Source organism: Hyperoodon ampullatus (genome assembly GCF_949752795.1).
Source record: "Hyperoodon ampullatus genome assembly, chromosome: X".
Classification (NCBI taxonomy): Eukaryota; Metazoa; Chordata; class Mammalia; order Artiodactyla; family Ziphiidae; genus Hyperoodon; species Hyperoodon ampullatus.
This window is the reverse complement of record NC_136913.1, coordinates 86,959,008-87,019,955: the sequence shown is the minus strand read 5'-3', so window position 1 is coordinate 87,019,955 and position 60,948 is coordinate 86,959,008. Positions and strand designations below refer to the sequence as shown.

Here is a 60,948-nt window from a genome sequence, read left to right as displayed (position 1 = left end):
ATCTTGAAGACTTTGGAGAGCTGGGCAGAAGCCCAGGTTAGGAAAGCAAGACCTTCTGTCCACAACCTGCTGCCCAGGGCCTGTCCTCAGTCCCTCCCTAGCTTCTTATGCTCCTCCAGTGCTACCTAAAGCAGAGACTTGCTTAAGGAAACTATTCCACAGCCCTAAAAAGGGGCCTGGAAATGTCCCAGGATCAGGGAACCTCGCCCACCTCAGAGTCCTGTCCCTAGAGCTGTGGAAAAGCATTTTCTCCTTTTATTAGGCCCCAGTTTCGGCTGACTACGGGACCTTTCCCCTTGACCTCAACCATACCCTGGCTCAAGTTCACTCGCATATGTCCCTTTGCATCCTGCGCTGGGTCAGCTCCTGGTTGCTCAGTAGATAGTCATCAATGAAAGTGAAGATTTCCTCGGGAGTGACAGGTTCCATGTAGCGTTCCCGGTCAATTCCCTGCTTGTCAATCAACACCATGTTGAAGTAGGAGCGAGTGAGGCGCTGAAATTGCCTAGAGAGAAGAGCCCAGGGAGGTCTGAGACCTTGTCTTGACGTCATCCCACCAGGCTCTACTACCCTCTGACCTTTCACAGCTCCACTGATGGACTAATTTTTTCCCCACCCAATCCCTTGGCCCCATCCCCTCCACTACCTGTCTCAAGTCTCTTTGTTTCTCTCTGCCCAGACCCGAGTCTTGCTGCCCCTACGTGTCTCGCTCTCTTAGGCTGTCCCTTCCTCACCCCAGATGGAACAGCTTTGTTATTACCAAGCTGTGTTTGCCTCACAGGCCCCCTTAAGCAGGGCTATCACATACAGCAATGCGGGCTCCATGGAATAACTCCAGGGAGCACCAGTCACATGCACTATGCTTCAACTAGTGTTTCCTAGAGTTGGGCTGGGCACAGCCTGCCCAACAAAACATGGCAGCCCTGAGGTTGATGAATGTCACCTGGTCAACCTTGAAGTTGAGCAACATCACCAAGTCTGCAGTCTCCTTCCTCAGTGTTTCCCAGTCTCTCTTCTATCTGGGACTGAATCTTTCTGTCCCTACTGAGACTGAGCCCTAGGGGCAGGTATTGTTTATAGAACAGAGATCAGTGATGGCTTTATTGGCTCTGAGTATATGTGGAGGCACTGGAAGGGTGATAATAGATAGATAATGAGAAAAGTCAACTTCTACCACCTGTTGCCTATGGTCTTCTCTCCCCCCAGGGGCAGATGGGTATGATTCAGATTTCAGTGCCTAAAATGTGTTTTGCTCCTTTGGAGACTGAGGGCAAAGGGATAAGGCCATAAGGCAACAGGATCAGAGGCTTATCTGAGTCATGTCTGGGTCTGGGTCTCAGCCCTGGCTGTGCTTCAGTCACCTGAGGTGCCTCCTAAAAGCACAGTCCTGAGGTGGTTTGGGGTGGTCATCTGTATTTTAAGCACCGCCCAACCCCCAATTTAATTCTGACACCCTGCCACTCTCTGACCTTACCTAATACATCCAAAGAGCTCAAACACAAGGAATTCCCCAAGAGAGTAGTGTCTGCTGATTGTCCCACAACCCTCCTGTGACCAATGTCCTGCCTAGAGTTTCTGCCCAGCCCTTCCCTGTGGCCTCCCAGCCTGGACCTGAGCTCCTCGATGATGCTGGCTGACAGCTGTTGCTCCCGGATGCGCCCCACTTCCTGAGGTGGCTGCCCCACCAGCTCAATGATTGTCACGTGCCGCAGGTCCAGGCCGCAGATGGATTGCTGGGAGGGGAGAGAAGAAGGTTTTCTGGAATAGGCTGCCAGACTCAAACCTAAGGCTACTTAGCTGATTCCTCCTGGGACCACGTGGAGGCAGTGTGGGAAAGGAGGGACTTCTTCCCCAACCATCACACCAGGGGGTCTACGACCTCTTCCCTCTGTCATTCCTGAAGCACTTGCCCTAACAGTGTTTCCTTTATTCTAATGAAGCGTGGGACACTGGTTACACCATGTGGGGTAGAAATGTAATTGATAAATTGCAGGAACATCATCTCTCCTTGCTTAGTTTTGCATAGGTTTTTAAATACATAGGTTCTTTTTAAAATTGAGATATTATTATTATTATTATTTTTTTGCAGTACGCGGGCCTCTCACTGCTGTGGCCTCTCCCGTTGCAGAGCACAGGCTCTGGACACTCAGGCTCAGCAGCCATGGCTCACGGGCCCAGCCACTCTGCGGCATGTGGGATCCTCCCGGACCGGGGCATGAACCCGTGTCCCCTGCATCGGCAGGCGGACTCTCAACCACTGTGCCACCAAGGAAGCCCGAGATATTATTTGACATATAACATTATATTAGTTTCAAGTGTACAATATAATGATTTGATATTTGTCTATATTGCAAAATGATCACCACAATAAGTCCAGTTAACATTCATCACCACACATAGTCCCAGTTCTTTTTTCTTGCAATGAGAACTGTTAAGATCTACTTTCTTAGCAATTTTCAAACATACGATATAACTATAGTCACCGTGCTGTACATCACATCCCCAGGACTTATTTATTTTATAACTGGAAGCTACATAGGTTCTTAATGGATAGCTATTGTGATAGGATAACAATGACTATTGTTCATCAAACACACATACCTAATGCTTCGCGGGAATAACTGAATTTAATCCTCACAACACCCCTAACAGGGTAGGTGGTATCATTCTTATTCTATAGAGGAGAAAGTAACTTGCCCACATTTGCATGACAATAAGATGCTGAGCCAAAATTCAAAATGAGGGCCAAGGCTGCCTTCCCCAAGTGTGTGCTCCTTACCACTAAGCTACATGGCCATGGCCTTCTCTCAGTCTCCAGAATTTCTCCAAAATGGCACCAGTGCCCTTTCCATTACCCTTTCTCGCGTTCCTCTGCACTGGGCAGGACACCCTGTAACCCTACCCCGGCTCTTTGTCCTGCCTCATCCAGCAGGGGCGCCTCTTAGCCAGTTACCTGGGGGGAGGTTTAAAGCAGCAGTGAGCACTGCCTGGTGCCCACCCCTTGTTTAATCTTTGGGCTACTCCTCTAGACCTGGCCCTCAAAGTCACAGTCCTCCCTGGCTGGTTTCTGTTCTTCTTGCTTTCTGCTCAAGCTGAGGTATTGCCTTTGTCTGCCTTTTTGGGATCCCTGGAGGAACTAGATCCTTTTTGGTCTAGATACCCAGGGTCATTCTCTTGATACAGCTGCTTTCATCCTGGGCCTCTGAATATTGACTCGGCAACTTGTGAGATTCAATTTTAGAAACTCCCTAAATAACTTCTTCTTTTACCTGGGTATCCAGCCCCTTTCAGCTTATCAGAGCTGGTTCTCCAAGCCTTGTCAACATAACTTGAATTCTCTTCAAAAGCCTAGTCTATTCTTCATTTTTATCATTATATTATTTTTCTCCTTTTTACTGAGGTATAGTTGATTTACAATATTATATAAGTTTCAGGTGTACAACATAGTGATAGAATCTGGTCTATTCCTTTCACAAGTCCCAATGGTCAGATCTATTCTGTCCTTTCCACTTCTCCTTCCCCCACAAGTGGCTTTAACTAGATATCTGGTAGAATGTTAAAAATCCTCACGCAATTCCCTCATATTACTTTGCAAAATCACAACACTTTTCCTTCTCGTCTGCTATTAGTCGTGGTTAAGAGCACAGATCCTGGAATCAGACTGCCAGGGTTCGGTCCCGGCTCGGCCACTTACTAGCTAGCGATTTTGGGCAAATTGTTAACCACTCTATGCCTCAGTTTCCTTACCTAAAAAATGGGGATAGTAATGGTACCTATTTCATAAGGGTTGCTGTGAGAATTAAGTGACTGTGTAAAGCACATACTTGTATACCTGGTCCTTATATAGCACTTACTGTCTGTCTGTTAGTGCTATTATTCCTTGAAAACATAAACATAATTAATTCCCCACATTTACATTTGATCATCCATCTTACAAGTCTCTCCAGAGTGTTTTGCCACACAGCCTTCTCATGCTTCACCAAGCCTCCTGTAACCCACCATTGCAGTGACCTCACTGTCTTTTCAGTAAAAGCAGCAGTTTTTAAAATGTGCTAAATTTTTCTACAGTAAAACTGACCAAATGTTGTCCACAGAGTCTGAGGAAGTAGCATTTGTGCTGCAGAAAGAGCAAGTCTTTGAGAAGAGGTAGGAGAGTAACGGAGTGGGGTAGGGAGAATGCAAAGAAGCTAAGCCCTGATTAGAGGAGTGGCTCTCACCTGTAGCATAGAGATCTGCATTTTATAATATCGGTTGGAGGGATCAGGAGCCGAGATGATGAGGAGTCGCCGTTTCTCATAGAACTGATCCAGAAGGCCAGCAGCCGAGTTGACATTGACATTAATCTTCATAGCTAGGGCAGAAGCACATGGCCAGTCAGAGTATGGACTGCTCCTTCATCCCAGCATGGATAACAACATCCTGGGGTGTTCCAGCCTTTCAGGTTAACGTTTTTTGGTTGTTTCTCCCTTTCTTTTTTTTTTTTTTTAACATCTTTATTGGAGTGTAATTGCTTTACAATGGTGTGTTAGTTTCTGCTTTATAACAAAGTGAGTCAGTTATACATATACATATGTTCCCATGTCTCCTCCCTCTTGCGTCTCCCTCCCTCCCACCCTCCCTATCCCACCCCTCTAGGTGGTCACAAAGCACCGAGCTGTCCTCCCTGTGCTATGGGGCTGCTTCCCACTAGCTATCTATTTTATGTTTGGTAGTGTATATATGTCCATGCCACTCTCTCACTTCATCCCAGCTTACCCTTCCCCCTCCCTGTGTCCTCAAGTCCATTCTCTACTTTCCTTGGGGGAAATCCCGAAAGAACACTTGGAGATTTTAAACCCTTTTTCTTGGAGGTGGAGTATGCTAAGGGGGAACACTGGCCCTGAAACATCTCAGAATCCCCCATTCCCACATCAGACACATTGCTCTTGGCCCCTAAGTCATAGACATTGGGAGATCCCCCAAAGTAGCCCTGATCAATATGTCCACTCTCCCCATTTCCTAGTTTCACTCACGAGCACAGATAGGTGGTGATCCTGACCACTGGCGGCTGGACTGGCACACCCGAGAGGGGGTCCCTTGGCGCTCATACCCTCCATCACAGTGGTATTCACAGGTGGCACCATAGTTGTCCCCCGCTGAGGTGCAGGTGAGGTAGCCATGCTGTGGTGGTTTCAGAGTTGGGCAGCGTCTCACTGTCAGGGAGGAGTTCAAGTTAGGGGCTATGTTATCTCTTTTAGAAAAAAAAAAGGCTAAGAGGATGCCTATCCTGGATTGCCTAGATCAGCAGACCCAGAATGATCAGAATGAATGACTTGTCTGTGTTTCCAATGGCCAGAGCTAGAGCCAGAATTTTCCTTCCTTACGGAATTAAATCTGAATGTAGACAAAAGTGTTCATAAAATGTGGAAGCACAGGTGAGTATACATATTGTCATCAAAAGACTATCAATCTGTAAGAAGAAATTGCCATTTTTGTTTTCAGACTTTGGGGACACCCCACATAAAGATGACTACCTTACAAATTACTTTTAATATCAAAAAGAAATTGGAGGAGACTTAAATATCCATCAGTGGGAGAAGTGTTAAGCAAAGTATGATATATTCTTAGAAGCAGATTATTATACTGTCATTAAAATACTTCTGAAGAAACTTTAAAGAACACGAGAAAATTACTTGTGTTATAATGAAAAGTAAAAAAGGGTGACATAAGATTGGATATGCAATATGATCTCAATTATATATTTTTTAAAGTATGTGTGAATAAAAGACTGGAAGGAAAATACCAAAAGATTAACAACAATTGCCTCTGGATGATAGAGTAATAGTTTTTTTTCCCTTTATATGTGTCTTTATTTCCCATATGTTCAACAGTGAGCATGAATTAATTTTATGATGAAAACAAAAGAAAACAAAAAGCAAGAATCGGGCAGCCAACACCACCAATTTCAGCAGAGGAGGAAGATGGAGAATGAAGGCTGATTAGCTTTAATCATTAATTTGAAGGCCAAGAAAAGAAATGGATAAGAGTACCTTTGTGGATTTTATGTAGATTTAGGAGAGTGAGAAAGTCTTGTTGGGAAACAGAGTTTCTGAAACATGTGTATGCACATGTCATGCAGGTTTCCTGAATGACCTGTTTAGTGAACTTATTTTTCCCATCTCCCAATATATATGCATTGTCTGTTTCAGGCATAGAGAGGAGAGGGTTGTGATGGGCATCTGGAGGGTAAGGGAAGAGCAGGAATAATAAGCAATGCAGAAATGGAAGACTTCTTTCTAACCTTGTACTTTTACAATGAACTTGCAGCTGGCCCGGTTGTAGGCTTGGTCATAGGCAGTATAACGAATCACGTGCTCTCCTTCGGGAAAGTGAGAGCCAGGCTCAGGGCCCCGAAGTGTCACCCTGCATGGGACAAAGTGAGAGAGCCACTGAGGAAAGTGACTCTTAGAACTGGGGTCTGGGGCATATTATCACTGTACCCTCAGTCTGTGCGGTTCAGTGTGGGCAGCCTGAGTGCCTGGGAGAAGCTGGTGGGAAGCATAGGAGGCATCCATTACTCACCTGGTGATGGTGCCATCAGCCGAATCTTTCACCAGGGGTGGGTCCCAGTATACTCGAGCAGTCAGTTTCTCTGGCTCTGCCATCTTCTCACGGGAGTGGGGACAACGGATCTTGGGGGGATCTATGTCTGCCAAGGTCAGAAATCAAGTGCTGACTCGTGGGTCCCCTGCCTTCCTTGGAGGGAACCCATAGAAACAATGCCACACCACTGGGTAGGTAAAAGATGCACTCTCAGTTCAAGATGCTCAACAAAACTGGGGAGGCCCAGCTCCACGGGAAGTGATCACTTTGTTAAGCCCATGCCCAGGGTACCACCCTTGAAGTGAGCAGGAATGCCTTCTGTGGTGGACATAATGCCAGGCTGGCTCTTTGCAGCAGGACAGCTGGGAGCAACCAGCATTTACCTACACATACAGGCTCGCCTCCACTCCATCGCCCATCTTCCATGCAGATTCGGCTGCGGTCACCTTCTAGGTGGTAGCCACTGGAACAGCTGTAGTCACAGCGAGAGTCAAGAAGCACCCCATTTGTGCATGTGTAGGTGCCACTCATGATGAGTGGCAATGCGTGGCATCTCATCTCTAAGAGAGAATGAAGTGGCAAGTTCAGTGGCCTGTGGGGTTATGTGGAGGTGATGCCTGGGCATCTAGCACAGGGAGGACCGTATTGGAAATAGCAGAAAATCCAGAAAACCCTACACCAAACTGCCCTGACATTTTTGTGCCTGATTGCCTCTTTTTCCTAATTGCCTTCTTATTTTGATATTATGAAGTATGGTACTGCTCTTGGTGGCTGGGGCTGGGGTGGTGGTCTCAAAGAAGTAAATTACTCATCAAAGTGCATGGATTTGAGAAACGCACCTGAGTTTGGATCCCAGCTCCACCACTTACTAGCTCTGTGACCTGAGCAAGTTACCTCATCTCTCCAAGCCTCAGTGTTTTCGTCACTAAAATGTGTATACCATGAAGTAGGATTGTTGTGCCGACTAAAGAGAAAATGCATATTAACCTCTGGGCTTATTCAGAGCCTCAGCAGCTGATAGTTTTCCTCTCTTGTTCCTCAAATGCTAGACGCCCTTGAACAAATTTAAGGCTCCTTTTTTGAGTATAATGTTGGTACTACCACAAGCACTCCTCAGCTGAGGCTCACTTACAGGCAGGCTAGTCCTCTGTGCCAGTGAGAATACAAGTCAGGCCAGTGCCTGGAGGGCCAGCTTTGGTGGCATTTGCTTAAAGATGAGTCCATGTGCTTTAGACATCACGTGTGCCAGAAGCGGAGACAGCTTCCATGAATTGATTGTGAGCCTGTGCTTGCCAAAGTCTAGTTTGAAATACCTGATACCTGAAAGAAGTAGGCCAGCCATATCTTCCTTTAGGTTGTCTAAGTTCTAACCCTCCTTAACTTCAATTATTGGAGCTTTGAATAAAGATTCTATGAGCTATGTTTGTTTTGCTTCTTGGTCAAACCAGACTTGAGGATGATTGCCTTTTATTTTTTCCAGTCTCCTTTATATAAAGACCTAGGCAAAAATGACCTCCTTGAAATCAGGTCCAAAAAAAAACGTTTGTCTTTTCAGCTGAATTTGTTTTCTTAGTATTATATGACAGTGAAAATGATAGATCCAAGGTGTTTGCCCTTGTGTCTCTTATGAGGAAGGACACAGCCAGATTCAGTGTTTAAATATAGTAATTAACTCATTCTAGGCACCTGGAAATATGTACATCTCCATTTTTTAACTGGTTTTATGTTCATTTGTAGACTTATTTTAAGTTTTATGTTCATTGTAGACATTTGTAAGGCCAATTCAAATTCATTTTGGAAATGATGGTGTCTAAGTCCTAAAACAAATGCATTATGGTCACCTAGAGGGGCGTGGTAGCTTCCCTCTTTCTGGCTATCAAGCTTCTCCTGTCCTCCACAGCATCTTCTCTGACCAACCCCATTTCTCTCTGAATGCTCAGCATTCTGCATCCCCTTACACTCCATTCACATGCACACATTTGTGTTTCCATCCCATTAGTCTATAAGCAGCCTGGTAACTGGGGAACTGGCTCCTGAAGTGACCAATACAGGGCCCTGCACACATGGGTGTTCTACAAATGGCATTCAGTGATAGACATAGGGACAGACAAAGCTCAGCTGCCAAAATGAGGTAGGCTGTAGGGCTTGAATAAGAGGTAGGGATTTGGGAGCTAAGGGGGACATGATGTGAAACGTGCGTATTAGCATGCCCACATTCCAGCCTTAGGGATTCTTCTTGACTTTCAGAAGAAAATGAAGACTAGTGGATGTCTTATAGTTTCACTGCCAAGGCCTTCTAAGGCCTTAGGTCAGGAAGTACAGCAGTTTGCCACAAGTGGGAATGAGTCTGAGACCACATATGCTCAGAGCTCCAGAGGAAGGCCCAAGTCTACATCAGGCCCCAGGCGTAAGCCTTCCATGCACTCCTCAACCTCCTGAGCCAGAAGGGCTGGTTGCTACTTAATGCCCCTATTGCTTGACCAATAACCACAGGGAGAGAAAATGAGCTAGAATGTTAGGATGGGGAAAGACCCTGTTGGGAGCCTGTGGAAGATTCTCAAGTTGCACTTGACAGAGGTCAGAGTAACACCTCCAGGCATATATCCTGGGTGGCTGGCCAGCCAGCCTCTCTCACACACTCATGTCAACATATGCATGCACAGACACCACTTACGCCTGCAGTAGGCAGTTCCAGACCAACGGCGGTTTGGCAGGCATTGCACCGACCTCCTTCCAATCAGTCGAAAGCCCCGGTCACAGGAGAGCTCACAGCGAGTGCCCAGGCTGCTGTGATAATTTCCTCCTCTCGGTGAGTAGCATGTGGCTTCTCCATCCTGGATATTTAATGTATAACACCATCGGGGGACTGTAGCAATAGAAGAAAAGTAAGCTAGAAGTACAGTAATCAAGACAGCGTGGTATTGGTGAAAGGACAGACACATAGATCAATGGAACAGAACAGAGAGCCCAGAAACAGACTCACACAAATATACTGAAATGATTTTTGACAAAGGTACAAAAGCAACTTAATAGAGGAAATATAACCTTTTGAACAAATGATGCTGGAGCAATTGAACTTCCATAGGCCAAAAAAAAAAAAAAAAAGGAAAAGCAAAGCAAAGAACCTCGACCTAAGTGTCTCATACCTTAAACAAAAATTAACTCAAAATGGCTCATGGACTTCAGAGAAAAAAGTAAAATTATAGAACTTTTAGAAAAAAAATAGGAGAAAAATCTTTAGGATTTAGGGCTAGGCAAAGAGATCTTAGACATGATGCCAAAAGCACAATTCATAGAAGAAAAAAAAATCAAGAAACTGAACCTTGTCAAAGTTAAAAACTTTTGTTCTGTGGAAAGCACTGTTGATAGATGAAAGACAAACCACAAACTGGGGGAAAATATTTGCAAACCATATATTGGACAAATGACTAGTATCTAGACTATATAAAGAACTTGGAAAACTCAACAGTAAAAAAAGCAAACAATCCAGTTAGAATATGAGCTTTAGATATGAACAGATATGCCACTGAAGAGGATATAGTGATGGCAAATAAGCACATGAAAAGATATTCAGCATCATTAGTCATTAGAGAAATGCTAAATCAAAACTACAAAAAGATACCCTTGTACACCCATTGGGATGACTAAACTTAAAAAAAAGGCAATTCTAAGTGTTGGTGAAGATGGAGAGAAACTAGAACTCTCATACATCGCTGGGGGAAATACAAAATGATGCAGCTACTTTGGGAAATTATTTGGTAGTTTCTTAGAAAGGTAAATGTACACTTGCCAGGTGACTCCACAGTCCCACTTTAGGTATTTACCCAAGTGAAATAAAAACCCATGTTCATACAAAATACTGTACACAAATGTTTAAAGTATTCTATTCATAATTGTCAAGCACTGGAAACAGCTCAAATGTCCTTCTCAGGGTGAATGTTTAAACTAACTGTGGTTTATCCATACAAAAGAAGGCAGTGCTGATACATGCAACAACTTGGAGGAATCTCTAATACAGTTTGTGAAATGAAAGAAGCCAGAAGCAAAAGGCTGAAGGCTGTAGGATTCCAGGTATGTGACATTCTGGATAAGGCAGAAATATTGGGATAGATCAGTGATTGCCAGAGATCAAGGGTAGAGGGGTGGATAACTTCAAAGGGACAGTCCTGGGCAAATTTTTGGTACTGTGGTACTGGTGACCTGACTCTTTGCATTGTCAAAACACCAAAAAGAGTGAATTTTTACAGTGTGTACATTTACAATAACTGTTAAAAATAACACAAAGATGTAAGCTAGAGAGAGGAAGGGAATGCCATGTCAAAGTAGGCTGCTTAGGAATGAAAGTCCAATCCCAGTTCAATACTGAGCACAAAAGGTAATAGGGCTGTTAAATCATAAAGCTATCATAAAGATGCCTCATCTGCTACACAAAATAAATGACTCTTCAGTGGGTTCAGATTTTAAAGGGGAACATATAAACAAGCAGAGGGCCACCTGCCCAAGGATGCATACATAGGCTGACACAAGTTTCTTAGCCTGGGGCTGGGAAGGCTAAAGCCCAGTATGAGCTAATTTGGTTCCCAAATCCTAAGAGACAAATAAAGGGGGGCTTTGATAAAAAGCTCAACAGGAGCTAAAGGAACAAAGAAAGGCTAGAGCCTCTGTTTGAGGGCAGCTGGAGAATGAAGACAGATGACAGTAAGAAAAGTAGCCTTTAAGCCACAACAGCCTTGTGGCTTCTAGCGTTAGCTTTGAGCCTGTGGCTGTGACACACAGCTGCCATCTGGAGACACCATCTCCAAATGACAGAAAGTCTCTTAAGCACTACAGTTGCAGAGCTGTTGATTATATGGTCACAACACATATCATCAAGACTTTACATTTGAGGCCGGGACCTCAACAATCACTCTCATCCTATTTTTCACCCATATTCTGTCAAGGAAAATACACATAAAATTGGAATGGATAGAACAAGCAAGCAATAATAAAGGGAAATATATACCTCAGGATAAATGCTGAGACAGTAATAGAGGGTCTAGCTATTGTAAGTAAGTCCAGATTTGCTGGCCTCGAGGAATACTGGCATAAAGAGAACATGTCAGATTTGTGATTAGCAGAGGCAGGGGGTGGGGGGAGGGGGAATGGGATGAAGGTGGTCAAAAGGTACAAACTTCCGGTTGTTAGATAAAGAAGTGCTAAGGATGTAATGTACAACATGATAAATACAATGAACAGTGCTGTGTGTTATATGTGAAAGTTGTTAAGAGAGTAAATCCTGAGTTCTCATCACAAGGAAAAATATTTTTTTCTATTTCCTTAATGCTGTATCTATATGAGATGATGGATGTTCACTAAACTTATTGTGATAATCATTTCATGATGTATGTAAGTCAAATCATTATGCTGTACACCTTAAACTTATACAGTGCTGTATGTCAGTTACATCTCAATAAAACTGGAAGAAAAGAAAATAAATACTTGAACCATGAGGCACAGCAGTTTACCAAAAGAAAAAAAAAGAACATGTTGGAAGGCTGGAAAGAGCAAAAACACTATCCCAATTTTCTTTTTTTCCAGATTTGTTGAGGTATAATCAACACATAAAATCGTATGTATTGAAGGTGAACAATGTGATGTTTTAATATATGTATACATTGTGAAATGATTACTGCAATCAAGTTCATTAACACATCTATCACCTCACATAGTTACCATTTTTTTTGTAGTGAGAACACTTAAGATGTACTCTCAGTAAATTTCAGCTATGAAACATAGAATTATTAACCATAGTCACCATGCTGTACATTAGAGCCCCAGAAGGAAGAAGAAGGCAGCCTCTGGGAACTATAGTCTGGTGAGACTGACAGCACTGATAGCAAAGTGTTCTAGAATATTTAAACATAGGCTTATGAGCAGTTAGGAGAAGAAGTGGTGATCTCCAAGTGACCCCAAAAACAAGTAATTGAAGACTGACCTTGTTTCCTTTTTGGGTATGGTCACCAGTCTAGTAGAGCAGGGGAAATGGTAGGTGCATTATGTGGAAGTCAGTGAGGCATGTGACAATGCCTTTCATGCCATTGATGTGGATGAGATGAAGAAATACATCCACATGGGAGAGGTGACAGTACAGTTATGGAGATTCATAACTGGCTGAACAAAAGAGTACTGATGGGAAATTGAAACTAAGAACATGGTAGGAAAATTGTTAGTCATTATGGAGTAGCTACGGTGTGCTAGTCACCATGCTTTATATTTTCATTTTCCCATCATCTCATATAGTTCTCCCAATAGCTCTGTAAGGTACAATATGTAGGTATTTATCCTTATTTTGCAGATGAGGAAGTAACTTGCCCAGGATCCCTCAGCAAGTAAGGGACAGAGCTGGAATTTGAACCCCAGGTTTGTCTGGCTCTAAAAGCCATTTTTTTTCTAACTATAATATCTGTCATTGCAGCATGTTAGGCTGCTGTTTTGAAGTATACATTTACATTTTTGATTAGGTACTATAGCCATATGTTTCAAAACCCCAAAAGTATAAAAAGTTATGCAGTAAAATTCTCCCTCCCACCCCTGCTCCCACACTTACCCCCACTAAGTCCCCCCATCAGGAAACACTGTTAATAGTTTCTTTACACATATACAGCGAATCTTATTTTCCCCTCCACTTTATCACATAGAGTAGCATATTATGTCCACTGTTCCCACCAATGCTTTTTAAAATAAACTTAACAATGTGTTTTAGAGGTCTTCCCCTATCACTCCAGAGCAAGCATGAAATGTAAACGAAATAACATTTATAAAATACATAGCACAGTGACTGGCACATAATACGTGTTTGTCTAGGGTCAAAACTGCTGGAAGGTGGAGGAGCTGGTATTTGAATTCAGGCCTGTGGCCTCTGCGATCCACATTATCTCTTTCTAGAGATTATAAAGAAAACAATGTGCTGACAACAGGATTGAAAGTGCCTTCTTCGTGATTACCTTCAGATAACTCAGGCAGAGTTATCAGCTTGCCCAGAGCTGCAGAAATCTGGGAGCAAGTGGTGGCCCAGAGGATTGGGACGTACCTCAGAGAACGGTTTCTGACTCCAAGCTAGGAGTCAGTTTAAGAGAATGAAAGAAAGTTCAAGATTAGTGAAAATGGTACCAAAGTACATGCACACTTTGCTCTAAAATATTGATCTGCTTTTTATTGGTTAACTCTTGTTTTTGTTTTTTTTAAACCTTCTTTGAAAAAAAAAATGGGTTACCTTTTTTATGAAAGAGAGAGAATAAGCATGGCCTTGAAGTCAGACAGACCTGGGCTTAAATTCCTGCTCTGCCACCCCTGAGCTCTATGATTCTCTAAACTGAACTTCCCTGAGCTTAGTTTCCTGATCTGTAAAGTGGGGGTAATAAACCAGTTTCATAGGACTGTTTTGAGAATCAAACGAAAATGTGTGTGTGAAATATATCTAGTCCTGGGAATGGGAATGATATTCCCTGAATCAGTGTCTGGGTTTGAGCCACTGGCTCATCCCGTCTCAAGCAACAAAATGCTGCTGCCATCTGGAGATGCCATCCCCAAATTACAGAAAGTCTCTTAAACACTACAGTTGTAGAGCTGTGGATTATGAGGTCACAAGACCTTACAAGGAATGCTGGAACCTCAGATTGTACTTTCCTGGCCACCCCTCCCCCCTCAACATAGATAACCATACTGAGTTAGTTTTATGCCCTGAGACTAAGTCCCAGAGATAGCCATGAGACACTTGACCCCAAGGCCAAAGGCCACCATGTGGCTTATTTTTTTAATGGCTTTATACACATTTAAAAATAACCAATGAGGCAGATTAATATTAATCATAGGGCTGTTGGACCCTCCCTCCCGAAAGTACCTTCTGCACCTGTTGCTTTTTCCTATCTACTTCTCCCATTTACAGTCTCCTACAATCTGGCTTCTGCTCCCAGAATGCCAACCAGCCAGTAAACATTTCTTGAGCATCTACTTTTGACATAGCTCTATGGGGTGTCATACGTGGCTCCTTCTGTTAAATAGGTAACTATTTTGTTGAGGGTGATAAAAAGTAAACCAAAGAGGCAGTATATAATGAATGCTGAACGAGCGGTCCAGACAATAAACATTTATTTCAGAAGAGGTATACAGTAGGTACTCAACAAATAGTCATTGAATAAATGAATGAAAGAATGAATGGATGATGGAGAGTTCAGCACGGGCCAAAGCAGTTAGGGAACAGTTAGGGAACAGCATGGCTTGCAAAGCACAGAAACAGCATGGCTTGCAAAGCATGGCTTGCAAACAGTTAGGGAATAGCATGGCTTGCAAAGCACAGAAACAAAGAATCTTAGAGGTGGAAGGGATATCAGACATTGCGTGGTCTAAATTTCCTTCTAATGCAGGAATCGCTATTCAGCACATTTCCCACAGATAGTCCTCCTGCCTCTCCTTAGAAGGGTCCCTAGATCATGGAGCCTTTCCAAATTTGGTCTCACTCTTCATATTTATCTCCTACTGCTCCCTCCACATCCCATCTCCTCTAGTCAGGCTGGATTCTTCCTAGCTCCTTCCTCTTATACGTTAGTTCTTACCTCTATATCTGTGGCCATCTGCTTTGCTGAAGGCCCTCCCATCCCCTTTCCAGTTCTCAGATCCACACATCATTCAAGGCCTAGTCTCAATGTCATCTTTCATGACCCCTCCCCTGACTTCTTTTTCTTAACTCCTATCGCAGTTACTGCTAGCACAGAGTTTCACGCTTACTTGCCCTCTGCCTGCTAATTTTATTGCACCCTCACCCATATCTCCGAGCAGAATGTAAGCTTCTTGAGGGGGACAAAACCCTACCTTAGATTTTATATCACCCAAGGCTTTCATTACATAGGATTAGGTATACAGTAGGTACTCAGTCAGTACTTAATTATAGATGGGCAACCTTAATTCTAGACAGGTGAGATCACACAGCAAGTCAGTAACCAAATTCATGACTGGAAACCACAGCCCCTGCTTCCCTGAACTGCAGCTTTGGCACAAATGAGCCAAGCTGGGTGAGGATGCTTCAGGCAGGGCCTAGGCCTTAGGCCCGATAAGGCCCTTCCTGAGCCTGAGAAGCAGTGAGGATTACCTCGGTAGTCTAGGGCAGGGGCCTGTGGGACCTCTTCAGCATATACTTCATTGTAGCTTTCATCTGGGTAGTAGCCTGAACCTAGAATGAAGAATATATCAAGATGACATATTGGTTTCTTACACAAGTCCTTCCCAACCTTTTCCCCTTTCCAACTTGGTCCCTTTCTGAGGACATGACACTCCATGGGTGGGGAGCTAGGTGGCTATTTAGTGGGGAAAATCCTGCCTTGTGAAGCAGCAGAACTATTGTGGGCAAACGTCCACACCTCAGGTGCACAGAGGGTGAACTCATGTTGGGGGAGAGGTGGGTGGCTTACTGGTAGCACTAGAAACCTCCATTCAAAAGAAAAAAATCAAAATTCTTGACCAGCCATGAATCCTGCCCATCTGGACTAGAAATGACCCATTTCCTTGACGTAACACATGAGTTTTGGTGAGACACTGATGACCAAGCTCTGAGGATGGACAGTTGTTGTCCCAGGTAGGAGGAAAACATAGAGCCTGAGCAAGGGTCTTCCCACTAGTGATGGGCCTTCTCACAATCCTCAGAGGGAAATAATTCCTCAAGCTCCCACCAGCCCACAGGGCACCAGCCTTTTGCCACCTGGTTGCCAGGGCTAGGGTTGGCATGCGAAGGCAAAGAGGGAGGGCTCAAAAGGCGAGGGGGCATGAGAAGAGTTTCACTTCCTGAGCAGTTTGTCCTGCTTTGGAGAGATATCTAGTTCTTCTAATCATCAGGGGCCTTAGTAGGGGGCTGCTGAGCTAGAGAACATTCCACAACCACCCTCATCCCGTTAAGTGGGCCACTCCCTGGTGGAGGCCAGTCTATGGCTGTCCGGGAGACTAAACAGTGCGTTCCACCAGACGGCAGGAAATGGGTCATGAATACGAACTAATTGGAATACAACTTAGTCCTTTCCGGAGGGAAGTTGCCGGAAGCCCTCTTTCCAGCCTTCCAGAGCCCTAAAGCACACACAGGAATAGAGCAGCCAGCCGTGCTGGAGTCAGAAGACAATTCTGCATTCCCAGGAGAGGGTGTGCTTCCAGGACAGGGCTGGGTTTTAGTGCTGAAGCCCTTTGGCCTGTGTCAACACTCCGACCACAAGCTCGCCTGCCTCCTCTCTGCGCAGAGGCACAAGGCCCCCTGCACTAAGGGGTGGAGCAGAGCGCAGATGATGAGGCTCTTCCAGTCCCCACAGGCATAGGCTGCGGGTGGGGGCGTGTTGGGAAACCAGTCCAGCTTGATGAACAAGGGAATGAATCAAACTGAAAGTTTGCCTTATGAAATCATGTCCTTGTTGGTTTGCCCTCATTCCAGAGGAAAGAGTTCATTTTTTCTCCTTCCCTTTATTTTTTCCTGGTTTCCCATTTCGCTTCTTCTCCTGGATTTCCTTTATTTCTTCTTAGGCCTCCTCTCCCTTGCTGCCTCTTTCCCCACCTGGGAAGTTTCTTTGTAGGGAGGTGGGAAACAGAATTCTTGTCAGCTGTTTCAGTTTAGTATCAAAACCTTACAGCGCCTGTAAACAGGAGGACAGATGTGCACGATTCTCTAAACGCTTTGGTCCCCCTACCCTTGTTCCAGAGCTTGCTTGTGAAGAAATGCCCAGCAGGGAGCAAGCCTCTGTTTACCAGAAGAGCAGACAGGGATGTCCAAGGCCTGTGGCTGGATAACAACAACCACAATAACAACGGCTGCTAACATCACTCAACACCTACTCTGGGTTCAGTGCGTTACATACGTCATCTCATTAGATCACCCTGACATCTCAGTGAGGTAGACACCCATATTGCTTTCATATACACTTGAGGTAACAGGCTCAGAGGAATTCAGGGAGTAGCCCAAGGTCTCCCAACTAGTAAGGAGCAGAATGGGCATTCCAGCCCAGGGCGGTTTGATCCCCTCGAGACCAAACTCAGACACTCCACTAAAGATGGCGGTAGGGGAGAGCTTTGGACAACGCCCAACAGGAATAAAAATCCAAAATCATTCTCACAATTCAGCCTTTTTTCACTCTATGTGTGCGGGATCGAAGGCCACCAAGCATTTCACATCATTCCAGAATTACAGGGGATGTGGGAAAGCTGAGGGGAAGACTCAGTCAGATAATTACAGTCTTCACCAGGGTACAGAGGTGGCTGGCCCAGTGCCAAGTCTGCTTTGTGACAGGAATAAGTTGGGGCCACCTTACCACTTTAAGCCTTTCCATTTCCCCTCTTTGCCTGTCTTTGTGTATTTTTTGGCAAATATTAAGATACTAAGATGAGATATGGGAAACCAGAGGATCCCCCCTTCTCACCTTGTTCTATCTGCTTGTCCCTCTTCAGTCCTGGTTGGGAGAGATTTGGGCAGCATTCCTTGGTTCCTTTATGCTGATCAGTGGTTACTCTGTGGTCTGTTACTGGGTTCCTCCAACTTCCACAGTATAGTCAGACCCTCTAAGCACTACCCTTCACAAAGGTGTGGTTGGAAATGTAACTGATAGTTGATGACAATTTTAAGATCCCCCCTAATGCTTTGATTATGATAAGAAATACTGTCTGACTTCCTGAACTGCACAGATATGCCAATATGCACTTTTAACCCACTGTTGGCTTGATTTATATTCTTAACGCTTCCCACCCCCTGCTGATTATTCTTGGATCCTTTTTCTGATTAGCCAGGAATCCACACTTGGCTGCTTTCCTTGTACTATTCCCATTAGAGGACAAAGCTATAGTCATGAACAAAACAGTGCTGAATGCTTAGAGAGTGGTCATTAAATATCTATTGAATGGAGAGATGAACAGGTGGGATGGGGCAAGCTCCGACAACTGAGCTAGTGATGTAGGGGAGGATTATTGGGAAATTTCCAAATTTCTCTCATCACGTAGCCTCCTAAGAAAAGAGAAAGGCAGAATGAGTGGGTTTGCAGGGCTGTCAGAGACCTCACCAGCCTGGGGTCCTGAGAAGGAGTGATGACCATAGTGATTCTTGTGAGAAGTGGGGAGTAGCCACCTTTGCAAACAGCCCTTTGAGAGTTTCAAATGAATCCAAGTCTTTAAAAGAACTGCACTGTCCTTAAGCCAACAGTTCAGGCTTCCACCCTGGGAAAACTCAAGACCTTTGTGTGCCATGAGGTTTCTTATAGTTATTCAAAATGGGGCTTGAGCCATTTAACCTCCACTCCATGGTCTCATGGTCTTTGGCCGGATTTTGGTGTCATGTACTTGAACTGAAGCTGGGGGGAGGTTGGGGAGGATGGCTGCACATGGTATCTCCTGGGGACTTGGGGCTCCTATAACCCCAAGCAGTGTGCACTCTTCCAAGGGCTTGACTTGAATTTCTTCATCTCAGTGTCAGCCCTTATGCTTCACCCCCTACAGAGCCAGGTTAAGCCAAGGAGGGGAAGAAGCGTGCATATTTGTTGAAAGCTTGATGCAGCTGTTCCAAACAGAGCTACTGCCAGAAGCCTCCACCAGGAGCTAAGGGCATGTGGAAAATTTTAGCTACAATGACCGCAGCTGTGATGGAAGCAGTTTCTTATTTACTCATCTCTGGATGTTTTTCTAACTCCATTAGTTGGGCCTGTCTCCTGCCCCTACTCCCCCCAGCCCCCGTGAAGGCAGACGCTGCAGGCCACAGAATATTCTTAGCACTTGGAATGCCAGCTGGGCCCCATCAAAAACCCCTGTCTGGCACCTCATTATCCTTCCTTCATTCCTCCCCTTCCCCTCTCCCATGTCCTTGCTGGGTCTGTTCTCTCGAGCTCCCTATGTCTCCCCAGGGGCAAAGGATGAAACATTCAGGGATCGAGAGATGCCCATCCCTTCCAAAATAAGAAACAAGCCAGAAGAAACTGAGGGATTCCTGTTTAAGAGAATGTGGTCTGAATTGTCACTAGCAATGTTCAGCAGAAAAGGGCTATAAAAATCTCATCCTATAAACAAGGTCTGGGAGGAGGGAGAGAAAGAGAGAGAAAGTAAGTGGAGAAGCAGGTAAGATAGTGGCCTCAAAAGCCATGTTGACCAACCTTATTTTTTAATATTTATTTATATGTATTATATTTATGAAGTATAGTTGATGTATAATATCATGTAAATTACAGGTGTACAATATAGGATTCACAATTTTTAAAGATTATACTCCATTTATAGTTATGATAAAATATTTGCCATATTCCCCGTGTAGTACAAATAAGCTACAAGGATATATTGACCAACGTCATTTTTATGCTGGTGCAGCCTGTTTTCAAAAATCTCTTATCAGTTTGCCTCAAAAACCTCCCTCGGTAGCCTTTTGCAATGTTTAACCATCTTTGTTGTTGAGGATAGTCCTTCTCTGTATCTAATTTAAGTGTCTCCTATTGCGGTCTAACCCTTCCCTTCTCTAACACTTGCTCTAAGCCCTGCCCTTCCTGGAAATAATGGGCAACAGCTCCTAGAGCTTACCTGCATACCATGTTGGCGTCACTGCTGGAGTGAGGAAGAGCAGCAGGGAGAGCGCTCCTCTTCGAGTTAGTTGAGCGGCCATCCTTGAAAGGGGGAGAAGAGGGAGTGGGAGGGTCGTTTAGGGAGACAAGAATAGGGGTATGTGGCCAGAAGCACCAGGGCAAAGGAGGATGACTTTCAGAAATCAGCCATCAATGAACTTCCAAAAGTGAGAGAAAGCAGAAATGCAGTATCTGCAAGGAAGAAGAGAGATTTTTAAATTAATGAATGCCTGTTATATGGTCCCCCTTGTAAGGATCTTCCACTTTGTAGAATAACAACACTCTGTTTATTAATTTTGGTCTTTTCCTCCCAGGAGGAAGAGGACATAAAACAACCAGTTCTCAATTGACCCTGGTGATATCTGATGCCAATGTTCCATGGTCCAAGTTACAGAGAGGGACAGTGAGGTACCAAGACGAGGAAAGGGCCAACATTAAGTCATATAGAACCAAGAGGGAATCCTGCAATCTAAAGGCACCAGTTGATGGCTTCATCCACTTAACTAGTACTTCCTAACCACAAATCTGGGAAAGTGTTAGCATATATGGACTAAGAACTTGAACTCTAGAGTTACACAGATCTGCATGTGTATCCAATTCTGTCCCTATCAGCTATGGGGCTTTGGACAAATTCCTTACCTTCTCTGAGCCTCAGTTTGCTCATCTATAAAATGGGAATAATAATAGTATCTACCTTATAGAATAGACTATTGCCTGGCACATAGGGAAGCAATCCATGTACATTAGATATTATTATTACCAACTCCATCTTGAACAGGACTGGATGTCTCCTTTCTGCAGTCTCTCAGGTGGTGAGTATACCCTGGCTCTGTTCTTAGCTTTGGGCTTTGAGGCTTAGTGGTTTAGTAGTGGCTTCTAGCTTTCAAGTCCAGCCTAACCTTCTAGTTCTACCCTGCTGAGCCAGCAGGAAGTCAGTGGGGTTGGAAAGAACCTACTGAGGTACGTGAGGAGAGGGTAAGCAAGCTCCCACTGCCCTCTTACTACCCGTCCTGTCCTCACTCTAATGGGATGAGAGTTGTGTGGTTCCCAGTAGGCAAATACTTCATAAATGACAGTATTAAAACTTGCTGCCCATTGGTATAAACTGGCCACTGGACTTCTCAGCAAGCACCCACAGGCTTTCAATGAAATGCCATGCTCGGGGGAGGTGTCAGCCCCAGAAATGGAGGAACAAAAAGATGGCAGATTCTGGCCAGCCTCCCTAAGGGGCGTGAGAAGTCCAAGAATGGCAAAAATTCACTTTCCAGTTCATCACTCCCTGGCTTCAGATTTTGTCTAGAGAGTTTCAAGGAAGCAGGATGGGAAGAAGTAAGAGCAGGCGGGGGAGGCAAGGAAAGTGGAAAGATGTGGAAAGGAAGCTTAGCAAGAAAAGACAATCTGCCAGAGCTGAAGGCAAGAGATAGAGAAAAGCAGAAAGAGGGAGTGAAAGGATGAGAGAGAGGAGATTAAAGAGAGATTCAGGAAAATGAACAGCTAGATGCCCTAATCATTGACCCCTCTCCCACATGCAGCTTCCATCCAGTTCCTTGGTTTGGGAGCAGGGGCTTTCCTTTGCAGACCCAGTGCTCTGAATCTGTGACCCCTTCCCTGCCCACCTTCTCCCCAATCTCAGACTGAAAACTTGACTCATCACAGGGGTCAGCCATCCCTCTGCTGTGGGCCGGGAAGGTAGTGGGAACATATGTCTGCAGCCAGGTCACGGCTCAAATGGAAAGCAGCATGTGGTCCAGTTTCATAAAAGAACTTCTTCCTCCCCCCACCCCACCTCCAAGCCATGTTGCCCAAGTCCTGGGTCTCGTTATCCTCCCGGGTTGTGAAATGGGGTAGTGTGGTGTGGACGGATGAAGCAGCAGATCTTACCTGTTGTACGGTTTTTTTGTGTTCTCCCTCTCTCCTTCTCCTTCTCTTTCTCCTTCCTCTCTGCTCCTCTCATCAGTCGGAAAAACTTCGACTTTTTTACATTCCTAGAACGAGTGGCTCCTGGTCTGTCGGGGCCTCCGGGATTCTGTTAACACTGCCCAGATGTTAGGATATCAGCATCTGCCAAAAGTTTCCTTAAAGCTATATTATCCCCAAAGCTATAGCTGCTCCTCCCTCAGAAAAGAGTTTTAGAGAGGTGGGGGAGAAGGAACTCAAGGATGAGAGGAGCTCAATCCGTCTGCTGCAGAGCAGAGGAAAGTGTGAATGGCGCTGGCCCCAAGCCTGTGAGTATAGTAATGACTAACAGGCTGGCTAAAGGGCTTCCAGAGATGTGGTGCGCTGAAGAACACTGTTTTTTTTTTTTTTTTTTAAATGACTCAGCATGACCTCAGGATTGAATGAAAAGGAATTCCACAAACTCCTAGGAGAGGGGAAGAGTGGAGCTGATTTTGACATTCCCTGCAGATTTCCCCTGTAATTCCTTAGTACTCTTCATCCCCAAGTTGCCCTGCCATCCCTATGTACAGGGTCAGATCCACTTTGAAACCCTCTCTGATGACCTAACTCCTATGGACTTCAGTTTCTGATAAGATTATGTTGCTGACAAAAAATACCATGCACTTCTAGCCTGCAGAATCAAAACTGATTTCCTGTAATAAGAGTGGAGACAAAGGATGCTTAGAGAAGCTTTAGGGGGAGGTTGTTTAAGCCAATTGAGATGATCTATCTGTGCATGGCAAGGTTATAGCTATTGCTAAGCTGTTTCCTGGTGATCTTTTATGGAGGGCTGTGTTTCTCTTCACTAAGCAAGCTTTGTTCATTTTAGTATCTGATAATGAGACTGTTCTACCACAGTGCAGAACAGCTCCTGATACTTTCCCTCCACTTAGAGTTTAATTTCCATCCTTTTAAATGCATTGTCCTGGAAGAAATTTTTTTGGCTGCTGTAGAAATGATTTCTTCCTTGTGTGTGTAAGCAAGCTGGTAACCCCTTCTCAGTCATGAAGTAATGAGTGTTTACCATGTGTTCAACAGTGTGATCATTGTATAAAGAAGGCAAAGACATGGTCTTGGCCTCATTCATTTAATAAATTTATCAAACATCTACTGTGTTAAGGATGGTGGACAAAATCCCTGACATACTAATCCATAATTAATTAAACAAATATTTGTTGAGCATCTATTATGTGCCACACACCATTAGAGGTATCAATACTTGATAGACATCAGTGTGTAAAATGGAGATAATCCTTGCCCTCATGTATTGGAGGAGACACACATTCAACAAAAATGTTCTTTTTTATTTTTAACAACTTTATTGGAGTATAGTTGCTTTACATTGTTGTGTTAGTTTCTGCTTTACAACAGAGTGAATCAGTTATACATATACATATGTCCCCATATCTCTTCCCCCTTGCATCTCCCTCCCTCCCACCCTCCCTATCCCACCCCTCTAGGTGGTCACAAAGCACCGAGCTGCCCTCCCTGTGCTATGGGGCTGCTTCCCACTAGCTATCTATTTTACATTTGGTAGTGTAAAATACCAAATGTAAAAATAGAGAGTCAATGCCACACTCTCACTTCGTCCCAGCTTGCCCTTCCCCTTCCCCGTGTCCTCAAGTCCATTCTCTACATCTGTGTCTTTATTCCTGTCCTGCCTCTAGGTTCTTCAGAGCCATTTTTTTTTTTTAGATTTCATATATATGTGTTAGCATATGGTATTTTTCTCTTTCTGACTTACTTCACTGTGTATGACAGATTCTAGATCCATCCATCTCAGTACAAATAACTCAATTTAATTTCTTTTTATGGATGAGTAATACTCCGTTGTATATATGTGCCACATCTTCTTTATCCACTCATCTGTTGATGGATACTTAGGTTGCTTCCACATCCTGGCTATTGTAAATGGAGCTGCAATGCACATTTTGGTTCATGACTCTTTTTGAATTATGGTTTTCTCAGGGTATATGCCCAGTAGTGGGATTGCTGGGTCGTATGGTAGTTCTATATTTAGTTTTTAAAGGAACCTCCATACTGCTCTCCATAGTGGCTGTAACAAAAATGTTCTTAACTACAATTGTGTGTGTTTAGTGGACCAACCTTCATTGGACATCTACTATAAGCTAAGAACTGGAGGACAGTGATGAGTAAAAACTGTGTGATTCTTGATCTTACGGAGCTTACTCTCCAGCTCCCAGAGGGTTTATGTTTACTACGGGAGAGAAGGGGGACACAAACAATTAGAAAATTGTACAAGGCCATATAAATTTCCAAAGCTATTGAATACACTGTGAGGTCTCTGTGGGAAGACATGGGCTGTGGTCTGCTCTCAGGCAAGGAAAATGACATGTACAAGGGCTCATTGTTAGCTCAGAGGGGAGATGGGTTCAGGGGAGCAGTAGGAAACAAAGTTGAATAAATACAGTAGGGCCAAATTGTGAGGCCCTTGAAATCAGATATAGGAATTTACATTAAACTTATGTGTTAGGAAATAGTGAATCTATTAAATGAGTGTGTGTGTGTGTGTGTGTGTGTGTGTGTGTGTGTGTGACAGAGAGAGAGAGAGAAAGAGAGACAGAGAGATGGAGAGAGAGAAGGGAGAGCTAGTGAATGAGCAGAGGAATAAATTCTACCAGGGTTGTTTTCTTTCTAAAAAATCCATTCACGGACTCCCTCTTGGCAAAGAGTATAGTCCCAGCTCTTAGCAGGGCACACCGTACCCCGCACAAGCAAACCTCACTTATGTCCTCAGCCTAGTTTTAAACATTCACCTCATGACTCCCCATTCTGGACACATTGAACTTCTTGCTCTTCCTTTCACACCGTGGTAGCTTGGAGCAGATATATTTACTCTACCCTGTAACCCTTCCCCTTCTTTCCTGGGCTGTTGAGACCGTATCCATCATTGCTGCTGAGAAGCTTCCCTCAGCCCACCCCAGCCAGAACTGGTTTACTTCACCTTCCTTTGTATCATATCACTTTGTACATGTCTCAATTACAGAATTTATCATACTTATTGTCACTGCTGATATATGACAATCTCTGTCCCCTATTCTCCTAGTCTGTTCATCTCAGACTCATCTCTGTCCCCTACTAGCCTGTGAGTGGGACCACGGCTTAGTCTTCTTCATTCCCCCAGCACCAAACACAGAGGCCAGCACGTGCTAAGATGAGGATGCTGCATAAAGCCTCATGTCCCACTTAGGGCTGGAAGGAGCAGGGCAGAGGGGTGGTAGAGAGAGATTAAAGAAAAAAATGAAGGAGAGATTATGGAAATCATAGGGAGGTCAAAGTAAGGGGATAAATGAGACAAGAGGGGCAGCATTTGTATGAAGCACTGGGATGGGTAATATGAAGACCTTGCTCAAAACAGGTGGGGTCAATTTAAAAAACCAACATTTCTTCAGCACCTACTATGTGTGGGTAACACTATGTTAGACACTGTGGGGATATAAAGTTAAACAAAACACCTTTCCCTATGATTTGGTTGGGAAGATAAGACAAAGACTGGCAACATTCATGCATACAAATACAAAGTTTTAAGGTTCTTAAAGTTCAGTATCATTTTCAACTTCAAGACTTTTAATATGAAGCCTCTCAGCAGTCAATAAGATATTGTTTTAAGAAATATTAGATATGGAAACTGACTTGCCTAGTTGAGATCTCAGCAAAGCTCAACAAGCCTAGACTTGAAACAATTTTCTTAGAAAGTGGACTAAGACAAATTGACATGGAAATGAAAATTTTAATACCATTTAGGAGTATTTCTCATTTCTCTGTGTCTCAAACTGTATATTATGAGCCTTTTTGAAAGAGGCAAGATCAAGGATGGAAAGGGAAGAAAGGATTCATAGAGAACCCGAAAAGACAAGAGGAATAAAAAGATATTTCTATTCAGGAAACTAATTTTTAAAACTATACCTATGAATTATCTGTTTAAATGATGATATTTAAATTATGTGTTTAAATGATGTTTATCTGATGGCTGTAATATAAAATATGACACTTTAAGAAAATAAGTAGAGGGTGCTTTTATTTTATTTTATTTATTATTATTTTTTTATGGTACGCGGGCCTCTCACTGTTGTGGCCTCTCCCGTGGCGGAGCACAGGCTCCAGACGCGCAGGCTCAGCGACCATGGCTCACGGGCCCAGCTGCTCCGCGGCATGTGGGATCTTCCCGGACCGGGGCACGAACCCGTGTCCCCTGCATCGGCAGGCGGACTCTCAACCACTGCGCCACCAGGGAAGCCCTAGAAGGTGCTTTTAGATTTTACGATAGGCACTTAGCCAAAGGTAATTGGAGGGATTCTAGAAAAGGTATTAGAAAATGAAAATGGTAAGATCATTATGTGAATAAAAGATAAGACGCATTCTGTGCAAGATGCCTAATGTCTTTTTACTGGTGCCTAAGACAAGCAGTAGTAATGTCCCAAGACATTATCAACTTAATTTTTCTGGTTTATGTCAGTGTGACACTGGGATGGCTTAGACATTTAGTTTTTAATTTCATTTAACTTAATCATACCTTGAGTGACTACTAAGTGGTTAGCCTCAGAGACCAGCTATGACCAATGAGCTGAACAAGGGTTGGCTGAGCACCAAAGGAGCTCATCAACTGAGCATTGTGTCCTAGGGTTCTGGAGAGTATAAAAGGGGGCGCAGTAGTTTCTGAACAACAGGATGTAAGACAGGTAAGTAGAGAACAAGCAGGTACTGAAAGCAGGTACTGTAGTAATGGACTAAGGGTATGAGTTAACCTGAGTAGTCAGAGTATAAGCACTGATGTTAAAGAAAAAGGTATGTGTGTGGGCCGGGGTGGGCGGTTGTGGGGAGGACGCTCTCACTGAGTTGGGGTTGAGCTGAACCTTAAGTTGGTGGGGCAGGAATTTTGAGTTTGGAGAGTGGGAAGTGAGTAGGGAACCGATCTTATTTATTGGGGAAGATAATCATACTGGCTTATTGTGGAACAGAAAATTCACTTTGGAAAAGCTGTAGGAAATAAGTTGATACATGTGCTGGGGGAGGCATCATTTAAATGCCAAAGAGAAACATTTAAATCTAATCTTGAAAGTTACAAGAAGTTAATAGGGAAGGGACACAAATCTATACTAAATATTGAATGTAAAACAAGCAGCAACAATACTTAAGGAAGGTATCTTCTTTTTTCCTACATTTTCGGCATCAGACATGTTCTTGTGCTCAGAAAAGAGGGAGAAATTAAGAGGCTGAACCAGAAGAACTACTGAACTCTCTACCACTCTGGGATGCGCAGGATTACCTCCTAGGTGATTGGGCTATTGAGTGAAGGCAAAAGTAAAATTCAACAAAAAACCCCAAGTACGAGGCAGAATTGGGGAAACCATTGAGGTTCTTGTGCTTCAGGGGCTCCAAAGAGCCCTTGTTTGTGTTTAAATGTACAACGGCAGCCATGTCTCATCACAGAGTGGGCCCCATTTCTGCTGAGGGAAACAGAAGTTGCCAGGGCTTAGTCCTAGGCAAGTTACTTAGCCTCTTTGAACCTGTCTCCTCATCTGTAAAATGTGGGCAGTGGTAGTCCTCATCTCACAATAAGGGCTTTTGTAATGTAAGCATGAGGCAAGGCTTGTTGATTGCTTAGCAACGGTGGTTGGTACATAGTCAATGTTCAATATTGCAGTCATTATTAATACTTTAAAGAATAATCTTATAACCTAGAGAATTACTTGTTAAATTGCCTAGATGGGATGAGATGCCCCTTTGTCTGGGTTTGGACCCAGACCCAGGCCTAAATTTGAACTAAACTGAACTTCTGGGTTTGGTGGCATGGCAACAGGGCGGGGTGGGGGGGAGTAGCAGGGTGGGAGGCTCTGGTGCAAGGTGTTGTGGCCATAGGAATATTAAATTCCATGTCAGCTTTCGGTTTAATTTGGCACCAACTGCTATTCAAACAAAGCAGCGTTGTGAGTGGCAGAGGAAGGGAGAGGAGGAAAATCAACACATTCTTGGAAATAAGATGTGGCTTTTGCTTTGACTATTTTGTTTTTTCTTCAGCCACAGAAGTATTTATTTGCTCTCAGGCTCACAATGAAAATCCCTTTCAGGACATGGTACAAACCTAAGCCTCAGATAAAACCTCCATTTAAGATGACAAGAATTTAACAAGACTTCCCTGATACTTTTTTGTTTTAATATGAGAACCCCTCAGATAGTGCTATTTAGTTTAGGGAGACAGCTTTAATTATACTTAGAGCCCCCCTCAACCTCATTTCCTGTAGCTATGGCATATGTGGTACTTTAAAAGTTGATGTCTGCCTTATGCCTGATGACCTTGGCTTAGTGTTTACAAGATGTATAGATGTATCATTTACCCATTCTCTCCATGTATTTATGTGTTAGGCTTTTCTAATTTTAGGATAAGATTTTAGTATAAAGTGTAGCAGTGCAATAATTCTCCAGTAGTTGCTCTCTTGGACCTCAGACATCTGGCATGGTGCTATAGGAGCTGGTCCTAGGTCAATATTTGAAGCACAGGGAAGCTCTGTGTGACCAAGTTAATGGAACTTTCCTGTTTTCTGGTTCTGTGGTGTATGTTTAAAGCACGGTTTCGAGCAAAAAGTTTAGGTATCCATCTCTTCTTCACTAATGCAGGACTTATTGTCATAGCAATACAGTAAATGCCCATTTGTAATGTTAAACTTGTGTCAATGATGATGTAAATTGGTTGGTTAGGAAACTGATACTGTCTTCTAATCCCACGCCTCTAGAAATAACACACACACACACACACACACACACACGACACAGTTTCTTCCCTCAGAGAGCTTATACTTTAGATGAGAAATTAGACCTTAATAGATTAAAAAAAAATCCCTCTCCTGAGGTTTCCAGTATTTAGGAGACCGTGAAGAGGGCTTTTTTTTTTTTAATTCCACTTTATCCCAAAGTCTGACTTTGGGATGCCTGTGGACATAAGGGACCGGAAACTTTCTGGTGATTCATTCTCATCCTGTAAGCAGTTTAAGTCCTTAGGAACACATGGTCTCAAGTTCTAGGAAGATCTAAGCAATTGGGAGAATTTCTTGGGGATGAGCAGACACCAAATACCATATACAGCTTGTATAATAGGGGAGATGATGCAAAGCAGTTATCTCTAGTTTTGGCTTTGCTATTAGTTGTATGACCTATGATTTCAGCCTCTTTGTGATCAGCTGGTTCTTGATCTGAAAAACCAGAAGGCTGGAATAATACAGTGCCTTTCAGTTTTAACATTTAAAAGGGGGTCACATTTACCTGGTACTCTCTGTAGTGCCTTCCCTTTTTGAAGTTTGTAGCTAATAGCTGAACTTACATTTCAGGATTAAGTACTTTAAAACACTTTTCCTCAACTCCCAAGTTACTCAGAGGATAAGGGAGGAGAGGGATAAAGGAGCTTGGCAAATTCTTGTAGAGAAATTCTAAAATTCATTATCTTTCATACCTACGTTTGGAATTCGTACAAGTGATTATTTCTTATTATTCTTATGCCCCCTCCCCACCTCATAAAACAATGTTCAAAAATCGAAAAGCACAAAACAGGAGAAACAAACCAGCGTAATTCTACCATTCAGGTAAATTGCACTTTTCCTTTCGGTTTTTGTCTAAAAACATGTGACTGGACGTATCGCTCTGCGATCTGCTTTTGTTTCTCTTTGGAAATATATATCTTGAGAGTATTTTGCTATGTCATAAAGTATTCTTAGGTCACTTTTTTTCTTTCTTTCTTTCTTTTTTTTTTTTTCAGTACACGGGCCTCTCACTGTTGCGGCCTCTCTCGCTGCGGAGCACAGGCTCCGGACGCGCAAGCTCAGCGGCCATGGCTCACGGGCGCAGCCGCTCCGCGGCATGTGGGATCTTCCCGGACCGGGGCACGAACCCGTGTCCCCTGCATTGGCAGGCGGACTCTCAACCACTGCGCCACCAGGGGAGCCCCAGGGGAGCCCCTTAGGTCACTTTTAACCTCTTTCCATTTCTGTTTTTCCTTCTAGGGCTCCAGGGGCTGGCGAGGCCGAATCTCAAAGCGCTGCTGTTGCTGCTGGTGCTGCTGGTGATAGAAACAATATGATAGAGTTATAAGGTCAAGGGGAGGGGTGGCGGGCGGGAAAGATTCCTTGAGCGAAAAAATGAAGCAGGCTCCCCTTTGAAGATCTAAGAAATTTCCGACACTAGAACCTTTTGTGTAGAGTTTTCGGCAACCTTCGGCAGGGGGCGCTCGGAAATTGCCGTCACTTTCCAGACAGCCTCCCGGACCTTGCCCTCTAGAAAACTGTACAGTGTTTCCGGCTCTTCTCAGTCGCAGACGCTCGTAACTTTTCGGCACTTTCCGGGGAGACTCGGGGGCTCCGCGCCTCGCTCACTCTGTTCCGATCGCCTGGCGCGGCGGGGCAGGGTCTCGGGCTAGTCATGGCGTCCCCGTCTCGGAGGCTGCAGACCAAACCGGTCATCACTTGTTTCAAGAGCGTCCTCTTGATCTACACATTCATCTTCTGGGTGAGAGACGGAGACACCCGGGGACGGGAGGGGATCCCGGGCTGGGGTCGTGCGGAGGGAGCTCGGATCGGAGGTGGGGAGGGAGGCGCTGGTGGGGCTGGGGCGGCGGTCGCTGCTGGGACCCCGGCGCTGGTGACGACGTGCTGGGGCTCGAGCTCGGGCTCGGGCATCTCGCCCGCGCGGGTCGGGGTGTCGGGCGACGGCAGCCGAGAGGCTGAGCCGGGACCCAGACGTGCCTAGCGTTGGAATTCGATGCGAGGGGCGAGTAAGGGAGTGAATCCCCCCAGAGCAAACAGAGGTTGTCCCCGGACCATTGGAGAGGCAAGGCTTTCCCGGCCCCAGTGAGGGCTCGCTTGCATAATAGTCTTTTTCTTTTCACTGCTTCATAAGAGGGGAGTATTTCGCAGGTAAGTATGGTAATGGCTCCACTCCCGCCAATCTGTCCTTGGGCTTGCTTTGTGTACCATTCCTTTGTACCCTGTGCTCATCTCTGAACTGGGGGGAAGGGGAAAGTTTCTGGAACTCTTAGAAACACTCCCCCCACCCCCACCCCCACCCCCATCTGCGGAGAGGTTTTCTTCCTAAGGCGGGTGTAAAACAGTTAAGTTTTGATCCCTAGGGCAAAAAAACAGGTAAAGTTTAAGAATTTTGTCAAGGTGCCTTCTCTAGCTGCCCCTTGGTTTTGTCCTGGCCACAGTGATCCAGCGTGTGGATTTATCAAGGCCTGTTCTTGTGTACAGCCCCACTCCCTTGTCTACCACATCCCAGCCACAGCTCTTTGGCCACAGACTGCTACATGAATTCTCACACCTATTGTTTCTTAAACACCTAGTGGTTTGTGGTTTCAAGATGTTGCTGTATACAGTGTGTAACTCTCAATTCTCTGATTTCCCACATAGATCACTGGTGTTATCCTTCTTGCTGTTGGCATTTGGGGCAAGGTGAGCCTAGAGAATTATTTTTCCCTTTTAAATGAAAAGGCCACCAATGTCCCCTTCGTGCTCATTGGCACTGGCACTGTCATTATTCTTTTGGGCACCTTCGGCTGTTTTGCTACCTGCCGAGCTTCTGCATGGATGCTAAAACTGGTGAGTCCTTGCTTTCTTAGAATTGGTTGTTGGTTTTTTGAAAAGGCTTATATGTTGTAGGCTTTGTTTCTTGGAACTAGGCCTGGCCCTTTTTGATTTTTCCTCTTCCTTATGAAAACTTAGCAAGTAACAGTGTAGCTGCCAATTCCCACCTTTGTGTTTTCCCTGCCCTTTTCCATAAAAACGTGCTGAACATTGACTCCCTTTGCAGCTGTGATGTATAAACTGACTTGGACCTTTCTTTTTATCCTGCAGTATGCAATGTTTCTGACTCTAATTTTTTTGGTTGAACTGGTCGCTGCCATCGTAGGATTTGTTTTCAGACATGAGGTAAGCCTGAGTTTGGGAACCTTAATATGTGAAAATTTATCCTCTAAGAGATAAAGCTGGATCAATTTAAGTAATAGAGTTAAGCGACAGCTTTCACCAGTTTAAAAAATCACTTACAGCTGTGTTTAAAGCTGACTTTTTCAACCTGTAGCTGACAGTAATAACTTTCTGGTAAAAAAAAAAAAAAAAAACCTAGCCCACTTTTTTGGTAAAGACTGATAGTCACCAGAAGAAAATTGAAGGTACCCATAATTATTTGTATTTGCAGTCATTTTTCTGTGTATAAGTACCTATTAAAGTGTACATAGTACAATTTATAACTTTAGCGATAGGAAAATATTTAAAGCACAAAATTGATAACACAAAATTGATACCTTCTCCACTCATCAAAACCTTAATAAATCTGGGGTTAGGAAGTCATTCAATGAGTACTGAAGGCTCATCAATGAGAGTGGTAGTGCAAAGTGGTAGTGCATTCTCCCAGAGTGAGATTTTGTAGCTTAAAAATCCCATAGGCATCAAATGTGTACTCAGTTGAAAGTGAAGAAAGATTGAGGGTGGGAGGAGATACAGCAGAAGGAAGCTGCCACTTGAATAAATATATGTTCCCATAGCACTTTGAACGTCTAGTCGTTATCATCTTTTACTGGAATGTTTTGCTTAGGAATCCCCTTAGCTAAACTTACATTGCTTAGAAGACAGGATTGGACCATAGAAGTTAATTACCATACACATTGCTGCTATCTAAGATAGGACCATTGGTCAGATGTGGGAATTTCTTATTTGACCTAGAAACCAAAAGGACATTCTAAAATCTTTGTTTACTGGCCTTGTGTTTCTTTGCTGTAGATTAAGAACAGCTTTAAGAATAATTATGAGAAAGCTTTAAAGCAATATAATGCTACGGGAGATTATAGAAGCGATGCAGTAGACAAGATCCAAAATACGGTAAGTGGTCATAGGTGGTGGCTTCTCAAGAGGGGAACACATTCCTTATTCCCTCAGAGAAGAGGATAGGGCCCTGCCTACCAGACGTTGTCCATTTGTACTGTAGCAGTGAAAGTAAGGCCAGTCCCAAAGTGCTAATCTCATGAATTATAATGCCAATAGAGAACAGCTGCTTTAAAATATGTCTTAAGCTAGAGATCACCAAGTATAATCTAAGATGATGGTTTAATTGTTTGACTACAAAGTGGTAATATGAACTATAAATGCTTCCGTTGGATTTTTTTTCAGTTGCACTGTTGTGGTGTCACCGACTATAGAGATTGGAAGGATGCTAATTATTACTCAGAAAAAGGATTTCCCAAGAGCTGCTGTAAACTTGAAGGTTGTTCTCCTCAGAGAGATGCAGATAAAGTAAACAATGAAGTAAGGAGTAAAAAAAGAATTTAATTTTTACTCACAATACATGTAATCTGAAATAGGGCAGAGCAGGTGTTATTCTCATTGAATAAATGAGGAAACTGAAGCTCAGAAAATTGGTGACTTGATTTCACACTTATGCATAATCCAAAAGGTGGAACCTGTGTTCCTCAAAGGAGACAGGATTTGTTATGAAAGAATAAATTTTAATAAAAGAACAATCAAAGGCTAAGGTAGCTCATCTTTCGCAGAGATGTGTGATCAAAGTATTTATTATGGTTTGAGCTGTGCTTAATGTTTTTTTTTTTTTCTCTTCCATCAGGGTTGTTTTATAAAGGTGATGACCATTATAGAGTCAGAAATGGGAGTTGTTGCGGGAATTTCTTTTGGAGTTGCTTGCTTCCAGGTAAGTCCTTGTAGTTAGGAAATGTTTCATCACTCTTGTTAGGTGTAAGCTATAAGATTTCCACTTTGAAGGCTTCAGTTTTTGCTTCAGGGCGCTGGTTAGCAAGGGCATTTTTAGAGAAGTCATATTTTCACAAAACTCTCAGTTGCTCATCACAGTAGAGATGTAGTAGTTTTGCTCTTTTCATTCCAATTTTTGGTTGTCTTGCATCTTATGTTTTCCCACAGCTACAGAGTTCTCTAAGACCTGCCCTGCTAAGTCTGTCTGAATCTGCACTAATAGCCGCTAGCCACCTTTCAAAAGGCTAGTGGCCACCGTGTTGGACAGAACGGGTATTACAGAATATTTTCATCATCACAGCACTGTTTTAGAATCCTCCAAGAGAATCTCTGCCTTGATAGATGGAGATTTTACTTGATGAGATGCATATTCTAAGCCATATCCTTTTTGCTCTGATAACTGAGAGGAAGAGTAAGGAAAGTTTCCCCAAACTTCAAGATTTTCCTGAGTGATTTTTGTCAGTGGTGGTTGTGAAATTCCGATCACAGTAGTAGTTAGACTTCACTTATATGCTTATTCTAGAAAAAAACTTAAGGAAATTGGTAGTGAATTAGAAGTGAAAGGAGAATATACCTGTATCCTGAGGTCTTTAAGCTTTGTGTGTATGTGTGTTTAATTTTGCTTGTATTTTGTTTCCAGCTGATTGGAATCTTTCTAGCCTACTGCCTCTCTCGCGCCATAACAAATAACCAGTATGAGATAGTGTAACCAGCATAATACGGGCCTATTCCTCTCCAACTTTAAGGTATGTTCATTTTGATCCTCAGTCCTCTCAGTGTTAGTATTTACTCTAGCCTATACATGTGATGGATGGACTGAGTTTGCCAAGAAGGTCATGTCCAGCAGTGCATTCAAATGTTATTGTTACTGTGTAACCCTGCATAGGCACTTGTCTCTCAGTACAAGTCATGGCCAAAAAGGACAGAAGGGCCTCTCTGGGTTTACCTGCACATGTCAGCCTAAAGATCCTAAGTGGTCCCCTTTCTAACAGATTTGGACCTAGTGTAGAGAAGTGAAGAATCCCAATAGTGACCTGGCAAGTACACTCTGCTCTTGGTCAATATTGGCATTTTCCCCTGGTCTTTTACCTAATTCTCATTTATTGCAGTCCTCTGGTGGACTGTTACTAGAGCCATAAACTCATCTAGCTTAACTAGATTTTGGAGAAACATGTGCTTCAATAACTTCAGTATTTGAATGGTAAAACGTGAGAACTGTAGCCGGCTGAATTAATCCCTGGGGCACCCTTCACATTTGAATTGAGCCACTGACTGGGAACACATGAAGGTCTTCATTAGCAGACTGGATTAAAATGTGTGGAAAGGAATACAGATAAATTTGGGTTATAAGTAAATTAACTTTTTTTCTTTAATTTTAGGATTTTAACATCCCCACCCCCAACCCTGTGAATTACAAGATCGCCTGGATGGAAGACTGACATTTCTTACAGATAGATTGAAAAACTATACCAGTAGTCTGATTCGATCAAGACATTTGCTTGATATGTTTGAAGTCCACCTTTTGTCCCATTCATGTTAGATAGCTGAAATCCCCATGTCACTCTGAAACACTGGAAGAGCTTAGTAAATTGTAAATGAAGCAATACTGTGTTCCTCTTGACTTTTTTTTTTCCTCAGTGTGTGGCTTTTGAAAGTCACTGTGAGTTTGCTGTCAATGTAGTGTGATCGAAAATTGATCCCTCCAAACTGGACCTTTTCCCAGCCAGGGTTAGCTGGTGTGATTGTATAATTTGCATCAAGAAGTTAAAATATTTTCATTAGTCTCTGTTCTGCTGATAGGCAGAGAGTCACATTGCGTAATTTAATTCCAGCCAATAGTTGAATAACACCCATCATTAGAGTTGCCAAACGGTAGTAACGACGGTCTCTGACCTCTAAGGCACCCAAGACTATAAAAGGCACTACCAGTCCTCTGTGATACACCAGGTTGCAACACAGTTAACACTTTACATTTCTTTGCCTCGAAATTTAGGTATTTATACTAACATTTATGTTTCCCCTATTGTTTGAAAAGTTCTAATTATTACTTAATGGTGTCAAGAGTTATTGTATTCTCCTTAGGAGTTTAAAGCAACTCATCTTCATTAGCTTTAGCTGGTATTTCCTTACCAGGTTGATAAGAATTGTCAACATTAAGGTTAACTTTTAATAGTCTTAGTTTTGTTTTGTGCCTTTGATTAATAAATATAAATCTTTTACACAATAAATAGTGTTTTCCTCTAAAATCATTGTGTTTAACTTTTGGAAAATCTGGGATGGTTGTTTTCCACTAAGAAAGCTAAGGCCCATATTTCTACTTGGAGTACAGTTTTAGATATGAAATATAAAACTGAGGTCTTGACTCTCATTTTTAAAAAGTCCCTGTTTACATGAACTATTCCCTGTGAAAGGATTACATTCCTTGCTATGAAATAGCATATGCTTAGCATTCTCCTAGAGATCAGACTCTTTTTATTGTATAGTTTACAGTAAGAAGTTGGATAGGGAGAGGTATAACTTGTACCTTCAGGCTAGTAAGGAAATTAATAATTAAAATTGGAGTTGGAATGGGGGAATTCTTTCTTTGGTTTTGAGTTTCTTTATATATCCATTAGTAGAACCTAGCTCATTGATTGCCACACATTCACACAGTCCTTGAATTTGATGGTAAAGGGGAATCAATCACAGTTATAAGGAAAGTGGATAAAAGCTACTAGTTGAAAAAGATTAATAATGAATTTTGGGGTACATGTTTTAAAGTACTTGGAATTACTGCAGAGAAAGAATATTCTCCATTAAAATAATTGATGGGTGACTTTTTATGTTTTATTTATTTTTGACTGCATTGGGTCTTCGTTGCTGTGCGCGGGCTTTCTCTAGTTGCGGAGAGCGCGGGCTACTCTTCATTGTGGTGCGTGGGCTTCTCATTGCGGTGGCTTCTCTTGCAGAGCACGGGCTCTAGGCACACGGGATCAGTAGTTGCAGCGCACGGGCTTAGTTGCTCCACAGCATGTGGGATCTTCCCGGACCAGGGCTCGAACCCGTGTCCCCTGCATTGGCAAGTGGATTCTTAACCACTGTGCCACCAGAGAAACCCTGATGGGCGACTTTTGACATAAGATATAGAGATAAAACAATTGAAAACTAGTGGCTTTCCAAATGCAGTGAATCAGGGTTATTGAAATAAGTGAAGCTAAAGAAGGATTTAAAGGACAATCAGATTTATTTTAAGGATAATCAGCAATTTTCAAATAGCTATTTTTCACTAGGGTGGCCTAGAAGAACCTTTTAAAGTTTTCTTTAGTTTTTTTTAAAAGTTAAATATTTTCCTCATTATTAAAATGAAAAAAACCCCAGGACATATGGAAAGTAGGAAGAGAAAAAACACACTGCCTTGCCCTTAAGGTGGGTTGGTGTATTTATTTTTAAGGTGGGTTTATTTTGGATGGCCAATTACAAAAGTCCCTTCTAGTTAAGGTGTGCATGTGCACACTGGGCTGTAAAATCCACCTCCACCTTTGCAGTGTGCCAAAGCTATCCTGTGGGTTGTCTCACTTCCAGACACCAGGTTGCCCACTGCAAGGCGGCTCTGAGCTCCACTTTGAGAAGCAGAGCTCCACAGGGTGTATTTTCTGAAAATGTGGAAAGCTTGGCAGCTTTGGCCTATTCCTGTGAGGGGTTGGATTTACGTTGTAGGCATCAAAGTTTTATGGAAAATAAATCCCTAATACAAGGTATAAATGGCATTTCTGTTTTTCCTCAGAGTTCACACAGGATTCTTTGAGATGATGTTTTTAACCTCCTGTCAGAATCCAAGTTGGTACTTTGACAGTGATGCCAGCCAGCCAAACTGATTAAATTATGAGAGGCAAAGGAGTGTATGCACTTTTGTGTGTGTGAAACTGAGGAAACTTTGGTTCCTTTGGACTATTCTGTATGGCTTTTGTTTGTATGTGTAGGAAAAAAATCTAACACAAGCTGTAACTACCATTCCTCACGCATACATAAGATACATTGAGATTTGATATTTTTAAAATTTGCTGTCCTTCAAGGTTGACACCTTGCCTGTGATGTGGCAAACCAATCTTTTTTAATTCAAAAAGGAAAACAAAAGGCGAATATATCAGAAAAGAATACATAAACTGAAACACTTTCAGGGAAATGAGACTTTCATTTTTAAGCCATGGGTCTAAAGCTTTGCCCAGATTCCTCATGAGAGAAAAGCCATTATGATTTAATTATGGCTTTTCTATTAGGTACCCCTACCCTGTGGAGCTTAGTAGACTTCGGCACTTATAAGAGCACAGCAAATGCTAATGAAATGAATGAGGGAGTGAATCTAATTACAATGGCTTCTTAATGTTCTGTGTGAAATAAGTTGTTGACCTAAATATCTCATTCTATATAAGCCACTGTTTATATAATAGAAACCACCTGCCCAGTCAGAAACCACTTAACCTCGGAAACCACTGCTAACTTCCTCCCCGTCAAATCACTTTTTGATGCTTTTCTTTTTTGAAGTCTTTGCTACATGCAAGGCCACCGAAGATTCTTGGATTTTGTTTTGACCTTGTAATATCCTGCTTTTCTTCCCTTTTACTGCTGTTTCTGGTTTCCTTTGCTGTTTTAATTTCCTCCTACTTTTCAAGTGTGGCTGCCCCCCCACAAAGTCTTGCATTTGGCTTTCTGCTCTTAGGTTATGCTGACCTTGGAGGAACTGAATGTAGATAACACTTCAGTTGTGTGTTGGTGATTGTGACTTGCTTGTATCCCCCTCTCCCTCCAACACCCCAAAGCTTAGCATTCTGAACACTTAAAAATTCAAAAAACCCTCCTATAACATGTAGTGCATGGATAGTAGGCACATTTGATGTTGACTGAACTGGTTCCTTCACCAGGAATAACACAGTTTATGGCAATCGAGGAAAATGGGCCAGTTGCTCTGAGAGTTTATCATTGGCTCTGCTACACGCATTCATCAGATGAACATGAGTTCTTTGGGTAAGACTGTTATACTTGATCTGGTGGTGCTCTCATTACCACGTCCTCAAAGTTTTTATTTAAAAAAAACTGAAGTAGTGACTTGTAAATATTTCTCTCTTCCAACAAGTTTTTCACCACCTTTGCTGCGAAAAGACAATCTCAGTAGCAACATCCTCAAAGCACATCAAACTGGCATGGTGCTTGCCTGGATATAGACAATCAATTCATGAATGGGTGCACACACTGTGTAAGTAGGTAATACAAATACTCAGAATCATCGTTGGAAAGGTATGGACACAGAGCAACACACCTGGGGTACAGATTAAGATTTTGAGAGGTGAGGGACTTGAGAGATTTTCACTCTAAGTGCACGTCTTGACCTTCCTTAGAAGGAAAATGGCATCTAAGAGAAGGTAGACCCTTTCCAAAGAGTTATTTTTCCTACTCAGGTTCTTACTCCCCCCATCCCCAGCCTCCGGAAGGTAAGAGAACTAATGTTTACTGAGTACTTACTAATTGCCCAACACCTTGTAAGGTGCTTCAATAAACTACCCTGTGCAGGGAGGTAGAGCTATCCCCATTTTTCAGAAAAACCACCAAAAACCTGAAGATTAGGTTAAATAACTTGTCTGAGGTCACACAGCTAGTAAGTGGCAGATCTAGGATCTGACTCTGAAGCCCATGCTTCTTTCATTGAATTATGCTGCACCTTAATAACACAAAGGCTCTAGGGATTATGTGATGCTGGTCCATGGCCAGAGAACAGGAGTAAGAAAAAGCAATTCTCCTCCAAGTATCATTTAATCAGTCTTTACTGAATATGAAATCTTTAAAAAGGAAAACTTCATGAAAAAGAGTATCCTGTTTTCTCACAACATGCTCTTGTAGGGTGTTAGCATACAATAAGTACATATTGAAAACAAACACATCTGTAGTTACTCCCTGTCTCCACAACGTTATTGAACCAAAGAAATGACTACAAAGAGTTAATCACAGTCTAAACATTAACCCCTCCCATTGCCTTTTAAGCATCTTTTCATACCGTCAGAGGCTTCCTAAAGTTCATAAGGTAATATTTCCCACTTTAGTAAAGATACTCCACAACACTCAGCTGCTTTCATAACATATTCTCTTGCAACTGTCTTTAAACATTAAATGGAACCCCTCCCCCAAACCTCTGCTACACAGACACACACATGCTGGAGGCAGACTCACTCTCAACTCTGCAGGCAGAAATCCGAACCTTGCTTTTGGCAAATAGGTTTGTTTGCACATGCGCACATGCACGCGGAAAATCTATCCCCCTACTGGACAGCAGCAATTTCCAAGACCGACAGGCCTCATGGTGCACCCCAGGGCGTCTAGGGAGTTCAGAGCTGCACACCACAGCTCACTGCAGCCTTGAATTCAGCCCAATCGCAGTCTGACCCAAGCAGGGGAACAAGCAACACAGGCCCTTCTTTCATCGTCTTCCTCAGCCCCCACCCCGACCCTTCTTGGCCTTGAGCCCATGCTGGGCCTCTGACACTGGCAGAAGGAAACCTAACAGAAAGCATGCCATGGTAATTATTTGAGGACTTGGCCTGAAGGCCTGAAGACATACCCAGAAGAATTCAGAAAATATCAAAAAGTTTAGGGAAAATTAAAAATGTAAAAATTTGACAGATCAAAGATAACCAATGTTTTGATTTAAAAATAGATGTTTCGTATCTACCAAACGAATGCATGAATTATAAAATGTATAAAAAATTCAGAGTTCAAGTGGTATAAAGTAATAAAGTAATAAATTTGTTTCCCTTTCCTGCCCACCCTCATTGCCACTTCCCAGAGTGGGAATTACTGATGAAAGTTCCTTGTGGGAAGGGGACCTTCAAGATGGCGGAGGAGTAAAACGTGGAGATCACCTTCTTCCCCACAGATACATCAGAAATACATCTACATGTGGAACAACTCCTACAGAACACCTACTGAACACTGGCAGAAGACCTCAGACTTCCCAAAAGGTAAGAAACTCCGCACGTACCTGGGTAGGGCAAAAGAAAAAAGAAAAAACAGAGACAAAAGAATAGGGACGGGACCTGCACCTCTGGGAGGGAGCTGTGAAGGAGGAACAGTTTCCACGTGCTACCTTCACTGGCGGAGATGGGGGTGGCGCAGGTCAGGGGCAGCTTGGGAGCAGCAGAGGAGAGTGCAGCAATAAGGGTGCAGAGGGCAAAGCGGACAGATTCCCACACAGAAGATCGGTGCCGACCAGCACTCACAAGCCGGGAGGCTTGTCTGCTCACCTGCTGGGGCGGGCGGGGGCTGGGAGCTGAGGCTCGGGCTTCGGAGGTCAGACCCCAGGGAGAGGACTGGGGTTGGCTGTGTGAACAAATGAGACCTAATGAAACTTAAAAGCTTTTGCACAGCAAAGGAAACCATAAACAAGATGGAAAGACAACCCTCAGAATGGGAGAAAATATTTGCAAATGAAGCAACTGAAAAAGGATTAATCTCCAAAATTTACAAGCAGGTCATGAAGCTCAATATCCAGAAATCAAACAACCCAATCCAGAAATGGGCAGAACACCTAAATAGACATTTCTCCAAAGAAGATATACAGACTGCCAACAAACACATGAAAAAATGCTCAACATCACTAATCATTAGAGAAATACAAATCAAAACGACAATGAGGTATCACCTCTTACCAGTCAGAATGACCATCGTCAAAAATCTACAAACAAGGGCTTCCCTGATGGTGCAGTGGTTGCGAATCTGCCTGCTAATGCAGGGGACACGGGTTCGAGCCCTGGTCTGGGAGGATCCCAGTTGCCACGGAGCAGCTAGGCCCGTGAGCCACTACTGCTGAGCCTGTGCGTCTGGAGCCTGTGCTCTGCAACAAGAGAGGCTGTGACAGTGAGAGGCCCGTGCACCGCGATGAAGAGTGGCCCCCGCTTGCCACAGCTAGAGAAAGCCCTCGCACAGAAACGAAGACCCAACACAGCAAAAATAAATTAATAAATTAATAAACTCCTACCCCAAACATCTTCTTTAAAAAAAAAATCTACAAACAATAAATGCTGGAGTGTGGAGGAAAGGGAACCCTCTTGCACTGTTGGTGGAATGTATATTGATACAGCCACTATGGAGAACAGTATGGAGGTTCCTTAAAAAACTAAAAATAGAACTACCATACGACCCAGGAATCTCACTACTGGGCATATACCCTGAGGAAACCATAATTCAAACAGCGTCATGTACCACAATGTTCATTGCAGCTCTATTTACAATAGCCAGGATATGGAAGCAGCCATGTGTCCATCGACAGATGAATGGATAAAGATGTGGCACATATATACAATGGAATATTACTCTGCCATAAAAAGAAACGAAATTGAGTTATTTGTAGTGAGGTGGATGGACCTAGAGTCAGTCATACAGAGTGAAGTAAGTCAGAAAGGGTAAAGTAAGTCAAAAACAAATACCATATGCTAACACATATATATGGAACCTAAGAAAAAAAATGGTTATGAAGAACCTAGGGGCAGGACAGGAATAAAGACACAGATGTAGAGAATGGACTCCAGGACACAGGGAGGGGGAAGGGTAAGCTGGGACAAAGTGGTAGAGTGGCATGGACTTATATACACTACCAAATGTAAAATCGATAGGTAGTGGGAAGCAGCTGCATAGCACAGGGAGATCAGCTGGACGCTTTGTGACCACCTAGAGGGGTGGGAAAAGGAGGCTGGGAGGGAGACGCAAGAGGGAGGAGATATGGGGATATATGTATTTGTATAGCTGACTCACTTTTTTATAAAGCAGAAACTCACACACCATTGTAAAGCAAGTATACTCCAATGAAGATGTTAAAAAAAAAAAAAGAAATTTCCTGGTGATTCCTTCCACATATTGCTTGCCGTATACAAGTGTATCTGTATATTCTTTTTTTTTTTCCCTCCCACAAATGGAAGCCATGGTTAAGACCACAGACTGTGGAGTCAGACTGACGGTTTGGATCCCCAGCTCTACTAATTACTGGCTGTGTGCTCTTTGGCAAGTCACCTAATCTCTCGTGCCTCAGTTTCCTAATTTATGAAAGAGGGATAAATAATATTACTTACTGCATAGGGCTGTTATGAGAATTAAATGAGTTGCTAGATGCTAAGCACTTAACACAGTGTATAGTACATAGTAAGCGCTATATAAATGTTAGTTTCAATTTTTTAAAATTTCATTGAGATATATTTTATGAATCATAAAATTCATCCATTTCAAGTGTGTCCAGTGATTTAATCAATCATAGAACATTTTCATCCCCACAATGAGATCCTTCATGTTCATTTATAGTTAATCCCTGTTCCCACCCCTAACCCTAGGCAACTGTGAATCTACTTTGTCTCCATAGATTTGCCTTTCCTAGGCATTTCATGTAAGTGGAATCATACAATATATGGTCTATTGTTTCTGACTTCTTTCACTTCACAAAATGTTTTTGAGGTTCACCCATGATTTAACATGGATGTAGTATATTCCTTTTTATGGCTGAATTGTATTCCATTGTATGGATATACCATATTTGTCTATCCATTTGCCAGTTGGTGGACATTTAGATTGCTTCCAATTTTTGACTATTATGAAAAATGCTGCAGGAAATATTTCCATACAAACCTCTGTGTGGACATATGTTTCCATTTCTCTTGAATAGATACCTAGGAGTGGAATTGCGGGGTTGTATGGTGGTTTTATGTCTAACATTTGACAAACTGCCAAACTGTTTCCGAAGTGGCTGTGCCATTTTACATACCCATCAACATCTAGTGACGGACGGTTCCCACTTCTTCATATTCTCGCCAACATTTGGTATCGTCTGTCTTACAATCATTCTAGTGAGCACAAAATGGCATTTCACTGTGGTTTTAATTTGCATTTTCCTAATGACTGTTGATGTTAAGTATCTTTTCATGTGCTTACTAGCCATTCATAAATCTTCTTTGGTGAAAAGTCTGTTCATTTCTTTTGTCCATTTAAAAAACTGGGTTGTCTTCTTACTAACTTGTAAGAGTTCTTTGTGTATTCTGGATACAAGTCTTTTATCAGATATGTGTTTCATAAATACTTTCTCCTAGATTTGTTCGCTTTTTCATTTTCTTAATGGTGTCTTTTGAAGTACAAAATATTTGAATTTTGATGAGGTCCAATTTATCATATTTTTTTTCTTTTATGGACCATAGTTTTGGTGTCATGTCTAAGAAATCTTTGCTTAACCCGAGGTCCCATAGATCCTCTTATATTTTCTTCTAAAACCGTCATATGTTTTTAGCTCTTACATTTAAGTCTGACAAGTTTAGAGTAAATTTTTGTGTATGGCCTGAGATAAGGCACTAAGATAATCTTTTTACATGTGCATGTCCAGTCATCCCAGAACCATTTGTTGAACATTCTTTCCCCAGTGAATTGCCTTGATACCTCTGTCAAAAGTCAGTTTACTTTAAGTATTAGGATTTCTTTCTGAACCCTTAATAATATTCCATTGATCATTATGTTTATCCTTATGCCAGTACCATACTATCTTTCTTGATAACTATAGCTTTATGTTAACTTTTGAAATTGGAAAGTGAGGGTCCTCCAACTTTTTTCTTTTTCTCAAGATTATTTTAGATATTCTGGATTCCTTACATTTCCATATGAACTTTGAGCTCTCCTTGTCAATTTCTGCAAAATTCTGCTGTAATTTTGTCAGGGACTATATTGAATATATATATCAATTTGGGGAGAATGACTGTCTTAACAATATTGAGTCTTCCAATTCAAGAACATGGAATGCCTGTCCATTTATTTAAATCTTCTTTAACTTCCCTCAGTAATGTTTTGTAATTACTAGTATACAAGTCTTGTGCTTTGTTTGGTAAAGTTATTTCTAAGAATTTTATTTATTTGATGCTACTGTAAATAAAATTACATTCTTAATTTGAGTTTTGGATTGTTTGCTGCCTGTGCACAGAAATGCAGTTAATTTTCTTTACTGATCTTGTATTCTGTGGCCTTACTGTACTTCTGCTTTGTTTTGTGTATTCCTTAGGATATTCTATGTACAAGGTTATGTCATATGCAAATAGAGATAGTTGTACTTCTTTCTTGCCTTATTTCCTAGAATATCCAGTACAATGTTGAACAAAAGTGATGAGAACAGGTATTCTTGTCTCTTTCCTGATCTTAGGGAGAACTTTCAGGCTTTTACAGTTAAGTAGGATGTAATGCCCTTTATCAGGTTAAGAAAATTCCAGTCTATTCCTAGTTTGTTGAATGTTTTTATCATGAAAGGGTGTTGTATGCTGTCAAATGCCTTTTCTGCATCTACTCAGATGATCATGTGGTTTTTGTCTTTTTTTTCAACTGAGGTGATATCTTACATTGATTGATTTTCATGTGTTGAACCAACATTACATTCCTAGGTTAAATCCCACTTAGTCACGGTGTATAAACCTTTCTATATTTTGCTGGATTCAGTTTGCTGGTATTTCATTGAGAATTTTTGTGCTATATTCATAAGGGATATTGGTCTGTGGTTTTCTTATGAAGTCTTTGTCTGATTTGGGTAATACTCGTCTCAGAATTAGTTTTTAGGTGTTTTCTCCTATAAGTTTGTGAAAGGTTGGTATTAATTCTTCTTCAAACGTTTGATAGAATTAACCAGTGAAGCCATCTGAACCTGGGTTTTTCTTTGTGGAAAGTTTATTGATTACTACTTCAGACTCTACTTTTTATAAATCTCTTTAGATTTTCTATTTCTTTTAAAGTCAGTTTTGGTAGTTTGTGTCTTTCCAGGAATTTGTCTATTTCATGTAGGTTATCTAATTTGATGTCATACAATTGTTTATGGTATTCCCTTATTTATCATACTTTTTTTCCTCTAAAGTTGATAATATGTGTGGTCTTTCATTCCTGATTTTAGTCATTTGAGTCTTCTCTCTTTTTTCCTTGGTCAGTCTAGCTAAATGTTTGTTAATTTGTTGATCTTTCCAAAAACCCAACTTTGGTTTTACTAAATTTCTCTATTGCTTTTCCATTATCTAAGACAATTAGTTCCACACTAATCTTTTTTTCTTTAAAAAACATTTTTATTGCCATATAATTGTTTACAATGTTGTGTTAGTTTCAGGTGTACAGCAAAGTGAATCAGTTATACATATACACATATCCACTCTTTTTTAGATTCTTTTCCCATATGGGTCATTACAGAGTAATGAGTAGAGTTCCCTGCGCTATACAGTAGGTCCTTATTAGTTATCTATTTTATGTATAGTAGCGTGCATATGTCAGTCCCAATCTCCCAATTTATCCCTCCCCACTTTTCCCCCCGGTAACCATAAGATTGTTTTCTACATCTGTAACTCTATTTCTGTTTTGTAAATAAGTTCATTTGTACCATTATTTTAGATTCCACATATAAGTGATATCATATGATATTTGTCTTTCTCTCTCTGACTTACTTCACTCAGTATGACAATCTCTAGGTCCATCCATGTTGATGCAAATGGCATTATTTCATTCTTTTTTATGGCTAAATAATATTCATTGTATATATGTACCACATCTTCTTTATCCATTCCTCTGTCGATGGACATTTAGGTTGCTTCCATGTCCTGGCTATTGTGAGTAGTGCTGCAATGAACATTGGGGTGCATGTACCCTTTTGGAGCATGTTTTTCTCCAGATATATGCCCAGGAGCGGGATTGCTGGATCATATGGTAACTATATTTTTAATTTTCTGGGGAACCTCCGTATTGTTTTGCATAGTGGCTGCACCAATTTACATTCTCACCAACAGTGTAGGAAGGTTCCCTTTGATCCACACTGTCTCCAGCATTTATTTGTAGACTTTTTGAGGATGGCCATTCTGACCAGTGTGAGGTGATAACTCATTGTAGTTTCAATTTGAATTTCTCTAATAATTAGTGATATTGAACATCTTTTCATGTGTTTTTTGGCTATCTGTATGTCTTCTTTGGAGAAATGTCTATTTCAATCTTCCACCCATTTTAAAATAATTTTAAATTTATTTTTGGCTGTGTTGGGTCTTCATTGCTGTGTGCGGGCTTTCTCTATTTGCGTCGAACAGGAGCTACTCTTCATTTGTGTTACATGGGCTTCTCATTGTGGTGGCTTCTCTTTTTGCGGAGCATGGGCTGTAGGCACATGGGCTTCAGTAGTTGTGGCACATGGGCTCAGTAGTTGTAGCTCGTGGGCTCTAGAGCTCAGGCTCAGTAGTTGTGGCACACAGGCTTAGTTACTCTGCAGCATGTTGGATCTTCCCAGACTGGAAACGAACCCGGGTCCCCTGCATTGTCAGGAGGATTCTTAACCACTGTGCCGCCAGGGAAGTCCTTCTGCCCATTTTTTGATTTTTTAAAAAATTGAGCTGCATGAGTTGTTTGTATATTTTGGAGATTAATTCCTTGTCGGTCACTTCATTGGCAAATATTTTCTCTCATTCTGTGGGTTGTCTTTTCATTTTGTTTATGGTTTCCTTTGCTGCACAAAAGCTTTTAAGTTTAATTCAGTCCAATTTGTTTATTTTTGTTTATAATTTTCATTACTCTAGGAAGTGGGTCTAAAAAGATCTTGCTGTGATTTATGTCAGAGAGTGTTCTGCCTATGTTTTCCTCTAAGAGTTTGATGGTGTCTGGCCTTACATTTAGGTCTTTAATCCATTTTGAGTTTACTTTTGTGTATGGTGCTAGGAAGTGTTCTAATTTCATTCATTTACATGTAGCTGTCTGGTTTTCCCAGCACCACTTATTGAACAGGCTGTCTTTTCTCCATTGTATATTCCTGCCTCCTTTATCATAGATTAGTTGACTATAGGTGCATGGGTTTATCTCTGGACTTTCTATCTTGTTTCATTGATCTATGTGTCTCTTTTTGTGCCAGTACCATACCGTTTTGATGATTGTAGTTTTGTAGTATAGTCTGAAGTCAGGGAACCTGAGGCCTCCAGCTCCATTTTTCTTTCTCAAGATTGCTTTGGCTATTCGGGGTCTTTTGTGTTTCCATACAAATTGTAAATTTTTTTGTTCTAATTCTGTGAAAAATGCCATTGGTAATTTGATAAGGATTGCATTGAATCTGTAGATTGCTTTGGGTAGTATAGTCATTTTAATCTTTTCAGTGTTATATCATTCTTTGGCTTGCTTTGGGTTTAGTTTGCTCTTCATTTTCTAGCTTGTTAAGGTGAAAGTTTAGGTTATTGATGTGAGATCTTTCTTCTTTTTAAATTATAGGCATTTAAAGGTGTAAATTTCCCTGTAAGCACTACTTTAGCTGCATCCCCTAAATTTTAATACTTATGTTTTTATTTTAATTTAGATCAAAGTACTTTCTAGTTCCTTTGGAATTTCTTCTTTGAACCATGAGGTTTTTAGAAATGTGTTGTTTAATTACCAAATAGTGTTGATTTCCCTAATTTCCTTCTTTTGTTGATTTCTAATTTAACTCCATTTTCATCACAGAACAGCCTTTTTATGTTTTAACTCTTTTTAAGTTTGTTAATACTTGTTTTGTGGCCTAGCATAAGTCTATCCTGAACAATGTTCCATGTGCACTTGAAAAAATATGTATTCCACTGCTGTTAAGTGCAGTGTTCTATAGATTTCTGTGAGGCCGATTTGGTTGATAGTGTTGTTAATGTCTTCTATATCCTTGTTTATCTTCTGACTAGTTTTTCTACCCATTATCAAATGTGGGATATTAAAGTATCCAACTATTATTGTTGCATTATCTATTTCTCCCTTCAGTCATATCAATTTTAGTGTCATGTGTTTTGAGGCTCTTTTGTTAAGTGCATGTTATCTCTTCCTGCTGAATAGACCCTTTTATCATTATAAAATGTTTCTCTTTGATTCTAATTACAATTTTTGTCTTAAAAGCTCTTTTGTCTGCTATTAATATAGTGATTCCAGTCTTCTTTTATCTACTGTTTGCATATCTTTTTGCATTACTATTTGTATATATTTTTTCCATCCTTTTACATTTAAACTATTTGGGTCTTTAAATATACTTGTAGACAGTATATAGATGAATTATGTTTGTTTTTATCCATCCTGTCAATCTCTGTCTTTTAACTGGAAAGTTTACTTCATTTATGTTGAATTTAATTGCTGATAAGGAGGGGCTAACTTCTGCCATTTTGCTATTTGTTTTCTGTACTTCATATCTTTTTGTACCTCTGCTCTTCTGTTACTTCCTTCTTTTGTAATAAAAGGATATTTTCTAGTGTACCATTTAAATTACTTTGTTGTTTCTTTTACTATACATCTTTCAAGTTATTTTATTATTGGTAGCTCTAAGGATTACAATTAATATCTTAAAACTATGTAGTTTAGATTAATACTAACCTAATTTCAAAAGTATTCAGGAACTTTGTCCAATATAGTTCCATTCCTTTTGAGCTATTATTGTCATAGAAATTACCTCTTTACACATTTTTAGTCCACCAACACAGTTTTATAATTACTTCTTTATGCAATTGTATTTTAAATAGGGTAGGAGAGGACAAAATTTACCAAAAAGTACATTTACACTATCTTTTATATTTACCTACATAGTTACGTTTTTTCGTGATCTTTATTTATCTGTGTGGATTTGAGTCACTGCCTAGTCCTTTCATTTCAGACTGAAGGATTCCCTTTATTATTTACTGCATGTCATGTCTGCTGGTAAAAATTCTTTCAGTTTTTGTTCATCTGGAAATGTCTTAATTTTTCCTTCATTTTTGAAGAATAGCTTTGTCAAATAGAGAGTTTATGGTTGACAGTATTTTCCTTTCAGTTCTTTGGCTATGTCATCCCTCTGCATTCTGGCTTCCGTGGTTTCTGATAAGAAGTCCATTGTTAATCTTACTGAGGATCCCTTGTACATGATGAGTCACTTCCCTCTTGCTGCTTTCAAAAATCTTTCTCTTTGTCTTTCAACAGTTTGACTATGATGTGTCTGGGTGTGTATCTTCTTGGGTTTATCTTACTTAGAGTTTGTTGAGATTACTGGATGTGTAGATTAAAGATTTTCATGAAATTTGGGGAGTTTGTGACCATTATTTGTTTAAATATTCTTTCTACCTCCTTCTCTGACCCCTCTTCTCCTGGAACTCCCATTATGTGTATGTTGGTGTGCTTGATAGTGTCTCATAGGTCGGTGAGGCTCGGTTCATTTTTCTTCATTCCTTTTATTTTCTCTTACTCAGACTGGATAATCTTAATTGACCTATCTTGTGTTCTCTGATTCTTTCTCCTGTCAGCTCAAATCTGCTGATGAACACTTCTAGTGAATTTTTCATTCAGTTATTGTACTTTTCAACTCCAGAATTTCTATTTGGGTTTAAAAAAAATCTCTCTTTTCATTGATATTCTATATTTGATGAGGCATCACTCTCTTACTTGTCTTTAATTCTTTAGACATGGTTTCCCTTAGTTCTTTGAACATATTTATAACAGCTTATTTGAAGACTTCGTCTAGTAAGTCCAATGTCTGAGATTCCTTAGGGAGAGTTTCTATTGACTGCTTTTTTCCCCCTGTATATGGGCCATATTTTCCTGTTTCTTTGTGAGTCATAATTTTTGTTAAAAACTGGACATTTTAGATAATATAATTTGGCAACTCTAGATCACATTCTCTCCCACCCCAGGATTCTTTTGCTTGTCGCTGTTTCGTTAGTCAGTTTGTTTTTGCTGTTCTTTTGTTTTAGTGACTTTTCTGGACTACTTCTATTGTATTGCCACTACTGCGTGGCCATGCAATTCTCTACTCAGTTTAGCGATTAGATGATGATTCATCAAATATTTCCTTAAGGGTCTTGAATCAATAATCCTCCCATCCTTTTCCTTGGGGGTGGGGATCTGTACTGACAGGGGCATGCCTTCAACACTCAGGCAGGCAGTTTACAACTCTGCCTTAGTCTGTACTTCTGGCTTGCATAGAGCCTTAAGGTCAACCAGAGATGGGAGTTTGATGTCTTCTCAGGTCTTTCCTAGGCATATACACTGTGTTGCACATACACACAGACTTCTAGATACCCAGGATTATGTCAGGGCTCTTTAAAGGCCACTATTGGTCATATCCTTCTCTAGATCTTTTTTTTTAATTAAAAAATATTTGTTTTTACAAACCCTTGTGTCGAGGACTGACCTTTACCTAGATCATTTTTATTTTTATGTTTTTGACTAGGCTCTTGGTTGCCCAAACTGTTATAGTTATCTCAGGCAGCTGTGATTAACCAGTTGCTGCTGACTGCATTCAACAAATGCTCTGAAGATAGGGCTTGTCCTGTGGAGCAAGCTCTGATTCAGGTCAAATAATGGAAACACTCTATGAATGGGACTTTCCAGGGAGCTGTGAGACAGGTTAAATAATGACAATGTTCTGGGGATGGGAACTTCTGAAGAGCATCAAACCCAGTTTTCTCTCTCTGGTGGCTGTAATGCTGTTGTTGTTTTCTTTACAGCTACTATGCTTGTGAGTTTGCTGTTTTTCAAGGCTACTGTGGAACTGGGAAGAGGGACATGGGAGTAGGTCAAGTTAAAAATGCCATAAAGTGTTCTTATAGAGGTTAAACAGTTTTTCTTGATTAAATGCCCCTCAGATTGCTTCAGGCCTTTGGGTAATTTCCAGATTTCTGAAAAAGTTGATTTTATAATTTTGCCAGTATTTTTGTTGCTTTTATGCAAGAGTGGATTTATAGAAGCCCTCATTGGACATTCTAGAAGTCCTCACTCGGACATTCTAGAAGTCCCACATGGTTAGCTATTACTTTATTATTCAAGCTTCTCCTAAGCTTACTTTTTTCCCATTTAATGATGCCTCTTGATTTTTCTATATCAGGTCATACAGACCTTCTGTATTGTTCAAGAGTAGGGATGAGGCATATTTATTTAACGAGGCCCTATCACTGGACCATTTACTTTTTTTCCCCAGTACAGTCAATGCCACAAATACTCTTTTGAATTATCTTTTATATATATTGCGAGTATATGTCTTTAGGTTAAATTCCCAACTGAGGAATAGCTAGTCAAAGAGTATGTGCAGTTCTAATTTTGATTGATATTGCCAAATTGCCCTCAAAATAGCTACACTAATTACACTATCTCTACTACTATATCAAAGTGCCTTTTTCACATATATGTGCCAACACTGAGATTCCTAATTTTTGCTAATTCAATAGTTCAGAAAATGGTGCCTCATTTCATTAATTCACTTATTTATTTTTAAATTGGTTTTAATGTTATATATATGATTAAGCAGCTTAGTATAAGGCCGACTCTCTGCTTACCTCATACATATGGTTTGAAAGGTCCTTTGGATTGAAGCTTTGTTATAATGAGCAAGAGGAGAGGAAAAAAATGTTGTAGATGTGGGAGCATCACAGAATATGCCTTATTACCAAGGTGGCGTTTCCAGTGGTTTGCAGAAGCTGTCTGGGAATAAAGCCATGAATCAAAACCTGCTTTTGCCATTGTTTCATGGATCTGGATAACTTTACACCATGAAAACGCATTGTGATTGTTGGAAAAACTGAAGTTCTACACCCTGGAATTTGGCAGAATGACTCAGGATGGTAAACGCAGCTCCCTCTTATAAATTGCTATGAGGCACTGGTAAGCTCTGACTAGAACTTATAGCTGCTTGTGTACATTTAAGCTAGCTACTGGTGACCTTTTTCTTCCACAGCTGCAACTAGAAAGAATTGCACATGCTTTGGGCTCACAAATGTTTTGTAGAGGATATGAAAAGAATGTATTATGTCCTGGTTGCTTTAAGAGTATTGTATGAGAAAAGTATAGAGAAGGAAAGAGTGATGTTTAAAGTGAGGTTACAAAGACAGGGGGAAAAAATCAAAGGTCTACAATGGAGGGCCTGATATACCTAAATGCCAGGTAAAGTTCAGAGAGATTTATTATGACAACTGTAAAGAGAACATCTCCCTTGTCTAGGCTGATGTTTTCAATTACATTTATTGTCTTTTGGGCATTAGCATGGTTTCCAAAAGCCATGCCAAGTTTGGTCAATACATAGCTTATTCTTTTACATCTTCCATATATGGCCATTCCCAGACTATGGATATCGTGCTGCGAAATCAGGCCAGTACGTAGAGGAACTGAGTTGGGAGCATGCAGGAATTAGGGGTGGAGGGGAAGATGAGCAGCCCTCACTATGCTACCACCATTAACTCTGTGGTGACCTTGGAAAATTTGCTTAATGTCTCAGTTTTCAAATCTCTTGAGTGAGGCAAGGAATTAGCAGGGAATATGGAAGCATTATAAAAGCATTATGGTGGGTTTTACTATGATCACATACTCTTCAGGGAAATTGAACTTGATCAATTAAATCTCTGATAAAGGGCTATACTTTAAATCTTTTTTTCTCCTCACAATAATTCTGTAATTTTGTGCCTTAGTGAGTAAAATAAAAATCATATAATCACAAAGAAAAAAAATAGCTAGTACTTTCCCTTTTAAATGTAGATAGTTAATATAACATAGTGGTTTGGTGCATGGGCTTTGGAGCCAGACTGCCTGCCTTCATATCCTGGCTCTGTCACTTACAGAGTCTGTGACCTTGGGCAGTGTCTCAGTTTCTTCATCTGTAAAAGAAAAATAATAATAGTTCCTACTTCATACACAGGCTTAATGTGAGGATTAAATTACTTAATATAAGAAAAGCACTTAGTACTGGGCAGATAGAAAACACTCAGTAAATATTAGCTATTATTGTTATTATAACAATAAAATTCTCTCCTTTGCCCAGGCATCTAACAAGAGCCAGGAAGGCAAGTAGAGGCAGAGAGCTGGTATGTATGGGAGCAACGAAACCAGAGGCATTCCTACAATCCCACTAGGGAGGTCATGGTTCTGATGATGGTGTTGCTGACATACAAGTCAGGAATTATTCACACTATCAGGGATATGTCAATGTTATTCAAAATGTGTTCCTTGAACCACTTGCATCAGAATCACTAAGGGAGGGAAGAACTGATAAAATGCAGATTCCAGAGCTTCATCCCAAACCTACAGAATCAGAATTTCTCAGCCTTGGAACCAAGACTATACATTTTAAACAGGTACCCCAGAAACTTCTGATGCAGGCTAAAGTTTGAGAACCACTGGATCAGGCTATATTTAGATATGGTTTGGTCAGAACACAGTAAGCAGCTAGTAACACTGACAATAATGTCAAAAGGTAGTAATATTTGAATTCATATTGAGCTTGACCCAGGAGCTGCTCTGACTTCATTTGCTTCTGCTCTCAGGCTAATCTTTTATGTAATTTTGGAGCTCAGGTGGCAAGATATCCTGTTTCTGGGCATGATAAACAAATTTTTAATTCCTAGTTCTATAAGGCTTTTGTCAAATAAAAGTTTGACTGTTGGCTGTAGCTCTCCATTTTACCAGTAGGGAGCACAGTCAGTCTATTGATCTTAGGCTTGGTATAAAAAAGAAGTCTGAGATGGCCTCTTCTCTATTTTAGTATGGAAATCTTTTCCTGGGGGTTGAATAGTAAGTGAAAAGGGCCATTTCTGTGTGGGGTAGGAATGTGACCCTCTGGGTGCAATTGTTCATTTTTCAAAGATGACACAGAATGAAACTTTTAAAATGAAAAGTTTTATATCTGAAAAATGTGGTCTCCTAGACATGCCACTCTATAAAATGAAATAGAGCCCTTCTTTCATGAGAAACATGCCTTCCAATTGAGCACTTTGGAATAGGGTGTGAAATGTAGAGAAATGTGTAAGAAAAATTATGAGATGTTGAATTCTTCTATTTTTGAAAACAACGTGCTTTGGCATGTAGAATTAGACACCTGGAGGGAAATACTTGAAAGCTTGATGAAAGTTAAATTTCAATTTTCTGTGGTTCAAGGTGCATTTTCTCAGCTCCTACAGACCATTTAATTATCACCTAAAAAGAAACTGTAATGACAAGGGTTTGGGGGCTTTGGGAAAAAGCTAAAACACAGATCAGCTTTCCCTCCCCTCCTCCCAATCCCCCAAAGTCAAAATATCTGAGGCCATGATAGCAAAACCCTCAAATGAAAACCTTTCTCACTGTTTTCTGTACAACGTCTCAGAAACTCAAAGGGAAGGATTTATTCATTAATAAAATGTAGACACTAGGAAAACAAGTTTTAGAAAAAAAATTGGACTGAAAATCAAGACAAGTAGAATTTCTGTGAAAAAAATCTCTCAAGACTTGAAGTGGGCTTCATTCTTGAGGTGGCTAAACATAACAGTGCGTCAAAACACTGGGGAATGTTGGTTAATATTTTTTGAATGCTCACAATGAATGTGCTGTAGGGAATCAGTTTGTGTTCGTTGGCCTGAAGACTGTGAATAAGTTTCAAACTAATAAATTTTTTTCTTTATTTTTTCTCTGGTGGCCTAAATAGTCATTGTAGTTTCTCTGAATATAAAGGCTTATGCTCCTGGGATTGGTCTATAAATTGGTTACAGCCTTTTATATCTCCAAAGCCATATTCATTGGGATGATGGATGGGATCCATTGATGGGGTAAAAAATGAAGATTCAGAAAAATAAGTGTGGATTATCGGCTACTTGAAAGCAAAGGGAAATTTCCCTGGGTGACAGTAAAATAGAACTTGTTTCTTCTGGCTTTAGACTCTCACATCTGCTCTGTATATGATGTGGCATGAAATTTATTCTGCTCTACTAGATACATTTTAATTCCCCAGAATGTAGAAGATGAACTTTCTCTAGTCAGTTTGTCTGTCAAAACAAAACTTCTTTGATGAAAAATATTCATTTTATAAAGTCCTTCCTCCAAAAACTGATGAGGAGTTTTGAAAAGAAAAACCTATCCCCATGCTTTTCTTCAAAACAGTGCTCTATTTTGATTCCAAAATAAGAGCTATAGTGGTTTGAAAGTATTTTTCTTCTCTCCTCTTTCCAACCAGTTCTAAATCTCCTTGTACATCTCCTCCACCCTTTTTCTGGTAAAAATGAAAAACAAATAAAAATCTTGCAAGAGATAATGGTAAATATAATTATTGGCTTTGTGACATACTATCTTTGTTTATAATCTACAGGCTACAGCAAGTGTGTTCCATTGTATCAACTTAGATGTGTGGGGTTAGTCCTCAGCAAAATTGTGAAGTAAGCAAAACTGGTTTTGGCTCTCTCCCTACCCTCAGCCTTTTGACCTGTAGTGTCCTGTGGATGCTTTTTCTTAACATGTTCTTTTGTTTCCCCATTAATATTTTTGGTTCCCTTTACTTATGACCACATTCTTCAGAGAAACAAGTCTCATAGACTTGTTTGTGATCATATGGTAATGGGTCTTCATTTGTTAATGTTTTACCACTTTCTAAGTAATATTTGCATTTAACAGAGATTTTGAGAGACAGCAACTTAATGCAAAAAGGATGACTTTAATAATAGGGATTCTAGATCCTGTAACAAATTATTTTGTGTGGCCAATATTGGCAACTGCCTCCCCCAGCATGACTTCTCACTTCTTTCTCAGTAACAGAATCATGATTTCATTTGGTGTGATAATGCGCCCAGAACAAAGACTATCACCAGTCTCCTTTGAAGCTACATTTGGCCATGTGGCTAAGTTCAGGCTGACAACATGTAAGCTGAAATCTCCCTAAAAAGATAGAGGGTGGCTTTTTGTCCTGACCAGCTTCTTTGTGATGACAATCTGGAATGTAAACATGATGACTAGAACTGGAGTTAGCTCAAATCATGAGTTGTCCTTGAGGATGGAAACCATATACTGAGGATGGTACAAGGACTACCTACTTCTACCTTGTTTCAGTTATGTCATTTGGAGATTTTCTGTTATATGAAGCTGAACTTGATTTTAAAGGATAAACATCTTTTGGAAATCAGGGCTTTGTGGTATCTCTTAGCAAAATTGGTAGGTTAATTCTGAGAAAACCGTCACTGTTGGCTTTTGAAAGAGATAAGTTCTTGGTCTCTGAGAGCATATGGAGAATTCTTGCTCTCCTGAATCCTTCCGAAAAAAAAATCTGTCTTATACTTTCTTAATTGTTTAGAGGGCACGGATTTTTTTCATTCCAAATATATTGTGAATGAATAGACAAGAAAGAGGATAACCTATCTGCCATGGCACAGTATCTAGCAGAGTGAAATGCTGGGTTCTTCCTATCTTGTTGATCATATTAGTGTAACAGTTACCCTAGATTGACATGGCCCTGATAGAAAGACACTCTCACACAGAGAAGTAGTCTGGAGGAACAGAAAATGTAAAAGGTCAACCACAAACCATTCTGATTTGAACAGGATATGATTTAGTATAACCAAAACATCAAAAGCTATTATTGGGAACATGGGGGATTTACATCACGGTGGTACACCAGACAGATACACAGAGCTAGAGCAACATTGCTGTGAAGAGGCAACCCCTACCCCAAGGGATGGATTTCAGTGGACACAGTGAACTTGTGGGTCAACATGCCACTTGGGCCCCTTTGCAAAATAAACAAGCTCAAGTCCCTGTGTTCTATTTGTAGCTAGTCACACTGCTGCTTTTTACTCTCTGCTTCAGCAACTCAACCATAACTAGGGCCTGGACTCTAAATCCCCTACCTTTGGCAAATGTCTTGTTCTTGGCTCACTGATGATTGATATGGGTATGAGCTTGAATTGTGTTTTGGTAGCCAACATCTCTGTAAGACCAGAAGAAACACTGCTGTCAGTGGGAAGTTCAGAATGGCAAATGATAGCACGAGCAGGGAAGGATAAATATAAACAATATATTCATATAACTGTTAGAGTTCATCTCAGCATTATGGACTCACTGGTGTTTATTTGTTTGGTTTGGTTGAGGGATTTATTGTGGCTTGGTTGGTTTCCTGTGGTTCAATGCGCCTCTATCTTTCTGAGCCTCTTCAGCAAGGACAATAGGTTCGAGTGTCAAATAAGTGCATGGAAGAAAAAATAGGCAAATGGGACCCAAATATCAAAGCAGTAAGTATTCAAGTGACTATTCACTCCTTAGGCTAGAAATGCCAGAGTTGATTATTGATCTGAATTGCAGTACTTGGGTAAGTAGCTTTCAGGCAAATTAATTAAAGATACCAGAGGAGACTTAGAAGCAGGATTTTTGAATGAGCCACGGACAATAATTTTTGTGTGTACATTCATACCTGGTTTTTTTTTTTTTTTTTTTTGTGGTACACGGGCCTCTCACTGTTGTGGCCTCTCCCGTTGCGGAGCACAGGCTCTGGACGTGCAGACTCAGCGGCCATGGCTGACGGGCCTAGGCGCTCCATGGCATGTGGGATCTTCCCGGACCGGGGCACGAACCCGTGTCCCCTGCAGCGGCAGGCGGACTCTCAACCACTGCGCCACCAGGGAAGCCCCATACCTGGTTTTTAATATGGAGCCACTTTTCTTTCTTGTTAGGAAACAGCATGTTGTCAGCAAAATTAAGCCATGGAATGAAACTTCTTCAAAAAAGGAAAGCCAAAATGAAATCGTTTTTTAAGGGTATAAATAAAATAGATCCACGCATTTCCTGACAGCCTGAATGAGAAGGTCCATATTTATCTCAGTAAGCTTTCAGCGTTAGACTTTAGGAGCCAAAGTGACAGTTTTGGGCTCAGCCAGACAGTGAGCCTTATATATAAAGACTCAAAATAGATTTCCTTTGCCCCTCGTCCTGCCAAAGAGCCATTTTAGGTGTGCAGGAAGGCACTGAGCACACTAATGCATAGTGCCCTTCTGCTGAGTGGGAGCAATGGATAACTTCACCTCACCTGACTCATCTTGATTGGAATTTAGATTCCCAAAGAATCTAAAAGGTGATGTGATAGTTCCTGTGATTTCACAGCAGATGTGTTTTTTGCCTTTTTTTTTCTTTTTTATACATGGAGTCATTGAAAATTGAGAAGAAAATGCAAAAAGCCTGCATTTGTATAAAGGAAATAGATAATTGAGCTGTGGGCCATCATCGATGCTTCTGATCATTCTGGGATTAGAGGAATTCTTCATACTTGTAGAAACAGAGTGTGTCAAAAGATAAGAAGTACAAAAATGGATTTAAGTAAGATAAGAACTTTCATCCTAAATTTCAACAGAACTCAAGGCCAAGTTTTTGTAATGACATTCTGAAGAGTCTTATAGCTGTGCTCTCTTTTTCTTCTACCTTCTTCCCTCTCTTCTTTATCATTTCTTGCTTTCAACTAAAAAATTAAAGACCACTTACATGCTTTTGATACTGTGCTGGGTTCTGGACAGAGCAAAATGGGAGAGAGTATGGGCCCTTTTTAGAAAAGAACTTGCAGGTTAAACTCATATGTAAATGGTATGTGCGTTGAGTGATATATTAACTTATACAGGCATAGAATAAAGTAGAGAAGACTGAGGTTTCATGTTTAGGTAAAAGGAAAAATGGGATTTTTAAATCTCTTCCAATTAGTGAGAGAAAACTCTGTAAAAGAGGTGGGATGACTGCACAAATAGAGCATGAAGCTAATGTACCTGAGATAAGCAAAGGGGGAGGGTAGGGTAGTGGGAAGATAAAAGGGATGTGGGACGGTGGTTAAGGGTGGTTTGAGGAAGGACTATTTGATTGCAGGTGAGGCCCGATCTTTAATATAGTAAGTACATATTATGGACTTTCAGGGAAGGAAATGGCATTCATAAAATCTATAAGTGAAAATCAACTTTGTGTAAAAGCATTTATTCTCGCTTCAGTCTGTAGCCTGGGAACTTCAGCAGGGAGGAGGTTGTAACAGCTGTGCAAAGAAATAACCTGTGGCCTGGACCAGAGCATAAATTGAGTGGTGGTTTAAGAGGACAAGCTGGAAGTATTTGGTGAGCGACTGGAGTGGAGCACAGGGATACATTAAAACTGGGAGGGAGGGAGACGCAAGAGGGAAGAGATATGGGAACATATGTATATGTATAACGGATTCACTTTGTTGTAAAGCAGAAACTAACACACCATTGTAACGCAATTATACTCCAATAAAGATGTTAAAAAAAAAGATCAGAGGAAAAACAAAACAAAACAAAACAAACTACTGCAAGGTCTCTGGCCTGGGAGGTCGGAGCTCCTTTGGCATCATTCCTTGTGATGAGAGGCTGGCCTTAGGGAAGGGTGGTGGAAGGAACAGAGGAAACTCTAGCTTCAGTGGGGTTGGTCTGAGGGAAGTATAAGGCATGATATAAGGAGTCTATCTGCGCATGCCTTGAATAAGGGGCAAAAGTCTATGATGGGAGAGTAATACCATACTTTCTTCTTGTCCAACCTGGCCTAGGCCTATATGAAGTGACAGACTCATGTGTTTGGGTTTGTTTGTTTGCTGTTTTGGTTTCTTTTTCCCTAAGTGTGAGATGATGTGAATTTTTTTTTAGCATGTCCTTGTATTTTCTTTTGAAATTCATGGTCTGCTTCATTAAGGGGATCCACATTTTCCCAGTGTGAGATTATGTGGAGGTCAAGGTATCGCACTTGAAAAAGAAATGCTTCCTGAATTAATGTGAGTAGGAACCTTTAGCCCTCACATGTGATATGAAAACTTCTATAATTCTTGTATGTGTGTGTGTGTGTGTGTGTGCGCACACACATGTATATAGCATGCCATATACAACTGTAGTTAGTTGTGTATAAGTTTCTGTATATGGGCTTGTATACTTGGGCATCTTATTTTTCTTGGGCAATAAGGAGTATGCCTTCTACTTCATTTATATCCCCTACAGAGCGTAGTATATATAGTACAATGTAGACTGCATCAAATTGAGTGTCACGGGAACTTAAAATTATTGGTCAATCTTAAAAACCAATGTTAAAAATGAAAAATTTATTTAAAAATGATAGAGAACATTGTAAAGTCATACAACCTCAAATTAATCTCCTATCTTTTACATTTTTCTATTTCAACTACAAATTAATGCCCATTATGATAAATGAAGTATTCCAAAATTATCAGATGTTTTCTAAATCATGAATAAAGAAAGAAAATATTTTCAGTGACGTTGCATTGTTAGATATATTTTATTGTGCTCTCATCATGTGAAAATTGGTAATCTAAGTATGGCATGTATGTTAATTATGAGTTAATG

General features: G+C 41.3%; 2 protein-coding genes across 2 annotated transcripts; one reads left to right on the top strand and one right to left on the bottom strand.

The window, feature by feature from the left end:
* Positions 1-324: 324 nt before the first annotated feature.
* SRPX2 (sushi repeat containing protein X-linked 2) lies at positions 325-20,218 on the bottom strand (the record flags this gene model as incomplete). The annotated part of the gene is made up of 10 exons (XM_079726958.1): positions 325-505; positions 1,612-1,733; positions 4,218-4,351; positions 5,013-5,192; positions 6,281-6,402; positions 6,562-6,688; positions 6,966-7,142; positions 9,257-9,448; positions 15,707-15,787; positions 20,137-20,218. The coding sequence occupies 10 exons, from the start codon at positions 20,216-20,218 to the stop codon at positions 325-327; spliced, it is 1,398 nt and encodes a 465-aa protein (XP_079583084.1).
* Positions 20,219-30,542: 10,324 nt separating this feature from the next.
* TSPAN6 (tetraspanin 6) lies at positions 30,543-35,441 on the top strand (the record flags this gene model as incomplete). The annotated part of the gene is made up of 8 exons (XM_079726960.1): positions 30,543-30,629; positions 31,529-31,717; positions 31,973-32,047; positions 32,897-32,995; positions 33,284-33,418; positions 33,735-33,818; positions 34,518-34,623; positions 35,257-35,441. 7 exons carry the CDS (start codon positions 30,543-30,545, stop codon positions 34,584-34,586), a joined length of 738 nt encoding a protein of 245 aa, XP_079583086.1. The 3' UTR covers positions 34,587-34,623; positions 35,257-35,441.
* Between the last annotated feature and the right edge of the window lie 25,507 nt (positions 35,442-60,948).